The following is a 72,089-nucleotide window of genomic DNA, read 5'->3' as shown; positions in this document are numbered from 1 at the left end:
CAACCTTTTCTGTGGTCTGCGCAGAAGGATTTAGCGAGTACAGAAGCCTCATGCAGAAGCTTTTCTTCATGTCAGTAAGCTTTCGTGTTTTGACTCCAGGAAGATATGTTGCTAGCTGTGCTTGTGAGAAAGCGCCCTTGAAAATGGCCTTTTGCACAAATGGATTCATAAAAAGCCAAACACAAACAGTGTTTTGCCTTGTTCTTGTGAACCCCTCCAAAGTAACAGCCTCAAAAGATCATCATCCAGTTGAACCTAGGAAATGTACACCAGGGTAAACACCAGTTTGTCTCTTTTATGTCAAAACTTCCTTGTGAGCAACATATAGTAGATCAAATCGACAGTGAAAATAGAGAAATCGTTATTTTTTTCTTCCTTTTGCATTAATTTATCCGTCTTTGTGTTCTTCATCCCCTCAGCTGGACTAGGTGTCTCTGAAATTTTGTGTTTCCCTCTAAATCCAAATCCAGCCTGGCACAGTGAAAAGATTTGTGTTCTCCTCAGTTCTGACTTTCCATATGGCCCTGGGCAAGTCAGTATATGCCTCTCTGATTTAGTTCCCCCAACATCGTAATTTTTTAAGACTATTTTCCTTTCTTTAAGCATTGATATCACATACTGAAATTACATTATTGCCAGAAAGCCTGTCCCAGGAGTCTGGTAAACTAACAGAAATGGATGAGAGACTGAATACCTATAAAAATCCCTTAAAACAGCATTGGGGGCTATTCTAGTTTAGGGAAGATTGCACCGCTAGTGCTCATGACATCCCTGTTATGCATGTAAGGAGGGAAAATTGCTCTCTAGATCTGATAAAGTCACGAGCTATAAACTCACTACATAAACAGATAAAAAGTTAAAGCGTGCTTCTCCTTTCTCAGTATAAATTGCACTTGTAGCCTTCTTTTATCAGCTCAGCATTCTCCACAAACACACACACACACAATTAAGGTGATTGTTAAACACTTATAAGTTAAAACCATAAATAAACTATAGTCAATCAATAGTTGTAATGTACCCCATCTTTTTCTTTTATCAGCCAAGTTCAAAACACAGGCACAGCCACTGAACATCAGTTTAACTGAATCACAGTTGCTTAAGTGCTCTCAAGAGGTGATAAATTAAAAAGTGGTTTATGCATGAAAGAAATAGGTTTTTGCAAGTTGGAGAAGCAATATGGCATGAACCCAGTAATAAATTCTTAGTTGTCCACTAACACCAAATTGCTACCAATAAAAATTATCTGTGGGCATTTTAACAAGGAGGAAAGAGTAAACAGGAGACTCTACCTCAGACATAATTTTGTTTTGCTTCTGTTGGTCAAATTAATTCCAAGTTAACCGGAGAGCTGGTCAAATTATTTCTTGACTGTAATTATTTCAGTGAAACTAAGTTATTTTGTCTTGAAGAAATGTTCACCAGAAATTGCTGTTTAGATGATTTTATGGCCTTTTTCCAAATTTTGAGGCCATGACTTTTTCTTTTCTACCTTTTTTTTTTTCCAAAAAAAACCTTCAAAATCAATTTTGAAAAGCATTTGCTTTCCCAAGTTATATCATAAAGTCACTGAATGTGGTAAAAAGTTAAAGGTGTACAGGTTAGCTGTAAAAATATTTTCTATTTTTTAATATTATTAAAAAAAAAAAAAGTAAAAAAGAAAAAGAAAGTTCCTGGGTTAAATCCTGACCTGTCTAAAGCTGGTTGATTTCATTAAGATGATATATTGCATGTCTTGTGAGTAACTTAGAAATGCAATGGAATAAAATAGGAAAGGAACTTAAAAATAAAAGAAGATGGTGTCAGGTAAACTTAACAATATTCCCCAATTATGATCTCATGCTACCTTTTCCCCTTGTACTGGTTTTGGCTGGGATAGAGATAATTTTCTTCACAGTAGCTAGTATAGGGCTATGTTTTGGATTGGTGAACAAAACACTGCTGCTAACACAGGGATGTTTTAGCTATTGCAGAGCAGTGCTTACATATCTTCAAGCCTTTTCTGCTCCTCACCCACCAGCAAGCAGGCTGGGCATGAACAAGTCGTTTGGAAGGACACAGCCAGGACAGCTGAGCCCAACTGACCAAAGGGAGATTTCATATCATATGGTGTCATGCTCAGTATATAAAGCTGGGGGGAAAAGAAAGAGGGGGGACATTCAGAGTGATGGTGTTTATCTTCCCAACCATTAGACATGATGGAGCCCTGCTGTCCTGGAGATGGCTGAACACCTGCCGGCCAATGGGAAGTGGTGAATGAATTCCTTGTTTTGCTTTGCTTGTGTGAGCACCTTCTGCTTTACCTATTAAACTGTCTTTATTTCAACCCATGAGTTTTCTCACTGCTACCCTCCCAGTTCTCTCCCCCACCCCTCTGAGGGTAGTGAGTGAGCGACTGGGTGTCACTGAGCTGCTGGCTGTGGTTAAACCACAACACCCACTAAAATGTGAAGCATTAAGGCTTCCAGCATATTTGGCCAACAGTGAGAGCAAAGTATGAGGAGATCTTTAGCACTGATGGAACTGAATGGAAAACCATCCCATGAGCATAACTGTGCTACACTGGTATACTGCAGAAATATTGTACAGGGTAGAACAGGACCACACTAGAAAACCTCCATCTCTTAAGCTGGAGATTGATTAACCCCTCAGATTCCAACTCAAGCCAGTTCAGAGTACTTCGGCTGCAAACTTACATAGACTTGTTCTTACCAAGCCTTATAACCAGGGAAATAAAACACACTTCATTTTGTCTTTGCTGACATGTTGAGATGTATTTTTCTCAGTTTGTTTTTTTTTTCATAGAGATTTTTCACAACCCTCTCCCACCTTTTTCTCATTTCACATGTAAACGGAAGTCTTTGTCTTTGCTATGGAAACAAAAAATCATAGCTACATCTTTGTTAAAAATACCATGTAATATTTTATTTTTTTTTGCAGAGGCCTTCTTGAATAAGTAAGTGCAAACAAACAGATACAAATGCACCTCAAATAATTGCAAACTGGTAGATGCTTGGAGCAATTCCTCCTTCTCCCCTGCCTGCACATGGAGACTGATGCTGTTAATGCAGATCAGACTGTTGAATTCATCCAGCCAAAGATTTAACTTGCACTTGTGAGATGCCAGTACTTGTTTTGTACCACACAGAGCCATCCACTCAAGGGACCAATGCCTGGCTCCAGATTAAGTGACAGACACAGGGTGGTTTGTGAGCATGCTGCTCGGGACAAGCTCTACTACAAAACCCTGGCAACAGCCCTACAGAATAGCTGTGAGCCTGGGTCACCTCCAGGCTCCATTTGGCTGTTCTGTGGATTTAAGACATCATTATTTTTGGAGCTTTTCTTCATGTCTTTCTCCTCCCTCCCCTTTTCTTTCTTCCCCAGATATAATGCCCTGAAATGATTTAAGGACCGTGTTACAACCTATCAAGCCAATGGTTGTACATTATGATACCAAGGGCATAGATATGTTGCAAGCCCTGGTCCTTGATCTGAAGGCATGTGAGAAGGGTTTGCAGGGGTAACAGTGCTACTCCTTCCCCAGCTGACCACTGGGAAGAGCTTCAATCAGTTGTCCTGAGAAACACATCTGAATCTCATCACGGAAAGAACTGGTTGATTCACTCCAAAAAAGAGGTCAAGCTTAAACAGGAAAACTAAGGTTCAGGCTCCCAGCCTTGAAATCTCATTTTGCTGTGCAAGTTTGCTGATGTTAGGAGTTAATCCTTCTCATATATGAAACAGGCTTTTGATGTGTCAGAACATCAGGCACTTCTGTTTCATCAAACTGATTATGACATTTAGATATTTCTGAAAACTTGAGAACACTGTTTGGGAAGCACCTTAAAATTTCACTACGAGAAATGAAAATTGAAAGATTCAAACTTAAGAAAAAAATAAAGTAAAATAAAATTACCTTTTTTTTTCATTCTTCAGCTATTTCAAAAGGTCAATGTTAAGGAACAATATTTTCTGTGGAAAAAAAATGTTAATCTCTCCGTTCCTCATCTTAATAAACACCTTATCTTTTGTTTATTTGTCTGGGTGGTAGTATACAGTTATAAGAGTTTTCCAGCAGCAAAACATAATTTTCTCATTCAGACTTACAGAATAAATGCCTGTGCAGTGGAACATTTTATAATAAAGCAATAAATTAAATACAATACTGCTTCATGTTCTTTGGGCTCACTTCTCAGGATTCATAATCAGAGTGAATATATTAGGTCTTTGGGGAGTGCATGATAAAAACTGCCTGTTTTCACATTTGTGCACTAAACAAAGAGTTTATAGTTCCATACAATTTAATAACGAAATCCTAGCTGTTAGAACCTCATACATGAATACAACATTTCTGAATGCATATTAGGGATAAAGTTGTCTCCCCCGCCATGTTTGAGAAAAGCAACACAAAGCTAAAGCCCAGGAGTGATTCTTGGGGAGCTGTCACAAGATCCTCCGCTAGTTCTGTGCCCCAAGCATACTTCACTGTCCTTAGATAAGGACAGGCATTTCCAAAGGACCACCTGGAGCATGGGCTCAGCCAGCCTCTGCAAGGCAAGGGGGACAATGCTCCCCTTAAAGCATTCTCGTCAAGTGTTTCAGGAATGATAGGGTGAATTGAAAAAAGAAACAAATTAAGTGTTCTTTCTCAATTTTTACGATTTCTTGTATCTCTAGGTGGCTTTGTCCTCAGCTGATGAGGGTTTTGAGCAGACTTTTCAATTAAGAAAGTATTAACAGAAAACTAAGGATTCTGTTGTGAGAAGATTAATTCCCTTCAGATGATGCTGGACACATAAGACGGAAGTACAAAAGCCTTCACCAAATACAAAGAAAAGCAAAAATCAAACCAAAGCCCAATCTAGAAGTAAGCACCTATTGAACTAACGCAGATTAATCCTGCAGCTGCAGAGCGAAGCCACTTGCCTGGTTTTGGACTCATGAAGAGTGTGAGGAAGACACTAAAAAGAAGCATCTGGTGCACAAAGCTGGACCTGAGAGGTGAAATAACCCGAAACTGGGGAATGCTTTACAAACAGCTCTGAAGCTGCCTGTGCCTACTGAAGGAATGGTCCTTTCAAAGAATAACCTGCTTTCACCTGCTCAGCCTTAGCTTCATGTCAGGACACTGAAAGAGACAGAGAGGCATTTAATAAAAACCTGAGCATGGCAACCATTTCGACCTGGGTTTGTAATTCAAGTGATTATAGACTTGGAGAAAAGACCATGTTTCTTTCATACACCTCTCAGTTAGAAACAAAAGGGAGATGAACTAAAACAAGACCACCAAGAAGGTAATAGCAGCAATGCAGGACATGTAGGTGGTCTGAATATGACTTTATTTGCATTTTAGTTACTTTGTCAGGAAAGTTGGAGTTTTCTTTTTTCCTTTCACTGCCTTATGCTGTATATCATTTCAGGCTTAAGGCTAGAATGTTAAATCGGTACAGTGTGATTAAAATTATTCACATGCTTTAAACAACCAACGTTCAGCGTGAACAGAATGGAGATCACGCAAGCTAAAGTGTCAGAGGATGCGTTTGCTCTTCATTAAAAATCAGGTTTCTGAGAAATTACACATTTTGAATGTTAATCAAAGTGATTTATTTCCATTAGTGGTAAGTACCAATTAGTTGCTGGCTGAATTAATGAGAGATTAGATCATTTTAATAGAAAGATCTAAACCCAATGTTCCATCGCACTGCTACCAGCCCCTGCAATCGTCTTAACTGCTAGAACACCAATAAGATCTTAATGTAAACAGGAATGCCACCACTGAGTTCAAACAAGGCCAGCTTGCACCCAGCATAACCTGACCTGTCTCAGAACAAGGCAGTATGTTTTGGTGATTCTGCACAACAGATATTAGTTTCTTCCTTCCTGTGACTACATCAGTTCTTGTAGGTGCGCAGGATTTGGTGGTAGTGTATGTATTATAGGTTTGCTAGACCCCACAAAGGGGGTTTTAGTTAAGCATAAAGGATAAACCTAGGTGCACTTTTTTTGATCTTCTCCTTTTGGGGTCGGGGGGGGAGGGGTTCAGTATTTAACTCAAAGTTCAGAATAAAGTTAATTTTTAAAAATATTGCCATTGTTGATTTACAGTGGTGTTTGGTTGGATTTATAAATTCAGAAGAAAGATGCCAAAAATTATTATTAAACCAGTTAAGGGATTCAAAGGGAAGTACAGGACTTTGGCTTCTTTAGCCAAAAAGAAAGAGAAAGGGTGAGAAGAAAGATGCTTGATCTTTGTAAAAACATTGGAGTCTAAATATCAGATTTGGTTCTGTCTGTTTTCAGCAACTGAAAAATGTTACTCCAAAGAGCAAATGTCTGTCCTGAGTAAACTTGGGCTAAAAATCAGAGACTCCTACCTTTGTGAGCAAGCAGATTTTAGGAGACCTTCCTAAGTGGATTGGAGAAGGAAAACCCAGATGGCTTCTATGGAGGAACATTTTCTGCAATAATTTATCTGTCATAGTACTGGTAAAATGCACCAAACTCTGACTATTTCTATTCCTCCTGTTCTCCATTCCAGCATCTAAAGTCAGCAGAAAACTCTGTTAATGATCTTGGCTTCAGCATTCGATGCACCACAGCTTACAATTAAGTATCTGTTTTCTTTTTTGTAGCTTTTATAAACCCACTCAGGGCTTTCTGAACTCAGAACTGTGCTCTTTTTTCTCATACTGGTGAAAGACAAATGTTGTTATAGTACAAGATTTACTCACCTACCTCTGCATGACATAGTAGTGCTTTTATGTAATGTGGTTCTCTAAGGCTGTCAGCAGAGGTGGGCGCAGGCTTGAACAGCAGTGCAGCTCCTCCTTAGAGGGGTTTTCAAGATGTGTGGGGAGACGTATCTCCTGAGATGCCTGTCACTAATCCACTGAATCCAGAGGGAACCCAGAGAGTGACCAGAGGCTACAGGCCCAATCTTCCATCAGCTAAAGTGAAGAAGAAAGAACCTCAGCCCTATCACTAGTATCCACTCTTAAGAGTTAAAACCTCCACTGAAGTCCCCAGACTGCACAATGTGGGCTCTTCACAGTGCACATGAAGATGTTGGAGTGTCTTTCAGGCGTGTGGCTTGTGTGGTGCCATTACAAGACAGTGAAAGCATTTTTCATAACGATATATGACAGACCAGTTTGATTTAACTTTGCTCAAAAGAGCACAAAACAAGCAGAGCAGACTTTCCTTGCAGCAGCAGGACAAATGTCCAGCTGTTTTCCTTCCTCCCAGCCCAACATCCAGCCTACAGGGACAGCTTTTTCAATCTTTCTCAGTGTTTTCTTGGTAGCTGACCATCCTTGTTGCTCCCAGTCCATGCACATCTACATGGCCCACCCCTTATATTCCTTGCACACACACTCCTCCCTGGTCGCTCTTTCTTTTTCCATACATTTGCTCCCCTCCGCATTCATTGAGTCTTTCCATCCTAAGTTCCTGACATAACCAAACAAGCCACCACACAACACCATGTTGTATGTTTGCCCTTGTCTTCTGCGTGGAAGGTGGGGGTCCAAGGCAGGTGCCTTGCCAAGTGAGAGCCAGTCTCATGTGGCTTCTTGGCACTGACACAAAAGAGGGACCAGAAACAGCAGCTGTAACAGGGAGCTACCACTTTACCACTTAGGGGAAATTATACTATTTTTGTTCATGCTTTGAGCCAATTTATTTTAAGTTACACAGGACCTCATTTTTAAATATGCCATTTTGCAACAGGGAGGGTAACAATAATTTTTAAAAGTAGGCGGATTTTGAAGTCTGTTGAGAATAGAATTATGAATTTTCCTTTAAATCAAATACTTTGATGGATGAGAGGAAGTAGGTTTAAGTGTGTTTTCTTTGGGAAATGCTGTTAAAGTACTGATAACCATAAAATAGTAGCTAGCAGTAAAATTATGTTAGCTTATTTATTCTGAAAAATTTAAGTTCTAACAATCTTGTCAATTGATGATCCTGTTGCATATTAGTGGGTAGACTGTATTTGAAATAAATCTAAGAAGTTAGAGAAGAGATTCAGAGCAGCCCTGTGGAGAAGGACTTGGGGGTGTTGGTTGATGGGAAAATGAACATGAGCCGGCTTCAGTGTGTGCTTGCAGCCCAGAAAGCCAACCGTATCCTGGGCTGCATCAAAAGGAGCGTGACCAGCAGGTTAAAGGAGGTGATCCTGACCCTCTACTCTGCTCTTGTGAGACTTCACCTGGAGTATTGTGTGCAGTTCTGGTGTCCTCAACATAAAAAGGACATGGAACTGTTGGAACAAGTCCAGAGAAGGGCCACGAGGATGATCAGGGGACTGGAGCACCTCCCGTATGAAGACAGGCTGAGGAAGTTGGGGCTGTTCAGCCTGGAGAAGAGAAGGCTGCGTGGAGACCTCAGAGCAGCCTTCCAGTATCTGAAGGGGGGCTATAGGGATGCTGGGGAGGGACTCTTCATTAGGGACTGTAGAGATAGGACAAGGGGTAACGGGTTAAAACTTAAACAGGGGGAGTTTAGACTGGATATGAGGAGGAAGTTCTTTCCTGTAAGGGTGGTGAGGCACTGGAATGTGTTGCCCAGGGAAGTTGTGAATGCTCCATCCCTGGCAGTGTTCAAGGCCAGGTTGGACAGAGCCTTGGGTGATATGGTTTAGTGTGAGGTGTCCCTGCCCATGGCAGGGGGGTTGGAACTGGATGATCTTAAGGTCCTTTCCAACCCTAACTATTCTATGAGTCTATGATTCTAAATACAATATACATATATTAACAGATTTATGAAATTGCTTGTTTCTAAGCAACTAAAGGCAGAAAGTGCATGAAGACAATATCTGATTTTAAAGTCTGTAATCATGAAAATAAACATTATTTTAATGCGAGTTTTGTGTGCAGCTCAATGTTAATCACTGTATCTGTGGCCTACAAATATTATTGTATACCGTAAGTTGGTATTTTGTTCTAAATCACTGATTGAAATAGTAGCTAAAAAAGAGATTCTTAGGCTGAGCTTATTATTTGGTTGTTAAGCAGTAATACCTCCTAGCATTGATTGTAAGAAGAGGTGATATTCATAAAAGCAGTGTTTCCAGAGCTCAGCTTTCCTCTCAGGTAGTTCAGAAGAATCAGCTCACCAAATTCTCTCTAAGGTACCTCCAAATGTTTTGCCTTCAGCTATTCTGTAACAACCCCTAAGTAGTCCTACACTTATTTATTCAAAGGGAGCAGCCGGAAACTATTTATTTTTTGAGAAAGGATGGTCTAACTGCATGCCAGGTTCAGCACATGTTCAGGTGAAAACCCAGTTCCTGCAGGAGAGGCAGGAGGATTGGCACGGCCAGGCATGCTGGATGGGGGCTGCTCCTCAGCATGAGCCATCCAGATGGATTAGCTAGATTCCTAAGCATGACCTCACCTTTAAGAAAATGTGGAATTGGAAACTGATTGACAAAAAGGAAATATCCAAATGTCTTGCCTCTCAGAATCAATCATAGAATGGTTTGGGTTGGAAGGGACCTTAAAGATCATCAAGTTCCAACCCCCTGCCATAGGCAGGGACACCTCCCATTAGACCAGGTTACTCAAAGCCCCATTCAATTTGGTCTTGAACGCTTCCAGGGATGGGGCACAGCCACAGCTTTAATGGGCAGTGTCAGTGCCAGTGTCTCACCATGCTCATGGTGAAGTTTCTTCTTACTAATATCTTATATAAATCTCCCTCTGCAGGGTGAAGTTTGAAAGCTCTTAAGAGGAAACAGGAAAGCAAAAGACAGTGGGACAAAACATGTTCCTGTCTCTGCCCAGTGTTACAAACCATCTCTTGAAGACAAGGGGCAGCTCAGCTCAGCCCTCTGGGAAGCAGAAGCTCATGGTGGGTAACTGAAATGGCTCTTTCACCATTATCTGAGGGGCTGCTGTGAAGCTTGGCATGGCTTATCAGGGCTGGCTCGTACCTGGCTCGCAACAGCCTACTTGCTTCAATTTACACCACACATTCTCTCTCTAAAAACTTCGTTAGCAAGATTATTTTGATTTTAATGAAGGGGTTTTGTTTTCTTAATTTGCTTCAAGGAGCTGAATGAAATCATGGAAGTGGTGAACCACCTAGGGAACTCTTTAGGAAGAATACGTACATACAACCTCCGCTCCCCACCCTCCATGCACACACGTGCACACGTGTGTATACACACACATATTATTTATGACTTTGTTTCCACCTGTGCTGACATGGCTGGGAATTTACAACAGCACTGAAAAAGTTACAAGCAGTACCTCAGAAATTCCACATTTTACTGAGCTGCGTTATTATGGCACCTTTGTCAGGCAGCCAAACGCTATGTCAGCCCTGTAACTGATTTACAGCAACATCTGTAAGAACATTTGAGGAAGAGGAGGAAAACAATGTCCACTTTTGAATACAGTCTTTCAAAGAACGGTGGTGGGAGATTCACAAATAGAAAACACAGAAATAAACAGCAAGTTTCAAGAGGTACGTGCTAAATGTTACAGAGATGGGGGGAAGTGCATTACTTTTCGGACAGAATAACCATAGCCTTTGCAGGCATGTTTTACTTAGCTATATAAGACACCTGGCCCTAAAAAAAAAGCAGACCTTTTTCTTTCTTTCTTTTTTTTTCCTGAGGAAAATATGAAGCTTAAGCAGGAAGCCCACAAGCCCACAAAGACCTCATTAAAAAATAAAAGAAGAAAAATCCCACCAAATGTATATAGTAGTTACTTTGTAATCGCTATGAACTATATGAACAAATCCCTACTTTTCCGTTTAATATTTTGTGTGGAGAAAAGAGGTCCAACACTACTGAAGAGATGGAAAGGTCTGAGTTGAGGAAAGCTGTAGGAACACCTTTCCCAGATCTTTTTCCTTGGCCTCTACTGAGGCTAGATTGGTACCTACAATAACTTGCTTTCCTCTGTGCTTAATGAACATTTTCTCCACAAGACAGTGAGATGTTGAAGCAAACAGGGAAGGTAGCTGATGATATTTTGCAAACCTGAATATGATTTTCATCATCCTGTAACATAGCGTTGTTGAAGTTTGTGGGGGTTTTTAAAGTAAATGAAGTTGATCGAGTGTTACAGACTTTCAGAAGCTCCCTCAGCTGCCTTGTTTGAGAGATGACTGTGATTGTTATTTGCACTTCAGTTTAACATGACCGACGGTTTGGGCAGTGCTCACACAGCTCCCAGACCTGAGGTACTCTTTCAGATCCTCTGGAGTAAAGGCATCCCTGAGGCAGGAGCCACACACAGAGTGGGGCTGTGGCTGCAAATCCCCTCCCTGCAGCATTCACAGCAGCCACCCCGGAGAGCCCAATCAATGCTTGTTCAGAAGCAAACCACCTTGGGTTGCACAGAAAGTCCAGGGACCCAGTTCCAACAATTCCCAAAGTGTACAGAGATCAGAACATTTCTAATCACACAGAAAATCATTAGGCCCAACTCTTTATAACTATAGAAACTTGTTCAGTCAGCTAAGAAAAGAATCATGAAAAGAAACATGCTCTGGTAGCAATGAGAATCAATATGCAGGGACCTGCCAAACTCAGATCAAATGGATTTTGGAAGAGGGATGTGGAGTGGGGAGAGAACAAGTAACAGCTCTGCCCATGCCAGCCTCCAAGCCTGGTCTGTGTTGCCCCGATAACCCAACGGGGTCTGCACTCTGTATCCCTGCTCTGAAAGGAAAAGAGTATTCAAAACCAAAAATCAAAATAATTTTGCAACAAGAAGAAATTTCAAAGTCAAAATTCAAAGCATTTCCATTTTCTTTTCAGTTTTTTTGATGTTCTGATTTAAGCAATTCAGTAAAACAAGTTCAGTGGCTCAGTGTCACATAGCTGCTATGTGTTTTCATCTCTTTCTTTTAACTGCTTTTGAGTGAAAATGCTATTTCAGATGAAACTGCTAGAGTGTGCTGGTAGGTGAAATAACACAGTTGTTGCAAGCTACAGAGCAGTAAACAAACACATTTTTAAAATGAGGCATTGAAGAACCTCAGTTTACATTAAAGCGTAATTTTATTCATTAAGTTAATACAGCTTTCTGATTAGTCATATTTTCCATCATCGCCATCATTTTACTACCTTACCTACTGTGTGGTCAGTTACATGGACTTTAATTTATTCTAAGCGCTATTTTACACATAGGGCTTTGTCCTCTTGCCAGAATCTGAGAGCAGATTAACTTTTCCCCACTGGCAGCACATACCTACGAGGCTGCTGCAAGCGCCCTTAACACTTTCCATTCTTTAGCTTCCATGGCAGGCTGTGTAAGCTAATTACGATGGAGGCTGTTTCTACTTCCCTGAGGGAAGGTTAATAGAGAAAGAAGTTTATGCTAATAAAGAATATGATCAGCGTGTGGCAGAAGCCAGGCTCTGGGCAGCTGGCTGCTGTAGCACTGTCACTTTCTTAATGCTGCTGGTGTACAGACCTGCAGCAGGTAGCAGAGCAAGCACAGTTTAGTTTAAGCCAGGACAGTGGGTAGTTTCAGCTGTAAGAGCTGGCTTGCCTATCTACATCTTCTAGCACTCACTCAATTAGTAGCTTCTTCATTGCTGTGCTGGTCAGCCACAGCTGTTAAAAAAACTGCTGAACAAAAGCATCACTTGGAGATCTGTTACAGCTATGATGTGGTACCCGTGGATCAAATGTTCTTTTGTATAAGCTCTCCGGTTTTCAACTATTAGTCAGTCTGCAAAATCTTTCTGGTCACGAGGAACCTCCTGATACCCAGCTCCCACCGCACAACTCTTTGTCAGCAACAGTTCTGCCATACAACGACTAGGCCTCAGACAAGTATCTTACCAAGAATTTCACCAAGAATCTCCAGCTCCAATGTGCTCTGTGCCCTGCAGAAAACAGCACAGCTGCCCTTTCCAAGAGCTGGCAGAGTGGCAGTTCTAACTCCTTGATAAGCTTTTTGAACAGTGTTACGAGGTGTAAATGTTAAAACCGTCACAAATTATTCCCTTGGAACAAAGGGATTATTCAAAGCCACTTTACGATATTACAGGAACTCCAGCTTTCCTCCCCTGCATTCACCTTACTGTATCTCTATACACCTCTGACTACCTCCCTTACTTGTGAGCACCAGCACGTTAGCAGCAGGACAGAATTAGATTTGACTGTCATGTACTGTCACATCTAAGAAAATCAACATGAAACCCCATCATTTGTTGATGAATGGAGAGCAGAGCCCTGATTTTATGTTACAGCAACAGAAAATGGAAAATAACAGCATAAACAGAACCTAAGGACATCAATGTCAATTCTTCCAGTACAGGCATTTTCAGAAGACTTCTAAAATAAGTAGACTTGACACTAGGATTAGTACCAAAGATAGTTTCTTTAACTGGGCAGGAACTAATGTGGTTTTGCATCGTTCTGCCATAAACGAAGCTGAAGCCTCACTGTTCAAGATGTTATTTCAAACAGCTGTATAATCAATACCTGAATTTTGATTATCCAGTGGTAGACACAAATTGCAAACCACAGCTTCCCATTGCACATCCACAAAGCAAGTGCTGAAAATAAGTAGGATGCACATCGTCCCCCCACCCTCTCCTTCCTCTGGCACCCAACCACTACTAACTTATTGACTTCAACTACACTGTGCTCTGTAAACTGAATACATTTATCCTAGCTGGTAACCACAGTGACAGGGCAAGCAAAGAAACTGGGAACAGAATAGCGTGGGTTACCAAAGAGGGTCCCCAAAGGACATGGGAGGAGTATTGAGCTATGAGAGAAAAAGCAGCATGGGAAACGGGGAAAGCCTCCTGTGCCTTTCGGGAAGTGATAGTATTGTGTGCAGTTCTGGTCCTGACATAAAAAGGACCTGACCAAAAAAGTCCTCAACATAAAAAGGACATGGAACTGTTGGAACAAGTCCAGAGAAGGGCCATAAGGATGATCAGGGGACTGGAGCACCTCCCATATGAAGACAGGCTGAGAAAGTTGGGGCTGTTCAGCCTGGAGAAGAGAAGGCTGCGTGGAGACCTCAGAGCAGCCTTCCAGTATCTGAAGGGGGGCTGTAGGGATGCTGGGGAGGGACTCTTCATTAGGGACTGTAGTAATAGGACAAGGGGTAAGGGGTTAAAACTTAAACAGGGGAAGTTTAGACTGGATATAAGGAGGAAGTTCTTTCCTGTTAGGGTGGTGAGGCACTGGAATGGGTTGTCCAGGGAGGTTGTGAATGCTCCATCCCTGGTGGTGTTCAAGGCCAGGTTGGACAGAGCCTTGGGTGAGATGGTTTAGTGTGAGGTGTCCCTGCCCATGGCAGGGGGGCTGGAACTAGATGATCTTAAGGTCCTTTCCAACCCTAACTATTCTATGATTCTATTTCAGTAGAACTAGTGACCCCTAATACTTAGGCACAACCGTGAGAAGCAGTTTTTGCTCCACGTGAGTGAAGACACGATGCCTTTTATTCCCTGCGGTAACACTTTCCTAAAATATAACAATAAAGGAAGTAATACCTTATGTATGAGAACTGCACCTTGTTCTACACTGATTTCCTCTCTTCACTAAATAGGTTAAGGCTTGTCGTGGTTTAAACCCTCCTATTTTCTCAATAAATTTTAAACAGCTGCAAAATGAGTATCCAGCAGACACATTCACTAGAACAAAGCAATACATAAAGTGAGGGAAAAAGGAAACGTCACTGAGAAAATACAGTTCTCTGATGTGCCACACCTGTAACAATATGTCTTGCAAGTAGCATGTGAAATTTCTGCTTACATTTATACTTGAAAAGAAACACAATCCCCAGTTACAGTCCTGGCTTGTAAGGTTGGCAGAACACAAGGCTTGCAATATCAGTCTTTGTGAATGTTTAACGGAACTTCAATCTTAACTTATTGCTTTAAGCTTTATTGAAGCAGTTCAATGAGTAGAGCCCTAAGTGGTCAAGAGATCCAGAGACCAAAATCAGGACTGCCTGGTGACACTAACAAATCCTCAGATGGAATATTCTTCAGCAGAAAGTTTGGGCTTAATTCTTTGCCCACTTTCTCGTGGCACTGCCAAGATCTGTTTAGTGTTATGTAAAGAATCCTAAATTAAAGCATTTGGCACCGAAATACTGTAGCACTCCTTTAGGGTTTGTGTGTTTGAAATAATAATAGCCTTCAGTTCAAAAACCGTGCAGGTATCTGCCTAGTGTTATCTCAGACTTATAGGTTACTTAGTGAATGCTTGTTTCAGAGAGATTCTGGTAAACAAGTAACTCAATTTATCTGTCAAAAATTATTAATTATTCAGACTTTCGGAAACTGTGCATCAGCAATTGTTTGTATGAGTTCATTGGGCAAAACATTTTATTGTATGAAGCATTAAGAGGATAATGCCTTTAAAGAACATTTTACAAGTTTTAAGTGAGCCCATGACAAGATTCCAGTTGCTGCTGGTCATAAAACTGCAAAATGTCCGTTTTGTCATTCAGCAACACTTGTTTCTCACTCTAAGACTCCGAGATGCAGTGCAAACTTTACTCGGCGTTAGCTGCAATTTATTTCCCCATCACATCAACTTATGATTTAGACTTCAGCTGTGTAAATATCAACCTACCAGCTCCCTAACATCTGGATCTTCAGAAGGGAGGAGGGGGGGGCAATAGAACTTGCAAGCCTTTAAAACAGATGTTTGGGTACGTAAGTGGTCTTAAAAAGAACTATTAAGATACTGAAATTATCTTGCAATTTATAGATTGCCACTGTATTTAAGCACAATCAACTCTCGCTAAACATGAAAACTCACACTGGCAGAAAAGATAACTTAGGAGCATACATTTCCATTTCTGGGTATTTAAGGCATCAAGTAAGATTTTAAGTCACTCTTATTTTTAGGATGCTAAAAAGAAACTTGATAGGAAGTATTTATAAGCCAGTCATTAACCCTGAACATTTATTTGGGTACAGAGATCCATGTCTTTGGAAGATTAGGATCTTTATACTCTCCAAGAGCAAGTCAAAAAGTATTTCAGGAAAAGTCAAGAAAGGAGTAAAATGGCATTGTCACTGTTTTCAACCTTCCCCCCTACAAAGTTTGCCTTTCATGATAGACACATGGAGTAAACATTAATTCCGGAATGAAAGATGTACTTACAGTTTTTAACTTTCTTTGGTTATTTTACATAAGTCAAAACTCAACGTCTGGTTGCAAACACGAGCTATCACAGCCCCCAGTTCCTCCCCCTGAAAAAGCTTGGATCATTGGAAGGAAAGAAAAAGGAGAGCTACTGAGTGAATCAAATTTAAGTTTCTTGTCTTATTGACTTATAGCTTTCTGCTTAACTCAGGAAAAATTAATCTCCTTCAAAATGCACTTCATTATAATCAAATACCCATATCAATGTCTGTCACCACATCAGCACATCTGGCAACAATGAAGACAAATTAACAATACTAGTCAGAAAATCTGGCAATATAATCAACTAAAGCACACAAAATCCATTCTCTACACTTAGACCACCAGTAACTAAGGATGGATTAACTTCCTGTCTCTAATACTGGCGCCTAAATTAAAGGGAAATTGCATTGCAATCTGGGTACCAGGTTTCTGGCTGCAAACAACAAAAAGCCCTTAGCTCAGCTACACGAGGCAGTGAAACCTTTGCTCTAGCTTTAAGCCATGATGTCTGTGATGGCCTACTCTGGCAGCTGCTTTTAATTTAGTTTAAAAGAAGCCATTTGGCAAGCATGTAAGTTTGCACCTTCAAAGTAGGCAAATTTAAATAGCCAATGTCCTATAATATTAACCATTTGTGAGTCTCTCTGTTTTAATGTGGTGATGACAGGATTCACAGCTTTTTAAAATAGCAGGCATTTGTATACAGAAAAACAAAACAGAGTTTTCACTTAGTTTTAATTACCATTTTATAGTAAGCAATCTTCTCTTTGTATAGTTAAAGGCATTGGGCTCATTACTGCAAATTTAACCCAGCAAGAATTTAAAATTGCTCAACTTGACTGAGCAACTGAATAAAAGAGAGATCTCATCTACAACCAGAAAAGGGCAGCCGAACAAGGAACAGTAGTCAGAGTTAAACCAAAGAAAACATTAACTTGTACTTGGATTACCTTCTCGTGTTGGGCACAGAGTGGTTGCAGAAGCAAAAAAAAAAAGAGGGAAGAAAGGGTATGGGAAAGCAAAGACTGGGGCATGCACTGCATAGTTGACAAACACTTAACACTAAGCCACTTGGGAAAGAGTGATGCTACCAGGCAGATATCCAGTCTTCTTAATTCTTTTACTAAATAGTTTGGTGCAGGTTTGTGCATCTGATGTGCATATCCTCCAGCAGACGCATGCACTCTCTCTGTGCACAGGCATGGGCAAATTGTTATTACTACAGTAGCCTTGAATGCATTGAAACTGAGAATGTGTGCACACGTATCTGATAGTGGGAATTCACAACGCGAAGATTTGCATGCTTTTGGCACAAATAGCTTCAACCCACCCTACTGGTAGCTGTGGCAGGACCACACCCACTCCTAGAAGCTGAACATGTTTAACACACTACATCTGAAGATACCAGTTTGAGTCAAATAAAGGTGCAAACGTGCAATGGAGGGCACCTATATATGCAATGTTACCTACAAATGCAAGTCACGCTTTTCATTCTTCATACACTAATGTGGATCAGAGACCACATGGCAGCATATTTTATTAAAAGTAATGTGCAAATAAGATGCATGATACCTGCAAACAGCATGGTGTTTCCATTTGTAAAAAGGTACAAGTAACAGTACAAAATTAGAATGCTTACTACTCATCTCAATAAAATGAAGTCTGACATAGAAATACATATGCTGTATTATTTACACCATTAATTTACAAAAGATATTATTTGCATAAAAAAGCTATAAAATAATTAGAAATATAATATTTTATATTGTCTTCCCTGTATAAAAATGTAGAACATTTTGGCGATTTTGTTTTATTTGAATAAAAATGCATTTATTTTGCTCTGAATTCATAGCATCACGTGGTTTCTTTCTTCCCTTCTTCCTTTCCTTATACCCTTTTTAAATAAAATTCCACACTGAGGTAGTAGTATGTCGAAGGATGTCTTTGGTTACCAAAATCAAAGGCAGGTCCAAAAGGAGCTATGTATCCAAATCACAGGATTGAAAAGTAGAAGTCCTAAAGTTTTCAAAGGACTGTTTGTAAGTATAAATGCTATTTTCTCCTCTAGAAACTGTCCTTTCCTTTCCATCTTCACCTGCCTCTGCATCCAAGTCCACTGAGGCGTGAGGATTATTACAAGAAGGTTTTGGTTGGCAATTTGCTGGCTGCCTACAACTTGAGAGAGAGTCCAGCTGAGGCCTCCATAAAGGCTTTCCAAATGTTCCTGAAAGACAGTAAATAGGTAAGTACAGAAATGCTGATCTAACAGTTCCCTGTCTCACTAAGGGCTGCATGTCAGAACGCAATCCTTAATGCAAGCAGAAGATCACCAAGGTGAGATTTTACTTATTTTACCCCTTAAAAGAAAACATCCATGGGATCACAAGCATATGGCAAGGTTCTGCCACCTGAGACATTAAAAACATTTCCAAAGTAAACGTATAGCCACTCGTAACTTCATTACAGTTGTTTTCATGACTATTCCATTCCCATTTTTCTTTGGGAAGGGTGGTGATGTAGAATGTGGGCACACCAACCAAACTGCAAACATATATATCACAAGGCACTTTTTAATGCAGAAGTCACAACAGTCTCCCTGTTTTGTTCTTCAGTGAATAAACGGCACACGAAATCGGCCATGCGTTCAGCAAAAATAAAAAGATATTAAAAAAATATAACCTCAACATGTGTAGGATTATACAACATCCTCCCACTGTGCAACCCGAATGCTACAACCACCTTTTACGGGCTAGCATCTCCCATTAATAATAAAGGTCCCACCAGTCGAAATCTCCATTCACACCTGTTCATCATCTCTTTGCCCATAACTGGCTAGAACAGATGTAGCTCAAAGAAAAACTGGCATATCAGTTGAACCTTTATTAATAATTATATGGATTCACTAGCCAGAAAATAATTAGAGTGCCTGTCACTCTTTACCACTGGGAAGGTGTGAGTGTCAACACCCCTGCAGGAAAGGCCTTCTCTTTTTTCCATGAAGAAAGATATGGCTGTCACAAGTCACAGTGTCTGTAAATGAGTCTCAAAAGACTAGTTTTCAGAAGACAGTGTGCCACAGGCTGATTTTGAAGAACTTTGGTTTTATTAATACCTTAACACTACAGTTGTTAATAAATTTTACACCCAAAAAGCCATAATTCTTGTTTTGCTTAGTTGCTAGAAGCAAAGATTTCAAGTAAAACTAATTTGAGAAGTTACTAAAAATGGATTTGGACAGAATTTGGACAAAGTCCATATTTGCATCAAGGATTTACAGAGCAGCTTGGCTCCTGACACAATATGAAAACATGTTCCTCACAGCACCAAAGCTACAAATGAATCCTGTCTTTAAAAAAACAAACCCAAAACTGTGAACTTTCTGGGTCATGAATCAATAGTGATGTTAATGCCAGCTGTAATTGTGATTTTAGAGGCAAAAGTGGGCTGAATTTGAAGATAATGAGGCTGAAGAAGAAAATCCACAACTGAAGACAAGAAATCTATCATGACTTCTTCCAAAGCCACCACCTCCAAGATCTAACCATAGGCTATTTGAGTGATGAGTGCTAATGACTATGAAGCATCCAGGGCAATGATGATATAAGTTGGGTGGGGCAGTACCTCAGAGAACTGACAATATAAAGTAGCTGTGCACAGAGTTTTAGGGGAGACGGAAACATGAACCCTTGAGGCTGCATTAACTCCTGGGTATACCCACATATAGTAGAACTACTTTCCCCAGGAGACATGGTAAAGCCCTATCTGCACAGTCCCACCACAGCAATAGTGGCAGGCAGCCAGGAGGCTGTGTGTAGTTCCAGGGCCTCTGCCAGATGTCATGGCATCTGCAACGTTTTACAGTCCAATCATCTGGATTTTGAAGGGGGAAAACTTCAGAACTCATACCTCCCTCCCCACCCCCTGAGAACAAAGAGCCCAGTGATGCACGTTCCCCCTGGCTCCCTTGCAGGGCCAGCAGACCCAGGCCTTGATCAACCATGCTGACACACCAGACAAGAGACAATCCAGGGTACCAGGGCTGCACTTGGTGCACAGACATCATGGGGATGAAAGCAGTATGTGGGTTTATATATATTATAAACCAACCAACCATACCAAGATCCAAATTTAGGCAATTTCAAAGGTAAAGTAATGCTCTTGTTCCCCTTACCTCTCCCTGCAATCTGCATTAAAATCGTAAGCCCTGAATTAAGGTTCAGAAGCTATTTTGTCATACACACGATATGAAAGACAACAAAGGAGGGGTAGAGAGGGCACCTTTCCACAGTGCCTGACTTTGAAGAGTAAACAGTCCTGGCTCATCTTGTTATACAATATATCCTCACATACTGGAGTTCAAGTCTCCCAACCCTCTCCGAGCCCTCCTAAGCCCTTGCATACCTTCTGCCTAGTGTGAAAGGTCCCAGGATGGACCTTCAGGCATACTAAATGTATTCTGGTATGCCTGAAGTTTGTTAAGGTGTATTTCGGTAAGTATCCTAACATTTATGGAAATCTGCCAGCTATATTAAGATAGAAGATAAGAATCACACCACTGATGAGATTTTTATGTAAACATGAGCTGTTAAGATCTGCTGATAATCTAAATACGCTCATTATGCAGTTTTACCATAATCACTTTTCTGTTCCTCTTCACTTCAAACATTTGGGATGTTGTATTTAACAGTTCTTATATGTCAGGTTTCCTGAGTGGAACAGGGCTCACAGTTACATCCAGAGGCGAACCACCCCACTTGACTACCATGTTTGACCTGAATACTTTGACTTGAGTCAGGTCTGCTTTTGATCTAGGCCCAAGCTGCTCCATTTACAACACAGGATAGGGCAAATCTCCCATCTATCTTCTGGTAGGATCCAGAGAGGACCCTGATTTTTGGGGCATCCAATTATCCTCATGCACTGCAGCAGAGAGACAGTGAGCCTACATGTACAGCTCAGTTGCATGAGCCTTAAAAAAGAAATACTGTGGTATCACAAGTTACTCAGGGAGGAAGAGAGCAAAGAAGAAAACCAAAAGACAAAAACACATGCAAAATGTTAAGGAGAACTCTCAAACTACCTTTCCTCAGCTACTTCCTGTTTTCCTCTCCTCCTTTCTAAAGTATTTCTTTTCCACATGCTGTATTATCTTACTAAATTCACAGATACCCACAAAAAGCAGCTCAAGCAAAACTGTAAAAGATTAGTTTTTTCACAATGCTAGCTATATGAGCATCTAAACACTACTACAGACTTACCTACTGTAGGACTGGGAAAGAAAAAGCTGAATAATCAGTTGTGCTTAACATTGGAAGTAGGAAACAAGACAGCAAGAATGCCAGCAACTTGAATAAAAAACAATAGTTAAAACATACCCATGAAAGTGCTGTTACTGATAATAGATGAGGGTTCCAAACTTCTGTTGAAATCAAATGTGTCTGAGTTCAGACTTCTGCTTTTTAGTCCAGTTCCTTCATTTTGAGTATAAATGGAGTTAATCAATCTGCTACTTGTAGCCTGCATCCCAATAATGCCAACACACTGGTCAAAGGGATCTTCCAGGGGAGGTGAGTATTGATAGCATTCCTTTTTCTTTAAATATCCAGACTCATAAGGGTCCAGGCATGCTGCTCTTTGGTCAGGGCTGCAACCTGAAGAAAATGAAAAATTCTTTTTATATGGATTCATTATAGCACAAGTTTGAATCAGGACTAAAACACCCACCTGCTACCAACTTACTTGCACTGTATGCTTCAAAGGCCTCAGAGCCATACGTGTTTCCTTTTAAATACAAGGTCCCTGAAGTCCCCAGATAGTGGCATAGGAACGGATCTGCAACACCCTCCAAGTCTGTTTCACTGCCATTATCCAGGTGGCAAATGCCTTAAAAATAAAATTGACGTATCAGTGTATAGTCTTTCCTTAAGCTTCAGCTTACAGGTTCTTAAAGTTTTGTTCTTTTGAGAACCCTAGCTGTTTAACTAAATTTCATAGTGTATTAGAGCTTGTTTAAGTTTAACCTAATCTTTTGGTAAGAATTCTAGTTCTAGCAAGTGTTAAGATGTGCTTTATTACACAGTTTCTGGACAACAGAACAAATGCAATCACAGGGATCAGAAGCAGGGACTGACTTCCTCCAAAGCAGTGGAAGCCAGGCTCATGCTCTGCCACACTGCCACCCGTCAGAGCACAGAGTTCTAATAAGAATGTCTCAGGTAGAAGAATCTGAGGGAGTTACTCGCTGCTCGAACAGCTGTATTGACTTTAAGATCAATGGCTCCTGAAGGCTGTGGACATTGGACACAAAGAGGCTACTCCTCTCACTATACTGCAAAACTATCTCATCACTGCTCCATTCCCTCCTGCCCCAACTCCTGAGTGTATCTTGACCCCAACCCCTTTCTAGCAAGGTGCCTTTTCATCCCTAATCCAAGTATGTTCTGGATTCTCAGGTGCTTGGCATGCAAGTATTAGGTACTACAGCTTTTAACTTGCAATCACCCTAAATTCTTTATTGACTTTGACCCTAATAACTTCTCTAACAGGAAAGTTTAATTAAACTGATATTACCACCCATGCCTACACTTCATTAGAAGTATCCTTTTCAAGCTACAAAAGAAGAAGACTTGCTGTTGTAATTCCTTTTGCACACTCTTGTTTTGGAAACAAGATTTAGATTTACTGTCAAGACTAGAGAATAACGTAATGACTTAAGCAAAGACATAACATCATTTGGATGACCAGAATCTACTTACTGTTATGTCACTGAAGCAATCCCAAGCAATAAATTTCATATCCTCACTTAAGTTTCAGTGTTTCTTTAGTGTTATTTCTACTAGTTAGAAAGACAATAGCCAACCTGCAGCTACTCAAGCAACATGGAAAATCTTAGCATTTACACCTACCATTACTGTCCCTCTGCTGCAAGAAATACCCTCCCACAGAAGATGTGAGGAACTGATGATGACTGCCATTTTCAGATGAACCATACCCATCTTGCCTTTCAGCCAGTGTTCCCTGGGATGACAGGTAACTTGGAATGTCAGCAGGCAAATTTGTTTCATCTGTGGAGAAGCAAAACACACACAAAAGCCATCAGCACACTTACATAGAAGTACTTTTAGACTTGTCAGCAAAGTGTTGAAGGTAACAAGTAATTCACTCTTCAGACTCTGAGTCAAAGTACACAAATATTCCTACAATAAAGTCATTGCAAAGCAACCACAATATTTTTTTTTCCTTTCCAAGGGAACCCTTCAGTTTACACACCTGTATTTGTGATGCTGCAATCTTCATTTCTCCGTCTGGTGTGGTAGATGATGACCACCCACACCAAGGAAGTGCCCACCACACAGCAAACCACAGCTATGATCACAATGCCCACTGTGGCCCATCCATCATCATCAAGTGAGGGGGCAATGTTTTGAGGAGAATCACAGGTGGGAGTAGGAATTACATTAAGACGGATGTTGCCTCGTTCTGTTCCAAGCGTATTAGACATTTCGCAAGTATATTTCCCAGCATCTTCTACATCTGTATCCACAATAATTAGCAACTGATTGCCCGCAGCAAAGAAATGTCTTTCTGTTACCACAAGAGGGCTGTCATCCTTAGTCCAGTTCAGTCGGGGCGGAGGGCTACCACCAGCAATACACTGCAAAACTGCAGTTTCACCTTTTGTTACAGTTCGATCCAGCAAAGGCCGCAAAAATGATGGTGTTTCTGAAAAGAAAGCATAAGCCTCATATTCTAAATGACCTTGCAAGAATGCGAACACATCCTTTTCCTTCACATCTCAAGAGGAAAAGCTAAACTAAATGCATCAGTAATGCCTAATGAAGTTTACTCTCATTCTCAAAAAAAAAAAAACACTCAAGGAATCTGATCTTAGAGCCTACAGTTTAGTTGTCAATTGATCAGACCGAAATACTTGATTACCTTGGAAGGTAAAAAAGCCAAATCATACATCCTCAAGATTGCAGAGAATGACATGAAAAATTTGTAACAAAACATAAGGAAATTAACAAGTTAATCTCTCATCTCTAGCAGCCCCACATATCAAACATTGTGTACACTCTGAGAAATACAATTAGCTTCCATTATTTTGCATCACAATAGTGTGTGCTGAAGTACATATTTCTCATCTGCATGTCAATACAAATTACAGTATTTTTATTTCTAAACTGTACTTCCATAAAACTGCTATTTTTAATCAACTGCTGTTTTTAAAAGGAGATTATGCCAGTAAGGATTGCTAATGTCTTACCTAGCACTGTTAATGTTGCATTAGCTGAAATGCTTCCAGCAGTGTTTTGAGCTGTACAGCTATAAACACCTGTGTCCTCAATCTTGACATCAACAATAAAGAATACATCATCTTCAGGCATAACATGCATGCGCCTCTTGCGCGCCGCAGGAAAATCTGTTCCACCATCTTTCTGCCAAGCAATCTGTGGGACAGGGTGCCCAACTGCAGCACATTCCAAACGTGCCATTGCCCCAGCACGAATGGTTAAGTCCATGGGGATCTTTGTAAATGAAGGCAGCACTACAGAGAAGTTATTGATACCAAATTGAATACATCAAACATACTTTTCCTTTTTTGCAAGCATTTTCTTAACACCCTTCTTGAGCCTAAAAATCCCAGAGAAGCATGCAACCTCAATTTATCAGTAGCCAAAGAGAAAGGGAGGGAGTTGTATGAGACTGCCTAGATCAAAATTGCATTTCTGCTAAGAGCTTCCTACTACATGACCTTTCCATCGTACCTTGCAACAGAGTACAGACTTAACTCCTGTGAAGAAAAGATTAATAGATTTTCCATCTTGTTACATAGAATTTGTCAGATTTACTGTGAGTTGGGTCTCTTTATTTGCTTTTTCCTACGCTACAGTTAAGCACAAAGGGGCCAGAATTAAAACTGAATTATCATCTTAGAAGTAGATATATTTAAAAAAATAACCTCATCTTATTAAGGGATCTTCTAAAAGATGCAGATTATGAGGACAGGAAAAACTATGTTTACATATCTTGATTAAAATCCTTCTACTTTAAGTCTGCAAGCAAAAAGTAACATACTTACTATTTACTGTAAGTTTGGCTTTGACAGAGTAGGATGAACCAAAATGATTTGAAATAACGCACTGGTATTTCCCTTCATTACTAAATTCAACATTGCGCAGTCGAAGGATGGTAGTGTATTCCATCACTTCACCACCCTGTGCCCGGAGGTGTGCATAATTCTCCATTTCAGCATCTTGTAGTAATTCGTTGTCCTTCTTCCATGCAAAAGTCATTGGGGAATCACTGCTGCTGGCTGCTGAACATACAAAACTCAAATTGGAGCCTTTGATTGCCGACTGGGTTTCTGGCTGGACAGTGATCTGTGGTTTAGGAAAGTCATCTGCACAGAAGGGAGAAAATGAAAAGGAACACAAAGAGGAAAAAAATATATATGTGAGGCCTGAGGACTCTTAAGTAAGCATTTGTAAGCCTTGTTTTATAAGCTTGAGAGAAGAATCAGGTAAATATTTATAAAACGGATATATAATGCTTTCTTTTCAAATTTTGTTAGCCTTAGGGCATTTATACATGCCATATTTATGAATTTATTTGTGCCAAGTAATTTCTTATTGAACAGAAAGCACATTTAAAAGCAGACTGCGTGTACAGTTTGTTCAACAGCAGCACCGAAGAGGAAAGCACTACCCCCTGACATCCCTAAGAACTATTATGAATGTCAGTCATGAAGTCTACCCTTCATCTTTACAACACCTCAGGCTGCTGTTAGTTTTTCTTTATTGAAAGCATAGCTCTTCTGCCATCACAAACTGCAAGTTAAAGTCAAGGGTTTTCCCCAAACCCACAAAAAAACAATCATGTACAAAAGTCACTGTTCTAGTGATTTGTGGCTGTTTGGTCCACCTTACAAACACAGCAGTGCTGAATATCCCAGGGCAGCATAAAAGAATTTCAACAAATTTGTTTTTGGAGGTCCCTTTACTGTTGAAGGGTTACCTTCAAAGTGCCATTTTGTGAGTTTACAGAGTTAGTTGCCTTATGAATTATTTATTTTGTCAATTGTGTGTACATTATATGTACAAAAGGAGGGGGCAATTAATGGTCACACAAAAAGCCATAGCATATTCTCCATTTTCAAGATGTCTCCAACCTCCTGACAGACATAAACCCAGACTTCAGAGACTGCAGGAAAAGCCCCAAGCTCCAAATACTGCTTAACACAGACCATGCCTGCACTGCAGAGAGTCAGGTGTTACTTAGCCCCTTTACCTCCTTACATCTCACTTGTTTGGGAACATACCAGGGTCAAAGCATTATTTCCTCTGCTTTGTGTATTACAAAAGAAAATGAGATGTATAGACAGCCTGAACTCAAGCTGCCTGCAGAACACTTGCAAGTCTGGAGCTGTGCTCCAGCAAGCAGGCAACATGTCCCCTGATCTGGGACACCAAGCATGGGCCTTATAGATCTTCCAAGTCATTTAGTTTCCATGCTTCTCAACTTAAGCATTTACGATGTCTTACTCTGCTATCCCTGCACAAAGTCAGTGAAATTATCAACTCAGTTTGCAAATGGCATAGTTTGTCATGGGGGACTTAAATTACCCTTGTGAAAGGACAGACGATACTTCATTCTGTTTTAGCTGTACTATCAATGGAATAACAAAATATTTTAAAATCTTAATTATTTGGCAGAAAGAGGGAACGAAAAGGTCACTTAAATAAGCCCATACTACAGAATACAGAAAAACACTCTAGGATAAGACTGGCAATGTTTTTTGCATTAAGAGATTCTACTTTCTTCTGCATGATAATTACTTTATGTATTAAATGTACATCCCTTTTTGCTAATATATCTTAAAGGGTTTGAAATTAATTCATTAAAACTGGTATTCAGCAGCTAAAAGAAAGATCACAATCCCCCATGGTTTAACAAATAAGAGATATATATTTAGATCCCCTAATTTTATTTCTTGCCAGAAATAGTTTCTCATAAATAAGGATTTATACTTCATATATACTCCATTAGCTATCCAGTAATCTGTAATTTCCTGCACCATGTCAACATTTCCTTTTCAGCAGTAGTTAGATTATACACAATCTATTCACTATTTAACATTAATATTAATATATTAAAAATTTCATTGCTAATAGGAAGAGAGAAAACAATATTTTTGTACGCTATTTTCTATTCTGTGCCTGCTTTACCACTGCAAAAGGGTACAAGTAGCAACAGTAACAATTAAGCAGTCATATCTACTATGAGAGGAAAGTTAGTAAGACAAATATGGTTACCGTTTTGTCTCTAAATAATATAAAGTTTGAATTTTCTTTAGTAACAAGATAAAAATGTATACAACAAAAATACATGAAATCCAGTTAGTTTTTTATTTCTTGATATTTTCAAAGTTCCCACTTAATGTATCAAGAATACTCACACATTTTTACCCCGAATGCTTAGCTTCACTTTGAAATAGAGAACGTAAAATAGGCGATAGTGAATGTTACTAAATAGACAGAGAAATTTTGCTATCACCTCAAATTTTCAAGTCTTAAAGTAAAAATATTTCACTAGCATTTACTATCTGGCATACTGAAATACAAAATGTCAGTACTATGGTAATCAGATGTTTTAAAATACAGCTTACATACAGGCAATAACTCACATGGTCCAACTATTTTCTTAAAGTAGACAACAAGCACACATAAAAAAGGTCAGAGCAGAGGCTATTACAGCTATTTTACCTTCAGATTTTCTCAGCTCTGGAATAACTTTGAGGCAGATGAAGTATGAAAATGATTTACAAATAATCAAAAACAAAAATTGCACCTCAAGTTTGCCAAAATATGTCTCACTTGAAAATGACAGTTATCTAAACAATATCCATCTTTTAAATTTAGGGGCATATACACTTAGTACCACAAACTATTGCACTTTCCTTTACGTGCTACGCTATACACTGTGTAAGCAAGTCGTACATGAAATATAAGTCAGAAAACTGTCAGTTCCCATCTCGTACAAAGCCACAAGCTTTCAGCATCTACATCACAGTTTGGGAACAGAGAAGATGATGTTAACAAATATTAAATCCTTTCCATTTTATTAGAGAAACCAAAATGTATCAAAGAAACCAGAATAAAAATCAATGCATTCAGCAATATTTGTTCTATGGAATGAATGAATATAAAACTATACTCACCACAGACAAACCCATCCAGGCTGACCGTAAAAATACTTCTCCCTTTTAGCAACTGAGGATGGGCACAACTGGCATTTACAAAGCTCTGAAAGTTGTTCTCTGACATCCACTGTGGTAGCCATTTTAACTGGCAGTCACACAAGAGACTCGATGTGTTCAAGTGCCTAAGACAAAGCAATTATATTCATTCACAAAAGACCAGATGACCTTCTGAAGTCTGTTCCAACCTGAGCTGTTCTATGATTCCATGAAATACACAAGGCTCATCAGTTTCTCTATGGCACCCAACATACAGTAATACCGTAAGATGAATCAGGGAGCTAACTTCTAAGGTGATATTTCATAGGAGTCTGGAGAACACAAATTAAAAGTTCCAGACAAGCTTCAGTCAAGTTTCTACTCATAATGAGAGCAACATCTTTTAGTTATTCTTTAGTTTTTTGTCAGATTATTTACAGAGCAATTCAGAACAAAAGATCTGACTAGAGAAGGCTGATATGAAAGAGAGGAGATGTAAGATATATGCAAGAGGAAGAAATAGCAGTGCTCAAAACACACGGAACAGTGACAGTGTTTTTCTGTGCTGATCAACTGCAAAAGAGGGTCAAAGAACAAAAAAACCCCAAAACTCACTAGGACTACATTCTTCCCAGTACCACTTCATGACTTCTCTGAGTATCTGCCCCTTTGCTGCTACAGGACAGAAGGACCCAATTACAAGCACTGACAACCAGGTCTTTGCAGAAGAATTACAGCACTGCATTTCACTGGTCCACTAATCTTTAGCTCAGCAACAGCACTGCTGATCTTATAGCACATTACATCAAAGTCGCCCTTATCTATTACCTATTTGAGATCAGCCAATTTAAAATAAGGACTCCAAATGTAGCAGAAAATGAACACCTCCTAGCCTACACCCTCTCACTTAAATACAGTCATCACATAAAACATAAAAAAAAACAAAAATGTTGACATACCCTTCCTACATGACTTCAAAGAGATTACACTGGGAGTTTATCACTGTATCAGGGAACATCTCACAAGGCTTTTATTTATATATTTATATGGATATGTAAATTTTATAGAGATGATGTCTTTAGATATAAACTTACAATTCTTTGAGTTTCTTCATTTGTGAAAATGCATTTCCTTGAACTGACATAATTGCATTGTTACTTAGATCTCTAGGGGAAAAAAAAAAAAGGAAAAGAACATTAGAGGAAGAAAGAGTAATTTATTACACTGGATGTATTTAAGACTCAAGGCATAGTTTGCTACCTTAGTGATATACAAAGGATGCCCTGTCTCAAAAACTAGAGATAGGATTAAGGAGGTTTACAGAATACTTAATACATATCACTTTCTGCACTGATTCCAAAATTCATATTCAGCGTTAACTCCAAAATAAAGAAACTTCTCACGATCACAGTAGGAAGCAGGGTTAAGTGTATTTCATGCAAAGTCATAAGTAAAGCTTCTTACGCCTACTTTTATTTCAATTAGTATCAAAAATAAATTTTTCCAATGTTGGGTTAAATGTGAATTTCTACTACTTACAGGTGTTCAAGCGCATCCAAACCAGAAAATGCTTTCTTTGTAATGGATCTAATCCTGTTTCCTTGGAGTACCCTGAAAAAATGTAAGTACATGATGCAAAAAAGATGCAATAAAATGGAAGCATTTTCTGAGCTGAACAAGTACATTTTTAGTATTTATTTCTAAACTGTGAATAATAGTCACCATTCAACCTTCCTTCCCCGATGCAGCAAAACGTCTCACCTCTGAAAGACACTAATTTATTCCTCTTGACTAAATGTCTAGATTTAGAAGCTATTTAGTGTGTACAGTTCAATAATATGGGTTATTCTAATCATATACACATAAGCACCTTTTTATTTCATTGATGTGCATCTGAATATTTCAATGCAATGAAATTGATGGAATTCCACTGGATGCTGCATTACTTTATTAAAGACTATCCCTGTCACTATGCTTTTGTTATATAATGCACTTATTTCTTCCCATTATGGGAAACCCTAATTCTTTGAGTAATGTTTCCATAAATAGTAGTAATATTTAAAATATTTCAGATCAGTTTGACTTGAAAATTCTAGAATTTATTTTATAGAAAAGGAAGACTTTATAGAGAACAAAATGGTACAGAGGAAACAAAACAAACCCAAACATCTCAGCTATGGAAAGTTTAATATCATTAAGTGTTGGGCTTGTCCCTTGAAACACATATAACAAGCTAATTTTTTAAAGGAATGATGAGATACAAATATTGCAGCAATACTCACAGCTTCCTAAGTTTATCTAGGCCAGAGAAAGCACCATTCATATCTTCAATAGTCCATGATATTTCATTGTTCTTCAGATCCCTGTTTAAGGCAGCAGAGGAAAAAACAAAGAAAAGAAAAAAAATATCAAACCACAAGAGCTATTTGAAAGAACAAAGCTCGTATTTCTTCAAGAGCATGTATTACTTTAAAAAGAAAGCAAATTTAAAATAGCTTTCTGGTAGGTTATATTTTGTTTGCTCAGGATGCTGTTTTGTTTGTTTTTTTTTAAGAGACGCTTTACCCGATCAGCCAGCACCTTAAGAACCATTAGAATACAAACCCACATTCCTCTACAAGGGTATTCAAAACCAGGAATATCTTAAGAGAATGAGCATCTTTGGATGGGAAGGGATGAACTGCTGCCCCTTTAAAACACAATACACTCATGCCTTTTTAAGTTCATAATAACAGAGAATACACTAAGCTAATCACTTTTGCAACCTTCACCATCCAGAACACTAGCTTAATTATCTGTGAAGTATAAGGAGATTAAAAATTTGTGAAGAGAATGGTGTGTCAGCAAAGAATCAACAGGGTAGGGCTAGAGGCAAAAAAAACATCTAGGAGGAAAAGTCTGACACTTAATTCCTAGACACCTCCCAAGTCAGACTTCCTCTCTTTATGATCTGTATCTCTCTGTGTACTTAAAAACCACAGCATACACCCCTCTGAACTGCATCTTTGCTACATGCCCAACGTGTGAATATGTGAGCAAATCCCTGAAAGCAATGCGTTAGTGCCATTTTCAAAGCCTAGAGGGAAAGGCAACCATTTAATTTATCTGGCTAACAGATGGGTCTATGGTATCCAACTGGAAGATTTTAATGGAGCAGAATATATTTAGATTAGTTTACTTCTTTCTTCCCCTTCAAGAAATGCTATTTAAAAAAACGCTCAAATGCTTAAAGCATTGCCCAGTCATGACAACCTTTAGCATCCACAATAATACAGGGCTTTGAGCTTTGTCTTCTTACTTCTATGAGAAAAGACGTTGATTCAAGTAAGACACAATGATGATCCAGATCCCTAAAGCTGTGGGTAGCAGCGCTGCTTGCTGCCTTCGAATGGAGACATGTCTTTCCCATAATAATGCTACTGAAACTTTTTATCATAATTGCCACCACCATTGTGTACAGTCTTAATGAAAGGAAGTCCTCCCTCTCCCCACTATTCTGAAGAAAAAAATCCTACCGTAAGAAGAACACATGATGAACTTCATCAAAAGCTCCCTGTGTATTTCGTAAGGACAGAAGGGCGAGAGAAGAAAATTAATCTATAAACACCAAGGGTTTTCCTTAAGGTTTCTGACCTTAAAAATTGAGTTTGTCAACTTACAAAGTCTGTAGACTGGAAAGTCCCCTGAAGGCACAATCAGCAATGTAATTTACTTTGTTGTTTCCAATGTACAGTCCAACCAGCACACTTAAACCAATGAAGCTTGAATCATCTAACCTTGATAACTGATTGAACGTCAAATCTCTGCAAATTCAAGGGGAAAAGAAAAAAAAAACACACAAAAAACATTTTAATGTTTATGCTGCAGTGCTTATTACTCAGTTCAACCCAGGTGAATTTTCAGCAGGGGATAAAGTTTGTTTCCCTTATAAGTATCACAAAACCTACTACACCATTTTTGACCACACAGCTTGTGTATCATTTCCAACAATTCACAAATTACTGCTGAATGAATTTCCTCGATTTGAAAATGACTGTGTTACAGCTTTAGTACAACTGCTACAGTGAAATGAAGTAGTCACGGTTCGCTTCAACTCCTTTTAACAAAATATAACTGTCTCACATACAAAAAAGTTGTTGTCACCTTGGAAACTGTTACGAAAAATTCACAGATCACTGGTAGAAAGCTCATGCTTTGGCATGTACCTGGCTTTCAAAACTGGAATAGAATAAAAGCTACTCACAGCTCACTGAGTTTCTGGCAAAATTCCCAGGCATCAGGACTGATCCTGTTGATGGCATTTTGGCCGAGATGGAGTTGCTGCAGCATCAGCAAGCCATAAAGCCAGCCTTTGGTTATCTCTGTTAGGTTATTATGGTCCAGCTGCCTACAAACACACATAAATACATGCAAAGAGGTAAAAGAAAATGTTCAGAAACTCCGTGGCATGTGTGCTTTGTGACAGGCCCACATATGACTTCATGATACTGGCTAGGTAGCTGCAGCTTCTATTTATATTTAGAGTTGTATGCAGTTCAGTGCTGTCCTACACATTCACTAATGACTGCTTTCTGCTTTTCAAAGCACACTAGAACAATTTAATTCAAATACATCATTAATTTTATCAAGCAATTAATTTTGTACAATTATACTTAATATGTTGTCAGCAGAACCTATCAGCAAAGAGTTGATACTTACAAGACTTCCATGTTGGTCAATCCCCAGAAAGCGCCATCCATGAGCCTAGTAACCCCATTTCTCTGCAGTTTTAATGATTTCAAAGCTGGAAGTCCTTGGAAAGTAAGCCCATCTATTTTTTTAATTCTGTTGCGATTCAGCTCCCTGCATCAATAAAATGTACAGTTACAGCAGAGTAAGTTTTACCTGCACGCCAGCAACCTTTCTTCCCTCTCTGGAAACAAACCTTATTTAAATGCTTTTCTTGCGCATAAAACAGAGACAAGATATAATAAAAATCAAACATTTTATGGGAATGCATCACGTTTAATCATGCTAACACTCTTCTGCCTTTGTGATACTGAGGACAAGGACCTTGGTAGTGCCTTGATTTTCAGATTTAAAGAATCCCTGCAAACCTAGAATGTCATGGTCAATCCTGTTGACAAATTCAAAACTGAAAGCAACTTTCTGTTGTACATCCAGCAGTAGAGCTGCTAAGGTTATCTTAAAGTTGCAATAAGTAGTCAGAAAGGAGTTAAAATATTTTAAGTTGTGATAACTGGGCAAAATTTAGTATCTTGGGTGATCCTTCTCTTTCTTAATCTGGAGCCAAGCATTCATTACACATTCCTCCCTCATTCTCCACAATTAGTTACAAACAGTTTCTTCCCTTTTTCGCAAACACTGTTGGCACTCACCCTTCAGTCATCACACACAGCCCCTGTAGGCCAGAAGTTGGGACCTATGTGTATCCTGGAAGGGAGTTATAAGGCATAACTAGCTGAATGACAAGCCAGAGTCACAGTAATACTCAATATTTTCTATTTTCCTGCTCTCTACAACATCTTCTTGGCTTTGGTCCTTTTTAAATCCAAACCCTGCCCCAACCCCAAGCAGCTTTCTGACTTTGAGCCACATGAAAAGGGAAGTCTAGCCTCACACAGGCACAAAGAACAATGTCAACTTTTCTGTAACACTGAATTTTAGACTAGCCATCATTTGCTAAATTAACAGTTTATTTATTAGAAACAACTGATATACAGTATAAAGAGAAAGGACTAGACAATACTAAGAAAAGGCCCTCATACAGCAGTGAGTGATCATCTGTCCCTTCAAGAAGGTCTTAGATCAATCCGCATCCTACCAAACTAAGAAGAATCCTCTCCTTCCAAAACTTACTTCCTATGGGAAGTAAAGGCCAAAATAATTCTCTCTACATAGTTATACCACAATTATTTTTCAGAATCTAAGTCTTGTAAGAATTCATCTTTCCGATGGCCTGATACAAACACTACCTAGTAACAGACACCCAATAGAGAACCCTACTTCCACTTCTGTGTTTGAATATGTAAAAGCAGTGGAAAACATTCAGTAAAAATAGCCTTTAGTTTTTCCCCACTCCTCCTCTGAATAATTCTTTCAGGAGATAACACAAATTTTCGGCCTTCATTGAAGATTAGCTACTCAATGTAACTAGCTCAGCCTACTGATGGAATCCTGAATGAGTGCAACTTTTTTAGCCAAGAGTACCACCAACTTCCAAAATTTCAGTTGAATCTGAAGATCAGAAAGTCTACCAAGATCGTTAACAAACCCTGATATTTGCAGGACTGTTCTTACACTCTTCTACTGAGGCTTGAGTCAAATTCTTCCTGCATTTGTATACAGAAAAGACATTCACTGTTTCCATGTGTCCAGCATCATAACAGTTCACTGTTCTTACGACCTTTCACTTCCAAGACTTTATCATCTTCAACTCTTGACTATCTAATATGGAAAATAACTATTCAGGAGTTAATGAAGTGCAGTCCTAGCCCATCCTCTTGTTAACTTCCTGTGCTCTTTAAGTTTGGGGGTTTTTTAGAGAAAAAAAAATACTTCCCCAGCCTATTCCATGTTAAATAACTTTATTTATTGTTTGGTAAAACATTTATAGACAGCATTGTATCAGTGAAGCTGATGGAGGTCTATTTACCCAAGCATATTGCTTCTCATCATACCTTCTGAAAGCAAATTAATTCATTTCACCGTGAAAGAATAAAAAATCCCCTCATTTCACCATGAAAGCACAAAATAAATGAGACTGCTGGAGCAAACTAAGTTTACTTCATTATTTTTCCAATGCTTTCTTACAGAATACTGCTATGACCCCTCTTCCAGCCTTTTTTTTTTTTCCCCCTTTTAATAGGCAAACACAATTTTAACACAAAGACTATTCACATCTCACCAATATATAAGACTAGTTTTGTTCAGCACAAAGCTGCAGTTAGTAAGGGTTGCAGTAGTATGTTTTCTATGTCTGTCTCACTCTGCCTCTGGTTAAATTAAAGGCTAAAGTTCAAGCACTGCCAGTGCTTTGGAAAACCTGAAAACAATTAGTCAATTGTAGGTTGCACTTACAGGTGCTGCAGATGGGAGAGCTTAAACATCTTTTGAGGGATTGCTGAAATTTTGTTCCTGTTCAGTTTCAATACTTGAAGTGTAGTAGACAAATTGTCAAAGGTACCAGGCTCCATGGAGGTTATTCGGTTACTGTTAATATACCTGTTGAAACAATGTCTAGAAGGTTAAATTTACAATTATTTAATAAATTCTCAATACCAAGTAGTGAAACACAAAGCTCTTGCACTGCCTACTCCTTCATAAATGGAATTTCGTTTATCATATTAATTAGAGCTCTTGACAGCTCAGTCTATGGTCGAATAGTATTTCACCACCAACATTTTGTTCTATTCTGCAGGAGTGTGTTATTGGCAGAAGATAAAATGTTGCAAGCCCATTACTTTATTCTCACTCAGTATAGCTCTGGCACTGCTATTGCCATTACTAAATAAGGATTAAAGGTAGATTCAAAAAAGTCCACCCAACTCTAAGCAACTCAAGACTAGCTCAACCATGAGGGACTTAAGCTCATTTTGTTATACAATTATTTCTCTCAAGAGACACATCTATTTGTTTCATCAACTTGTTGCAACAACTCATGTATTCAAGTTAGCAGCTTATGTTAAACAATAGGTGAAAGCAGGAATAAGTATTTGATGCGCATCTAATTAGAAGATTTAGTACCTTAGCAAACTGCTGCCAATCTAAATTTTCCAGCAAGTTTTTCTGAAAGTAACCTGAAAGAAAAAAAACCATAATGCTAAGTTTTACTTACAGATACTTGAGCTGTAACGATGGAAATGATGATATTTTTAGCTCTGATATGTTATTGTTGCTCAAGTCCAAAGTTTCTAGATTCTGAAATGGCTTCAAGTGTTCAGACAAGATGTTGGTAATCTTGTTGCTGGTCCTAAAATTTAAGGACAGTAGTCAAAAGAACGTCATTTCCAGAGTAAACAGTTGTTAACTACACACGACTGACGAAAGTTAGTTCTGAATTCTCCCACTTAAAAACAGCTTCTAGTTAAAGAAAAGTAATAAAGTATGTGCTCTAGATAGAACATTCATTTCTAGCCATCACAAATTGGAATGCTCTAAATGCATGTGTTCACCAATATTGCTTAAAACATAATCCCAGCAAACAAGATGAAAAGAACTGCGTTATAATCCAATTACTTCAATTCATGGATTTAAAAGGAAGATGTAAAACTCCCTCTGATCATCTATTACCAAACAGTACAAATACCCAGTATTTGCATTGAACAGTACGCCACAGTATTGTACTTAAATGTTACTAGACATATTTTCTATTTTAATCAAATTAACATCATACTAGCTACAGTTTTCTTTGAAAAATCCTGCAGCATGAAAATCAGACTGAATTTCCAGAAAAACAGCTAGATTTCAGAAGATGGATGACAGTGCATTCCCTCAGAAAACCATTCTATAGTTCTGCAATTAGACCTAGTATTTCATCCTGTAGATTCTTCTAATGAGTTCAGAAAAAAATGAATTTCTGCTCATTATAGAGGTTCTGGTTTTCAAGCCTGGTCAGATTTTACGTTTTATGTCTCACACCCAATTCCACAACAAAAACTCTGCAACTGTTTAAAGACTTTGGTATCCTAGTCTACTCTAACAAGCATCCCTTTTTTACTTCCAATGAAAGGCACTTTTTCCAGCAATCATATTTCATGTTTGTACCCAGCAATCTACCAGTTTTTTCCATCCCAGTCGCATAATGTACAGAATCATACACGCACATCACCAGCGTTTAATAGGGTTGGTTGTTGGGGTCTAATGGTACATAGGGGAAAACAGATCATGACCAGTCAAATGAATGAAACCTGAAATGATCCCTGTTACCTTGAGAAGCTCAAGTCAATTCTGCCTGTGGTACATTTTGTGCCTACTATGATGAATTATCAAAATTTAGGAGCTCTCCCCAACTACTAGATTGCAGAGAAAGGCAATTTCAGTGAAACTATCAACAAGAATGCAGATTCTAGGTGTTTGCCTTCATTGGAAATACCTGCCCTGGATCAAATAGTAAGCCACACATTTAGAATAGCATGGACAACCCTCACATATTTTAGGGGTGTGGGGGATTACTGCTCATGAAAAAAAAAGTCCTGACTCAAAAACTGAACCAGAAGTTAGATTAATGGGCCTTCTGACCACATGTGGGAACGGGTAAATGATCTTGCAGCCCCTCCAACGCAGCACTTGTATCATGTTTCATTCCTCAGGCTGTCTGGTAGAGGTACACTGCATATTTTTAACTCTTAGCTGAAAGTATTTATAATAAATGGAAACAAATTACTTTAATAAAAAACAACAACAAACACCACCACCATGTGTCAATTCCACTGGCCAAGTAAGACTGCAAGTTAGAAACCAGGTCACAGAGCCTTGCATTTATGCATTACTTTGTTTACAAGGTAATTACTAACAAGGTATTAAAACTGCCAATTACTTGAGTGACGAATAAAATTTTCCTTGCAGTAAAAGTGTGCTCCAGCAGAAGCCAGCAATTTCCTGAACTGCACGCCTCCTAAATTGCAGTGTGAAAGTGTTCAGTTATAGAGATGGCTTGCACAGTGCTGTCTTTGTGTCAGCACTGCTCCATAAAACAGAAATTCCTCACAACTGGCAGGATAATAGCCCCTGTATTACAAAGTTTAGTTGGACCTAATGGAACTGAATAAAGCTCTTATACAGCCTTCAGATTAGCACTTAAACTAACTGGCAAATTACCTGACACAGACCAGGTTAAAACAAAACCAAACAAACAGAAAAACACACCTTGTTTATTTCAGGGAAGGTTTTACTTTTTTGGAGATGGTAAGGTCATATTGTGGGGAGAAAAAACTTCTTTTGTTTACTGAAATGGTGAACACATTAAAGTCCTAGTTCATCTCGCAATGAAAAAAATCAAACCAGCCTTCACTGCACCTGCCTGCTTACTCATATTTGTAGAAGCCACTCAAATGCAAAATATCCAAATGGCTCACTCCTTATTGCTCCAATCTCCTACTCCAGTTTTCTCTACAAAAAAATCTAAGTGCCATAATTCACACCTCAAAAAGATTACCCAGCGCTGAATATACCTGAAAAATTCTAACTTTAAGGCCCAACTTTAGTTAAAATGAGAAACTGCAATTCTAATTTGACTTTTTTTTCCACAATCATCACTTAAGTATATCAAATAAAAACAATGTATCAGCCTCCTCACAACTGCCAAATTGCTGTCAAAATTAGTCAAGAAAAATGTGTTCAAAAAGGTAAGCCTATCTAACTGTCAAGGCAGACCCAAACAGTATCCTCTGAGTCAGTACAATGACATACAAGTTTGTTCAGTATGTTCAATACCAAATCAAATAACCAAACAACCAAAAAAACAAATGCCCACAACACCATGAACTCTCCATCAAAGTGCTATTATTACTGTGCTCAGACAAAAGCTGCTGCACACACCACACTGGTTTCATTTCAGAGACCCTCAAAGGGAGATCAGAGCCACAACAGAACCAGCACATCAGGTTCTCACAGAAGCAGACCTGAAGCAATTTGATAAATTTTTCATGTGCAAGGAACAGCAACACGCTGCAGCTTCCCAACAACTTCTCCTGTTACAGCTGAAGAAGCTGGAGCATTGAGGAACACAAAACCACCAAAAATACCTGCATGAATCTGAACATGCCTTTTGCAACCTGAGTGCCCACACCCTGACTTGCAGCAACAAAAAAAAAACGTATCACCCACCCAAGAGTGCATGCATGACTGATTTAATTATTTTTACATACACCTGTATGAATACCAGTTCAAGACAGAGTATCAGTTTTTCATTATGTGTATGAGAAACCTTAGCTTGCTTTCTCAGCATTCATGATTTTAACCACACCACTAGGCCAAAACATCTGTAACAGTCCTATCAATCACAATCTGAAGATTTGGTCTATATATAGCTACAACATATCTGACATATTAACTTGTGCCTTCCTTGCCTCTGGGGAAGTACCAAGCAAGACAGCAACTTCTGTACCCATTTTGTTAGGGATCTAGTTAACACCATTTAGATGTAGTAGTTCTTACGCGCTGGTGAAACAAAAAGTAAGTATCCAAGATAAGTATCTTTTGATAAAGATTGCCAGTATGTTTTCTACCTAAGTATGCAAGCTTCATTCGTCTGATCCTGTAAGATGGAAACCCCTACACAGAAATATTTAGACCTGAAGCTCTACCTTTTATTTCTACTCAAAATTTCAGAAAAAAAAAAAAAAAAATATATATATATATATATATATATATATACACATTCTTGCAATTTCTTCTCCAGCATAACTCTTTTTTCCAGGTAGACCTTGATCTGCTGTGTTTTGAGCAGCTTTAGTTTTATCTTGCACTACGATCATGACAAGATCATGTATAGAAGCCTAGAGGTGGAGGAACCCGATAAAAAACAAGCTGTCTAGACAAACAATTTTGGAGAGCTGTCTGTGCAGCCTGTTCTCCAAAGCAGCTGGATGTAAAATAACTGTTTTAATATCCATCTGGTTCTAGACTAATACAGTATCTCAACCAAGGCCTGAGAAGCAGCATATACTTAATCTGGCTCACAAACAGGCAAATGAAGTCATACTGGAGGCTCCTGCTAAAGACTAGAAAAGTATATGTAAAGAGAGAAAAAAAAACACTCTGCTAGGGCTAGATAAAACCTTTCTGAGCAGTGCTGAAGCCAAGACACTGGGGTTCATAGATGTTTAGTTTGACCGTCTTGTGTTTACGTGGCTTCCAGATTAGAGCTGGCTTGGAGGCAGCCATACCAGAGCACAGGCAAACCAGATGTGATTGTCCCCAGCAGAGTACATAACTGGTGGTCTCCACTACAGCTCACAACCTCCTGTTTCAATTTCTTCTTCTGTGGTTGCCTCACCTGTTCTTCCCTCCACTCACCCACTGACATCATACAACTCCTTGCGTATCATCTATTGTTTCTTGCACTCCTGCACAAACTCCTTTGGACTTCTGGAGTTCTTGTAAGAAACGATGTCAAGATACCAAGTAAAAAAAAAAAATTAAGCAAAAAGAAAAGTAAAATAAAAGTGAAAGATCAAGACTTAATTAACTTCCTTAGAACTGTAATTAACTTCCTTACAAAGTGCTGGAAGACACATGCTCTGTGGTTTTTAGGGTAAGGCTGGAAAACTTTAAGACCCCATTATCAGAAGAAAGAATCTCAGTAACTCCTACAAGAAGGAGGAGAAAAAATAATTTTTTTCATCAATTTCTACACTTTTGACCACTAAAATTAACCAGACTGTAATGAACAACTATATCATTTAAAATATTGTAATTATGGTTTCAAGCTGAACACTACCCTTACAAAATACCCCTATATGAATTGGACTACATGCTCTTCTCACCAGACACCAGCTGCATTGAATAACATCCAGTTTTCTAAATTTTTGCAACTGTTAATATACAGAAATATTTCAAGCAAAACTGCTTTTCTCCAAGGCAAAGATGCCAGAAATAAAGCCAGAATTCAGGCTTACTTCCAGTCCTACTGGTAGGTCTACAAGTTTCATGCCCCCTTCATGCACAGGCTTCTCCTTCCTTAGAGCAAGCAGGTTTTTTTTCTTTTGAAGGTTCCCTCATTCCATGATCTATGCCTGTCATTGCACATTCAAGCCAGATGTCAGCAAGTCTCTGCTGTTATTTTTTTGTACTTTTTGTGGTACACAGGCATAAAGCAGAAAATGAAAACTCGAAACTCTGCAGGCAGCTGATAACCCTGTCCAAAACTTGACACCAAAGCTTATTCATTCCCAAACCAAACATAAACTGGGAAAAGGGGATGAGAAAGATGCAGAACAAACCCAAACTTTACAACACATGATACTTCCATAGCAATTCTCTCCTGATTTTAGTTATAGTATCAATATATGTAATTAAACTTCCCATACAAACTCTCTTCTTGATAACCGAGAGTCTGTTCCCCATTTCACTTTCTGGCTTTTCCAAAAATAATCACAAGTTACTTCTCATGTAATAACCAAGTGAACGTGTAAACTCATCACTTTACTTTAAAGACTGTACACAAAACCAGTGCAGGTACAGCTATTTCAGCATGGGCTGACAACAGAATTAATAACCCACTGCAGACTTGGTGCACCCTATGACAGTCAAAGCTAAAATCTTGGACAATTCTAGACCTAGATTAAACCCACCATACGGTTTAATAGGATCATAAATCACCTTTCTAATATGATGTATGGACTTGTTGAGTAGTAACACCTATCCTTTACTGTTACAGAGCCAACACTCCCTTTTGAAGGGTGCAGACTGAAGTCTAGGCACTTCAGACCACACCCTTCTAGATCTACTCCTAGTTTTGACTGTCTCCTATCCACTTCACTCAAAGCACCAAGTCATTACATTTCATTGATCTATTGCAATAACCACCTACCACTTCTCCAAGATATAACCACAGTACTTATACTTGACATCTTAACTTCATTCTGACTTCCCTCATTCTCTGTACTATATGCCCTACAACTTTGCACCTTCTCCTTGGTAAAACTTCCTACTAGTCTTCCATTTGATCACATTGGAACAGTGTTCTCCGCTTTTCTGATCCATCATTCTTCTTTTTAATTCACCTTTAACACTGCTGATCAGAAAATTATGCTTGTTTTTTTCCACTGTGAATAGCTCAAAGCTTGCATTCTTTTCCATTCTCATTGTAAAAGCATTAATCTAGGCTGTCACTACTTTACATTTTTGCTACAACAAACTCTGGGTTTTCACATACTTCTTCCCTTTCCCATCATTCAGCCTAAATTACTGCCATAAAAATCTAGTTTCCATGTCTGCAAGTCTGACTAAGACAGGTTCCTTTTCAAATTCTTTCATTTACTTCCTCTTAGTCTCCACACCAAATGTCAAAGCCTGCAAGAACTAATTCCAGTAAGTTTCTTCACTCTAGCTTTTAGCTCACAACTTCAGCCCAAGTCACACATGGTTTACCACCACTCCCATTTTTGGGACCTTCTCCAAGTAGCCTTATGCCTGAAGCCCAGTCTGACATTCCTCCATTCTTTCTTTCAAGCCTTCTTCAAAACAAACTCTTCCAGGCAGTATCTAAATCTTAATCCTTCCCATAATAAAGTGGTAGCTGAAGAGATGACAACAATGTAAAATATTTGACCAACATTTTCTTAATATTGGAAGCCAGACTTCAGTTTAGTGTGCTCGCCTTATAAACACACAATACCACTTTCTCTGGCAAGCCTCGAAGGGAAAGGCATCCACTACTACTGAATGTAAGCTTCCATTTTCAGCAGCTGCATGTAAACTTCTTGTGACTGTAGCTTTCTAAATGCTGAGAAAGCATTCTCCAGGATTTTACACACAGCTTCCACTCCCCAGCCCACTGTGAGATAACAAAGACACAGATTTCTCATACCTATCCCTATTCCAAATAAACTTACAAATAAAGATTATTAAAAAAAAACAAACCCTTCTATCTTTAAAGGATGCTTTTTGCAGAAGTTTTCCTCATGAAGGTACTGCCACTGAGCGCAAACTAGCACTCTTATTTAAATATACTTTTCCGCATTTTAAACAGAACTGGAAACGCAATCCTAAAATAAAATCCCTTCTAAACAGTGTAAGGAATTAATCACCACTTTCCTTCGGTACCTAGGTTTGCGCATAAAATTAAGATAAGCATTTAAGCTGTATGTTGGTTAAGCAAAGCCACCAGGATATAACAGTGCACACTTAAATTTTGGAAGGATACCTTTTAGGCAATAAAGATATTTTTTTTTCTTTTTTAACCAAGAAAGAAAACCAGTGACCAGCCTATGTTCTATTATTCCACCCCCAAATGAAGAAGGTAAGACTATTTTGTTCTTCCCGGTAAGAAGAACGAAGTGAGCACGAAGCTACCTAAAATGAAGGTTAATTTATAAATCTCTAGTCACAAGCTCATCGTTTGTTTAGCAGAGGTTTACGATATGCCACTACAACTTAAGAGTTAGTTTACTCAGTTTTAAGACTGATAAAAGAAAAATACTTTTTCAGATTACATATTAAGTCAGGTACCATGAAAAATCCTGAAAGCCCCGTAAGTAGAGATACTGACACTGCAGCATGATAAACTCCACATACTAAGGGTTTGTATCAGGTATCTGTCTCCACTACCTGACAGCACAACGCTTTACCAGTCTCAACCAACCACCATGCTGTTACTAGATCTTTCATCAATGGGATTTCACATTTAGATTACAGCAAAGCATGCTGCCCACTGAAGAAATCTGACTGATCACTGAAATCAGGATTAATGAGTAACTAAGCAAAGTAGCAAGCTAGAGCTAATAAAAGAATACACAAAGCTAAATCTGGGCTCACCTGATAATTTTAGAATTTCAGAGCTTATTCATGAAGCCTAGTCTATACTAACACTTGGAGATAATCTTCAATAAATTCCCTGCTGCAGATTGGATAAGCAACAAGTGTCTACTTTATACCACAGACTACCACCTGGACCTGAAAACACTTCTTAGGCATTCCCCAGGTTTTCATTTGTTTCCAGTGATCAAAATAATATTTTTTAAACAAATCCCTGTTGATGGCCTAGGCAATTTTACAGGGTGTCCGTCCCATTCCCCCCCCCCCCCCTTTGAAGAGAATGACTTTGTACTTTTTTGGCACAATTCATTTCTAGCTTTTTCAGAAGTATTCACTGAACATCAAAGGCCTGAGATACCACATAATCAGAGTCATTTTGTAGTGGCTGATAAGAAAGCTACACTTAAAGTTGGAACAATTTTGCTTACTATTAAAACCTGTGACACCTGCAGTTACCTAAGACAGGCTACAGTCCCTTTGTCCTGTTTTTATCTCCTGACTAATCTTTGTTAATACTTTTTGGTTTTTTACCTTTTTAAACATCCAGGACACAAGACGTCTTCAAACACAATGCATTTAAACTCACCATATGCCAACAAAGACATTACAAATAGAAGACTGTAGAAAGCCTGCAGAAAAGTGACTTGAGGATGCAGCCCAGCATGAACAAACAAGTGGGTGAATTTCAAGAATCCTCCTCAATACTGGCAACATTCTTCTTCATCTCAGACCTCAAAAGTGAATGGCCATGCGATTCCTTGTTTTAACTTCCTTAAAGGCTTCCTGTACAGATGGGATTGGATGGGATTTTCCTCAGCACAGCAGAGGAAGACCTGTGCCATGCTGCACGTTCTGTACGTCACTTATGAACGGGAAGTCTCACATTCTGAAAAAAGTGGGAACCTATTACAAGCCATATATTACTGTAAAACTTGAAAAACATTACTGAATTGTGAATGATCCATGCTCCTTTTTACTTCTGTACCATGAACTTTCAATTCTCCACTCCAGCTTTATCAAGACCAAGTATTTGTGTTCTAGACTAATATGATCAGTCTTCACAACGTAAACTATAATATTTTCATTTAAATCATCTGCACCACATGTACTAGTGCTTTTAAATAAAATAATTTCTATTCAATAAAATGTAAAATCACAAGTTTATTTAAAATAGACCATTATTTAAAGCTAGCCTAACACCAGAATTTCACTATACGCACTAGTGACTTTGGCATGTACAGCTTTTTTAGTCCCTGCAGACAGCAAGATGATGGCTACATAACATATCCTGGATGCGGGTAATATAAAACATGTTTTACATACACATTTTGATAAGAACAATAAAATTTAGTTGGGGAGGCAGGATACTTTAATACTCAAAGCTGTTCTGTCTCTTTCAATAGCATTCAAAGACACATCAGCGATGACAAATGGCGTCTACAATTACGTATTTTAAAAAATTCTGCAAGTAAAGTAGCATGGGGTTCTTATTTAAACTGTAAGTCCTAAAAAACCCCAAAACCTTAAAGTTGCAGCATTTGTAAATCAGTGTCCATCTTCCTTACAAAGCACTCATCGCGTGAAAAGTAATTAACATTTTCTGAAGCATTTTCAAGTAAACCCCCTATGCAAACAGTAGTTAGTAGTCAAATGCATGCACGACTTCAAGGCTATTGTACTTCTATTACTTGGTTTCAATCTACTTCTGGATCCAACCCAGGTACAAAACTTTATAGCAATGACAGACCTAGTAGGCAATACCGGTTTTCATGTATCAACACCACAGATTCTAGTGGATTTTCAGGATAAGCAGGACAGGACTGGTACATCTTGGATAACGAATGCCGCTAGAATGGCAACTAAATTCAGAACTTTGCTTGTTCTCCTGGAAAGAGGGCATGAGTATCCACTTCACTACCTGACACAAAAGCAATCCACCTATCTAGGAACAATGAAAAGAAACTTGTTTATTCTCCCAGAACTGCAGGATTTTCTACCACAAACATTTAAAACAATTATACATTAATTTAACTGTTTTTACAAGCACTCCAGGAATGCAACTTAGGAATCACCGAACACAGTTTAGTCCTAGGGGTAGATAAATACACATACATTACTGTGCGTGGCATCTGTGTTATATGTTTGTAGTAATCGGTTATTAAATCCAGTACACTCCCCAAAAGATTAAGTTGCCCAGCATTTAGCGGGACCTGGCCTCCTGGCTACCAGTTGTGCTGTTTGGAGCCTCCTGACCAGATTTAGCCCAAAGTACAATCCATTTAGTTCACAGCAGCTTCCAGATTCCCAGGAAGCTCTGAAGCTCTCTTACGCCATGTGATAAGAGTAGATACATCTATATTTTAATTCATATGATGAGTTATCTCCAGCCATGTAATGAGAGTATGCCTGCATGTACTTGTATACTCCTTCACACAGACAAGGTCTTCCCAGGATGGTGGCAGGGGGTGTGCCTGCCCAATACTCTTCTCCCTCATGGTGTTCAACCCTTAGCTGGCATCCATAGAAACAAAACATTGGCATTATCATTTCATGTTACAGACTGTGACTATGAGACTGGGAACATTTGCTGCTCTGGGTATGTTTACTCTGCATAATTCAACAGTATGCAAATATCTAAGCTAGATAAATATCAATTAAGATAGCTAGCAATGAGGTAGCTCCAGAAATGGAAACTACACTAACATGATAATCCACCCATGCTTGTTTATACTGCTCAAAGAATTCAGACACACAGTGCTGTATGGAAATACCTGCACTATTATTTACTGTAGGCATACCAGCAGCGTAAATTCCTTTGCAGGGCAAGAAAATTCTTGCAGAACAGGTAAAATTCTAAGGCTCCACAGCTGAATGACAAGTCCTGAGAAGTGAGGAAAGAAAAAAAAGAAAAGAAAAATCTTGAAAAAGATTTTTCTTCCATCTTCAACAATGAAAGATTTTGGCAAGAAAGGAAGGCGCCACTTCCACAACATTCCTTGAAGACGCCTTGGAAAAAAAAACTGGCTTTTCAACTGACAGCAATGAACCAGCGTATATGTATCTCATCAAAAATACAATCAAATCAAGTTTCAGAAGACTAGCACTCTCTTTTCTGCTATTATTTGAAAGTCAGAACAAAGACTCAATAAGGAAAGAGCAGTTTGTTTTGGAAAGGCTCCACAAGCTCCTTTCATATAAAAGTTTAAAATCCTGAAGTCATCAGATGTTTTGAGTACAGTTATTCTTTGAAGAGTGGTTCTAAAAATTATATTCTAATTGTTCCATATGTGTTCTCTTCGCATGACTTACATGTATTAACTCAGTTTGATTGAACCCCTCCAAAAAACATCCAACACAGAAAGAATAAGTGAACATATTTTTTTCACTTCTCAAAAAAAAAAGTGTTATTAGATTATATGTCCATCTATAATAACACTATTATGTATATTTTTATGCCAGACAGCTGCTCTGTAACTATTCAGTCTTTTCTGTAAGAAGAGATTTAACATCTTTACATAAATAACTTGCAACCTGTAAGAACAGGAAGCTCAGGGGAGGCTTTATACTCTCTACAATTATCTGAATGGAGGTTGTAGTGAGCTGGGTGTCGGTCTCTTCTCCCAAGTAATAAGTGCTAGGACAAGGTGAAGAAATGGCCTGAAGTTGTGCTGGGGAGGTTTAAATTAGATATTGGGAAAAGTTTCTTCACTGAAAGGGTTGTCAAGCTCTGGAACAGGCTGCCCAGGGAAGCGGTTGAGGTACCGTCCCTGGAGGTATTCAGAATAGTGTGGATGTGGCACTGATATGGTTTAGTGGTGGACTTGGGAGCACGAGGTTAACGGTTGGACTAGATCATTTTAAAAGGTCTTCTCCAATCTAAACAATTCTCTGAGTCTATTCTGTGTTTGAAATAGAAACCTTTGCAAAAGAAACAAGATGCTTTATTTTTTATAACAATGCAATACCAGTCTAATTTTATGTTCTCTGTACATTTGTTTTGATACAAACAATTGCCTTAACTGTTATATGCTCACTGACAGCACAGACCTAACAAAGGGTTTTCCGTGTCTGACCACCTGAGTAAATGAACCAAGCTAGTGAACCAAGGATACAGAGCAACCAGTTCAGCAGTGACTGATTTTCATTTATACTCTCAAAGAAATACAAAAATTTTTGCACAGCTGCAGAAGGATGATTTTGGGTTCATCTAAACTAGTTCAGTTTCCACGAGAAGGACTAAAGGAGATGGCAAGACAAATTCTCAACTTTGCACTCCTCAGAAGGCAGGAGGATGTAAAACACTTTATTATGACATTATTTCCAACCTTGTGGCAAAATGAACCTTAGCAAAGACGTAAAAAAATATATTTAGATCAATTAGATGATTAAACTACAGAGTGCTATGACAACGTGAAAATACTGTCAACACATGCAAAATAGAAGATATGCTTAAATTCAACAGTTATTTGTCAGACACCATCTGCTTTTTCTTTCATTCTTTTCTGATTCTGATCTGTAAGAAACCACATCAGTATCAAATATCACTTCGTTCTTACTCAAACAGAGCAATCCAGACACAGCGGCTGCACCAGCTGACTTAGCTGACCTAAGCCCAGAGTAAAAACAAACCCCTATAAATCCCCAGATGTAAGCAATTGAATAGTGATCAATTTAATTAACTGAACAGCTTTCCAAAGTTTATTGTATTGTTTTAACCCTTTGGGCTTCTTCAAGAAAGGTAACTTGCAATTTGTTTTCAAGGGCAGAGTTTGGCCAGAGGGCTACATATTACTGGCTTTAGACACTTTAGATTCCCATTGATAAAATATCCCACATGTGAAAGAGGTGTCTTTTCCCTTTTTCAATTAATAGTATTAAAGTAACTATTTTTGTAACAGTTCCTTCAACTCTTAGGGAAACTACATGATGGGGGGGAGAAATCAAACTGATTTTGAGTGGAAACCTCAGGAATAACATTTCCTTTAAAATCAACTGGTTTGGTTACTGGTCCTAGATGCCTTTTACAACTTTATACTCATATTACAGATCCCACATCAAGTAACCTGCTCATTTCTTTCAAACAAAACAATGAATGTACATATAAATGTGACACCTTTATATCCATTAACTGCAGATGCAAAAAAAAAGAAATTATGCCACACATTAAAATGGGCTCAAAAAGACATTTTAAACATATTGGCAAAACATCTTCTAACCTAGATACTTGTCCTGAAGCTGCATCTCGAGGGGATTTCCCCATGTTGCCCACTGAAATTAATGGAACTCTGCCATGATTTAACACGAGTGGGATTTCAGCCAAGATGCATAATGATAGAGTATAACTCTTGTTTTAAAGTCCACATTGTACAAGTTTGTATAACGTTTACTGATGTTTGTACAGCACCTAGCACAACAGGGCTGAGGCTTCTGGGCACTACCACAACATAAATTAATTCTAATGCAGTCTTTATATCTGAAGGAAGCATAAAAACTACGAGGATTAAGCTCAATTATACACATTTTAAACAACCTGCTAAATAATATGGCATAATCAACTTCTAACCACAAGCTACTCTATTTCCAATTATTTCACTTTAATCTTTGTAACGCACATATTTCCACAAACCCCGTGGAGTTAGTTCTACTAACTAGGGACAATAGTAAGATCTACTTACAGAGACAAAACCGTTATATTTGCAGAGACTCTTCCCAGATCTGGAATGATCTCCAGTTCATTGTTGTTCAACTTCCTATTAATGTTAGAAAATGGAGAGTCAGCTTTCATGTTAATCACAAATATGTACATTGGACTTGCTAAATGGCTGAACAGTGTCATCCCAAAATTAAAAAGTAATTTCAGTTCCACTTAATGCAAAGTATCAGAAAAGCAAGCATCTTTGTTGTTTAACCAATTATTAGAAACAGGGATACAATTAGCATACACAAACATTGGTTGGGGTTTTTGGTTGGTTTTTTGTTGTTGCTGCTGCTGCTGTTCTTTTTTTTCAGGGGGTTGATTGTTTGTTTTTGTTTGTTCTTTATTAAGACAAATTAACTTACACTTCCTGAAGACTATGAAGGTGATCCAAGAGACTGGTCTTGATTGAAGATAATTTGTTGTGACTTAAGTCCCTAGGAGGTTACAAAAACAAACAGCCTGTCAGTTTTGCCATAAATTGTGTAAAGCAATACAATTTCAACCCAAATTATGTTATCATTTGTTTCCATGTACATAAAAAGGGGTTTTTTTTAACATATTAGTAAATTAGAATACATACTTATTTGAGTATACAAGTATAACTAAGAGTAAATACCTTGACTGGTCATTGCCAGCAGTGTCAAAGAATTTCCTGTACCTCTAAACAATTTAGAGCTATTCACTGGGATGTAGTAGACATCCCAATGTCCAAGTGTGTAAGACCCATGAAAAACACCATAAGATTTTGACTCGTATACCAACAACAACCCCTCTGCTCCATCTCTTCACAATAAAACATCTAGCTAACACAACCTCTTGATTACAAGGAAGACTCATAAACCAATACTCACTGCAGACTCACTCCTTGTATCATTTACCCTTCCCACTCCTCTAAAGCAATGCATAATCTTAAGTACACAATGAGGACTGTCCATAAATCTCAACACTATTTGCATGCTTTCACTCAATTCAGGACTCCATTCCTATATAACCAAATTTAATGGTGACCTTAAGCAATATCACAAAAACATAGAAAAGCCTAACTCTATTTTGAGTTTTAAGATGTCTGTATACTAGTCACATTATATTACAATCACACCTGGAGAAGCAGCTTGAGTACTCAGCTTGTGCCAGTCTGCACTGAAGATCCCAAATATATATACCAACACAGCTTATAAGAAATCTTGTTAGGATCTTTGCAGTGTTTCTACAAAGTAAGCCAGGGTACTAGGAATGCAACACATTTTCTTGACCACTGTCAAGAAATTCTTTTCCCTACAGACACCATACATCTTTACCATGTGTCTTAAATATTTTACAACACGGTAAAACAGAGTCCTAAGAAGCTTTTGTGTAGCCTCAGAAGTAGCAGAACCATCACAGAAATAAAAGAATGACCACACAATAGAAGGTAGAAAAGCAATTACAGAAACACAAGCTTGCACAGCCATAGAGATCTGCACAAGCGGCACAGACTCATAATTGCTTTTCTAACCATGGCTAGCCCTCTTGGAGACCTCCCCCTTCTTAGTCACTCATCCACCAAAACATGCACCTTCCTGCTCATGCACTGCCACCTGTCACTAACTCACCTGCATGAATTCAGCCATCCGCAAAGTGCCCACTGGACATATTAACACTGAGTTTATCCAAGCCAGCAAACAAAAACTGCACTTTTTTTAATGAGTTCTTAAACTCACACCTGTGAGAGTTCACAATGCAGAATTGCACCAGCATGCTTCAGCAGTGAGCTGCTGTAGCATCACAAAAAGGCACAAAAACTTCTTACACTTCATGATACTTTTCCCTGTGCTAATTAAGCATTGAACAGTCATTCAACATGCAAGGGTCCCCATCAAGCCATGTGGGCATGAAGCTGAACGCATGAGGAAGCTTCCACTTTTTGTGGATAATATAACGCAGTACAGTCACCTATACTGAGCATGCCAAACACAGGCCTGACCACCATGGATGTATCCATTCGCCATCCACAGTTCCGACTGTGAAGAAACTTGTCTATCAGCATACCGTTGCTGCACACAGCCCAAAACTGACTTTGAGAGACAGATCTAGGGTCTGTGCTAGGTCTTGTGCTCTGTGACTAAATCCTGAGCAAACGCAGATTCAGAGAGCTCCAGTTTCTCTACACCCACCTTTGCATCACACGGAACATAGGTGTAATGCTGAAACCCAGCCAGGTACCTACGTTTCTTCAACAGCACATGGGAACGATAAGAACTTGGTTTACACTCCCCCAACTGTCTGGTGCTTTATGCAGCACTTGCTCAATATTGCCAAGACAATTCCTGGCATTGTCACTTTTGTCCTCCCCTGGAGTCAGTGGTTAAAAATAATAATAAAACTCAAACACTAAAAATAATCCCAAGCACATATGGGCATTACAAGGGGTACCATCAGTACTCAGTTATGAGGTGTGCTGAGCCAGCAAACTGGATCAGGCCCAGCCAGCTGCAGGGCTGTGGCACTGGTGTCTGGCGCACGGCCGCGGGCAGGAAGGAGATACGCACCTACATCTTCCAAGCCAGGGCTGCACAGGAGCATGCAAGAGCAGACCTGCAGCTGTGAAAGGCATCTTCCAGCACAAAAACAGGGTGTGAGGGCTGGGTGGAAGCCACCTAGAGAGAGGAACACTCTCCACCACCTTTAGGTGGCTTCGGAGGAGCTGCTTTCCAAGATTCCATTCTGGAGTCAAGCACCTAGTACATACCCGTTCCTTCTCCCAGTGTCTAAACCCCAGCAGATTTAGGTGTCTAAACCCCGACGGACTTTCCTCTTCAAGATGGAAAACCAATACAGTGTTAACATTTTCAAAAACCCACAAATGCTAGTTTCATCATTATGATTTTGAGGTCTCCTGTAAATGAGGTTAACCACACTTGAGTTAGAGGACTGCATCTTTCACTTCTTAAAAATCTAGTGCAAACATTTGTCTGGCTGTAGACTACTGAAAAAGCCCTTTGTTTTCGGCACCTGAAGATATTAGCTGCATAGATCTGAATTCTGCATTCTTAAACATAAATACTAAAAAAAATATGCTGTTACAAATATCTAGATGCGACTCTAATTTGGTGCTTTATAGCAGACAGAGTAGAGACAATTTTTATCCTTAAACTTAATTCTATATTTGGCTTTAGCCTGTAGGGATTATAAGAACTATGCAAATAAACAGCCAAAAGTCAGTGAAGTTATGCCTGTTAGTGCCTCATATGTTACTGTTCCTCATGCTTCAGACAAGACCTAGGAATCAGTAATTACTTCAACAAAGAGCGTTCAACATCAGTACTAAAAACCTGCATTTCTTCATTTCATCCAAAAACCCTACAAAAGGTTTATTTAAACCATGCTTGCCTAACGGACCTACCAGACAGTAACAGACGTGAGCAGATTTGTTCTGCTGGAGTTATAACATGTTAAAAAAAAAAAAAAAAAGAAAAAAGAAAAAAAAAATCTGGCAGAGTCCTTAAACTATAAAAATCCTGCAATTACAACCACTGCTGTGCATGATCACCACACTGGAGCCAGACACTTTCACTCATAGCTCAAGCTCACATCCATCTGGAGTCTATCAAGGCAACCGTGAGCGTAACAACTTACACTAGGTTTCAAACTATTTATTTTTTTGTGTTTGTTTTTTAACACTAAATACACCCTCAGATTTTCCAGGTAGCACCTACTTTAAAAAAATACATACATACACACAAATTACTCATTCCTGGTTTACTTACAGCAGGTTGTCAAACACAAGTTGCAAAAAAACCCAAAGCAAAACAACAAAAAAACCCTCTGCACAATACTGAATCGCCTGTTTCACACAGCTGTATACATACTTGTCTACCAGTTGTTGGATAAAAAAAAATGCATTATAAATATTTTATTAAACATTATTTTGGTACTACTGGCATGAGAAATTTCAGGGGGGGAACCCTTGTAAGTTACATATTTCAGTTTTTAAATCAGAGTAGTGAGAAGTGAACCAAGGGTTAAAATATTTGTCTTCTACTAATACTCTTAAGTGAAGCTTAAGCCTATAAAAGTTTCTGAAACTTATAAGCACTGGATCTGAGGCATTTTTTAAATACAAAAACTATCATCTCTGTTGCAAAGCTGCAAGTATATTTCAGTTCAGTGCATTTCTCAACAGATCTTAAAACAAGTATGAAGAAAAGGTTTGAAAATTAATCAGTATTTCTCCTTTAAAGAAATGGAACTGACAATGTTAAAACACTAAGATTATTACTATGCATTTTCCATTTCTGAATTTTCCTTGTCTGTTAAAAACCACATTACAAGTGGGGAGAAAATCTCCTCTGTGATTACTTTTGCTACTAGAATTTCAAAAGCCATGAAAGATGTAACAGTGAGTGAACTCAGAAACTTCAGAAACCAGATTTATATTAAGAAATTCTTTATAACAATAAAAAGTATATATACCTGTTCTTCACCCCAAACTTCTAATAAAAGTGATTGAGCATTTGAGTAGAATTGCCTCCACTTGAAAAAGCATGCCATAGTTTTTGAGGCCTTTTAAGAGCCTGTTTTATGAAAGAAATTATTTTCTATATTCCATTACATTTGTATGGCCATCTTTTGTAACCCACAAATCTCTGAATTAGAAAACTGAAAAGTATCACTGAACATCAATATCTGCATGATAAAAAATTTGAAAGGAAGGCCTAGTGTGTAAAGGGAAGAGTGTTTCTTCACACATTTTATAAATACAACTTTTAGACTCTAACTTAATTTACAACACTTAGTCACAATTATCATCTTCTTCCTTAGAGAACTCAGAAACCTGAGCCCCAAGTCAAATTTTAAAATGCAAATCCAGCAACAGCTTCTTAATCAGTCCCACAGGGGCCTATAGAGCTGCTAATTCAGCAGAAATCAGGAGAGCTGAAAAACAAAAAGCCAGGCTGTAGCTGTTTTAAGACACTGATCCAAAGTGACTCATAAATCAGCTTGCTATGTTCAAGTTTTAGTCTGGAAAATATTGAAAAACAGCTGTGAAAACCATACAGCCCTTTTTTCTGGCAATCCTGCTAGAAAACTAGAGGATTTATAAAATGTAAATACTAAAGATGTAATACAAACACAAGTGAAAACCATCTTTCAGACTTTCCCTCCTGCCCCACTGACAACTTCAGTATTCTTCAGTGAACTTCGAGAGGGGTATGGCAGTGCCACTGGGAGTTTGCACACACAGAGAGCACTGGCCAATGCTTCACACTCTTCCTCTCTTCATTCCTCCACCTCCGGCTCTGCTGCACCAGCTCTAACAAATCCATGTTCCTGCAATCTCAGGACACATATCCTGGAAGCAAAGGGAAATCTAACTCCAAACCTATTTGTACACAAAGCTATCACAAATATTTATCAGTTTTCAGCAGACTGTTGTCTTCCATACAAAAAAGATGGTCTTTTTGGCCAAAATGACAGTGAAGCTGGCAATTTTAGCCTGTTTACACCCATTCAGTGGAATCACTTCCGCACAAAGCAAAAGCCTCACACCTGCCACCAAAAGGAAGGGTATATAACTCAGCCCTCTGGCTCTTTTTTTTTTATTTCTCTCCTTAAAGTCATGCAGCCTTTCCACATTAGACACTCTCATTTTATTTCACTGGGGAAATCTGAACACAAAAGGCATGAAAGACTGAAACGGAGCTTCAAAAAAAGCAACTTCATCTGACCTGCTCTCCATCTGGGCAAGCAAACAGATGGGCAGAGGAAGGAGTAAAGCCTAACGCAGGCCTAGACCTTCTCAGGCACAAGAGCTCTCACTCTCTTCCTTGGGAGATTTCGCTTGCATATGTTGAGAACATGGTGTTTGTTTTCTAAAGAGGACTGGAAAGCCTGAAATTAAACTACTAGCCTTTGGCTATACCCGCTATGGCCTTCCATAGAAAACACAATAAACATATACCAATAAAATTCATATGCAGTCTTTTATAATTCGTAAGTGTACAGTTTGTTGCAACAGTAATCCAGGCTAGTCAAACTTTTTTCTTTCGCATATGTAAATGCATTATAATCTTCAGGATTGCGCAATCCCAGCTCTAAATTCTGGGGTAGCTGGAGGTTAACAGACAACCTTCCTTGTTCTCTTACTAAGAGGGGAAGGAAGAAAGAGGAGGGCACTTCTAAAGCATTTGACACAAACAAAAGAAATATTTACACAAAAGCGGCCAGACCACATGGTTTGGTGACACCTACAAAGATGTACTCCTGTGAGTTTAAGAGCTAGTGACACAGCTGCCCAATGAGTAATCACAGCAGGGCTTCTTACAACAGAGCAAAGCTTATTTATACAAGTGGAACTTATTTTCTCACACTTTTAAAGGAATGTGAACTTATATAAGGACAATTTACACTACCAAGGGAATTCTAATTAGAGAAGCCTTCCTTGTGCTAACAAAAAAGCCTGCAATGTGTTCTATTGTCTTTCAGTAACAGAAGTGGAAAAGACAAATCTGGATTACTGCTAATGCAAAACGCTTTTTAAAGCGACTCTTAAAATGGAAGTCCTGAGATTCAGCCCCCCTTTTTGTTTTTTTTTTTTGTTTAGCATGCTGTCACACCTGAATTTTAACTGAACAGCCCTAAAGTAAGCTAAGCTAAGAAACTAAGCTACAAAGCTTAGCTTTAGTATCAAAAAAGCCTTAGGGTTTGTCAGAATACTTATGCTAGCATACTAAAATAGCTCAAAGGAGCAGGAGGAATGAAATTTAATAGGAAGCAAAACCAGTTGTTGAACGTAAAGAAGAAGAAAATGAAGAAAATGTAAAAAAAAATTATTTCCCCTCACACTTTCCTATACCACTCCTGGAAACATTCAGCTCCCAGAGCCATTCCTATGTTCAGTTCCATATGGTGTCAATACAGCCATCCACATTTCATGAGTAAAGCAGCATGACCTCCAGACGAGGCAATTGAACAGAATTAGCCACAACTAATTGAAAGTCTTCCTGTTTACTTTAAAGTCCTTATCTCAATCTGCTTTGGAAATGTAATAGAAAATTAATACGGCTAATACAGAAGGTCTCTCAGTGACAAAAGATTAAAAACAAATGGGGAAAGTTCCTCAGATATTTTCAAGCTTTTAGAAAGCTCCCTTAACTTAGGTTTTGCCCATAAAAGTTTGTCATCGAAAAGTAAGTTTCTACAGACGGCATTTCAGCCCACGTTACTGGGGATTCGGCGAACCCATGCCACCGGACCCAGTGGGGGCAAGCCCCGCTCACAGAAAAGCCATTACAGACCAAACTATAGGCGAATCGAGGTGAAACCGCGCAAGTAAAACCGAGACCCAGTTCTCCCGGCACGCAAATCCATACTAACTTTGTGACTATTGCACGTTTTCCAACAAAGTCATCACAACTTTCTTCCTCCCCCTCCCAAAACACCGAGGGGCGCTCCCGGGCCCGTTCTCATTTCCACCACACCGGGGCCGCAATCCCGCTGACAGCTTAGCCGCCGGCTGCCGCCCCCCCGCGCACCTCGCTGCCGGCACCGCCACGAAACACGCGCTTCCCTCCCGAAAAGCCCGTCCGGACAGGACCGCAGCCCCCGGGAGCAGAAGATGGCGGACGGGCGCGGGCCGGCACCCCCAGCCCCCGGCGGTGCCCGCCGCCCCGGCACTCACAGTTGCACCGCCCCTCGCGGCAACCGCTCGGGCAGCCCTCTCAGCTCCAGGCGGCTGCAGGCGACGAGGTGACCGGTGCAGCGGCAGGGCGCGGGGCAGTGGGCGGCGGCGTGGTCCCCCAGTAGAAGCAGCAGCAGCAGCAGCAGCAGCAGGAGGAGAGCAGCGGACACCCCGCGGAGTCGGCGGGGCATGGCGGGCTCAGAGCCGCTGCCCGCGCTCCCGTCCCTGGGGTTCCCGCACTGACAGACCCGGGCGCGGCGAGACCTCCCGCCTCTCAGCGCGGGTGGCAGCTCCCGCTCATGCCCCAGAGCCACCGCCAAGGGGGGAAGGCGGTGGTAGAGGGGGTTGTAGGAGAAAAGGGAGACAGCGGCAGGGGGCCACAGCACCGCCGCCCGCCAGCCACTCCGCAAACTTTCCGCCGCCTCAGCCCGCCTCCGAGCGGTCGGGGGAGCCCCGAGCACGGCCGGGCCCGCCCCGCCCCGTCGCAGCCCCCTCCCCCTGCCATGTGACGGCCGCACCCCCCGATCGCCCCGCTGGGCCGGGGCCGGGGCTGCGGGTGTGGAGTGCCGGGTAGGGGTGCGGGTGGGCTGGGGTCGTCCCCGGCTGCTGCCAGGCCGCTGCAGCATCCCGGGCCCGCTGCCCGGCTCGGGCGGCAGCCGGCGGGTGGCCTCTCAGCACAGCGGGCGTGTGTGTGGGCCCTTGCTCCCTTCGCCGGCCTCACTAGGGGCGGGCAGAAGCACCGGGCTGCCGTGAGCATCGGGCACTGTGTGCCCTCGGTGTCACCCGCTGGGCGCGGGCCGAGCCACGAAGACAAGGGCATGGAGGCCCTACCCGTGCGGGATTCCCCTTCACCATCGCACTGGTTTAGCATGGACTGGGGCAATCCAGAAGCTGTTCTGGAGGCCCCAACGGCTTCCCAGCCAAGCCTGGGGTCACTGGCATGTAAAAGGTGAGGTGAGGTTAACTCCTGCCTTCTGGGTCCTACTCAGCTAGTCCAGACACCGTAATTAAGCCCATTATATTCCCCACAGGATCCCAGCTCCAGAGGTTCAGGGAAGTGGGCAGGGCGTACAGATTCCACATCTCTGAGGTAATCTGTGTAATTTAAGTAAATACCTATTGTTCAAGTTCCATATGTAAGCCCGGGCCTTGCGATGGATTCAATTACTGTAGGCTTCACACACCCCTAATATCCAGCAGCAGACATCAGACTGCGCACAGGCGCTGTGCTATCTCTCCCACCTCTATATGTTTCACCTGAAAGACTGTAGACATCTTAGGCGCTGGGAACCTGGAGCCTCAAAAGCCTGACAGCTCCGATACAAAGATTTGTAGGGCTGAAGCTTTGTCCCTGTTTTTATTGATCCCATGTGTATCTCAGGATGCAGCTGAAATTAAAGAAACAAAACTACATTTTAGTCAGGAATCATGAACTTGAAAGCCAAGCTGGCAAGCCCCAAGTGACTACAAACATTCATGTGCCACTGTCAACATAACTGTTTCAGATGCATAGGGTGTGTAGAGCTGTGTGGTGTTCACTGGTGCTCCTTAAGGAAATTGCTGTGGGAAAACAAGCAACTACTACAGGGACACGCATTTTTTTCTATACTTCAAGCAAGCAAAGAAACAAAATAACATGATAAAAAATAATTAGTGTATCCTTACAAGTTACTATCATTTATTTCTCATAAATTGAATACTGCTTTGGCATCACTGGCATGTCATAGTTGTTCAGTTTCTTTGCAGCTTCTGCCTTGCTTTCAAAAATGTTGACATTAGATGAACAGAGCCTGTGAAACACTCAGCTGTTCTAAACAGCCAATGGGGGAACGCTAGATTCTGATTTTCAATGTATCAGTTTCTGTTCCCATTCCCAAAGTATCTGTATCTGTTCCCATTGAAGTCAGTGAGAAAGCTTCCTTCTGTTTCTGAAGTGTCAGCATTTGTTCTAGCTGACCAGTGGTTTCACGCCATTATACTAAGATAGAGATCTTGAATGTGTTCTGTTCATTTAGTTAAAATATGTTATACTTGATACTTTTGCAAAGTAATCAAAAATTCAAGAGAAAGACCTTCATATTCATGTTGCTCAAGGGAATTATTGAGCACCTTACTAAAATTAAAATGGATTTAAAATAACTAAGCCTTGTACTACAGTTCCCAAGATGCACAGCAAAGAGCTTCTTATTTGGGAAAAATGAGCTTGACTTATCTTGAGTGTTGGCAAGGGCAGCAATTCACTAGTAAGTAGCAACAGAGTTGTTAAACCATCAGTTTTAATATCTGAAGGAGAGTAAAAATGGAAACAAAGCATTTTGAACTTATTTTATCATAGCAGTCAGTAATATACACAGTGCATATTTGAACTACGGAACAAGAGAGAATCTTAGAAAAGAAAGCAGAAAAAAGATGAAAATGTTGAAAAGGGCAAGAACTTCTGTTTCTGTAATTTTGAAAACCACTCATGCAGTCATGGAATACTGTGCCCTTTGTAAAAACTAATGCATGTTTTGTGCTAAGATATGAAGCTGTTTTAAGTTAAGCAAGGTAAATCAATTCAGAAAATTAATCCATCTTTGAAGCTTCTTTTCTCAAAATATTTAATAAAACATTTTAAAACTGATTGTGTTACGAATTCAAAAAATGCTTATGTGATGTACTTCAGAGCCCATGACAGAAAGTCTTTCTTCCCTCAGGGGGATTTGCTTTCTTCAGAAGTCTCAGGGACCAGTTCTGAACCTGATTCGAATACTGCAAGTGCTGGCAGCCCCAAAGCCCAGGGGTCTCTTCATCATTATGAGAGACCACCATGACTGTATGTAAGCAAATGCAAATGTCTCCTTCACAGGTGTGGCTGGATTATATCTGCCCTAAGTAAGCTTGCATCAAAACGAGAGGCTTCACTGTCCTCTACCCTGTTATCTCCACATGTAGCAAGGGATTTCTGATGACCCTTGTTTGGCATCAGCATTACTGTAAATGCATATTCAACAGGATTAAGGAACTGATTTTACTGAAACCCCACCAAAAATAATAAAACACACACCCACACACACATGTCTCCACCCTCCTCCCTTTAGTTCTGAGTAGGAATAAATTCCTTGTCCAGCTCTCCATGTAGCTGCACAAGGAAGAGGACTTGGTGGTTACACAAAGACAGGCCCTTTCTATGACAGCCTGAATATAGCTCAGCCTGAGGGGATAACAGTGAGGAGGGGGAAGCACTGCTGCAGAAAAAAAATTCTTTGTAAAACTAAAGCTCTCTCTTTGGGTAAAGAAATTAGTTTCCTCCACAAGCCTGCTGAGCATTTTCGTCTGAGTGAGTTGGGAGTGGAGGAAAGGAGGTTGTATAGTGATCTGTAGGCCCTTCATTGGGATGTTTTGGGTTGACTCTAATGGTGTCTTTTTCAGTTCCTGATTATTTTAAATTAGATAAACAGGGGTTTATAGATTCAAGTCCAAACATATGTTGTTTAAAATATGCATTCACTTCAGGCAAAAGACACACCCAGAAGCTGTCTAGGTATAATTTTTTTTACATATCATTAACACATTGAAATCGGGCACTGCTTTCAAGTAACCTACCTCCAGAAAAGGTCACCTTTGAATCAGGCTGGTTTTAACAGATTATTACAAGTAATTTACCTATTGCTAAATTAAGCAAAACCAATTTAAGATACTGTGCATTTTCTGTTCTGAGTTAAAATTACATTAGTAACTTCAGCTGTTTAATCTAAATTCAGTTCTTTTAATCAGTTTCAAAGGAGTTTCAAGATACTAGAGACAACTACATATAGTTGTATGCAGTTGTGTATAGTTAAACCTGCAGGATTTATGTCAGAATGTCAAAAGGAGTGAACATTTATATCTGCTAAATGTTTACGTTCATTAAGGCCATCCCGGGAATTAAGAGTCTCCCCATGTTCTTCTCCTGGATCACCAGGTAATCCAAATCTGTGTCTAGTATTTGTTTCAGATTTTCTACTTTTCATGGGTAAATAAAGTGATTTAGGTAGTGTTCAGCAGCAAAAAGCAGAAGCAAAGGAGAACAACATTTCTTATACTCTAACACATCTCAGTTCTGATGGAGTGAGATAGATATCAATCACGCATCTATCCACTTTCCTATCAGGAAATGCCCCTGTAGGAGTATTAGCAGAATTAATGTCCTGTCTATTCCTGAATTTTCCCAGTTCTATTTTATTTCTAGTCAAAGAAGATGTTTAGGACTATCTGGGAGAAGGAAATGAAGAGTTCATCATCTCAAGATCATCACTCCCTATTGCAGGTTCCTCAGTTTAATCTGTTAAAAATAGTAATAAAAAAATAATCTTAAACCTAACAAAACTTTTCCTAAAGCCATGACTAGAGAGAGAGAGAGAGAGAGAGAGATGAACCAGTGAGACCCATCCTGCTTAAAAAACAGAAGTGGGGTAGGACATGCTTTTTGTGAAGGCTGCTTGCATACATGAAATAGCTTGCAATAGGCAATAGAAGGTTTTGCCTCAGATGCTTGTCTGGAAGTTACTAGACAGTTACACAAAAACTCCCTACTGGATGCAGAAGACCCTTTTGGCTTATTCATTTTCTGTGTGTAAACAAGAACCTCATCCAATATAATGGAATATATTTCATGGAAATTATTCTGAACTACTCTAAAGAGGTTTCCTACCCTCCTTTTCTTCTGCCCATTGGTTATAGCAATTGATACTACTTTTAATTTATAATAGCACCAAGACTTCATGGCCATTTATTTCAATTTCTATGATTAACCACTGCAATTTCACTTGCATTTGAGGAAAACAATAAAATGTTCTTAAATAATTTCCTAGTAACTGTGAATCTCCTGCTAGTGTTTTGTAAGTCCATGATGAATATCCCAAGGTGCATACCGAAATTTATTTTTGGTAGCAATTATACGTGACTTTGTGTGATCCAACACTGAAGCTATGAAAACCAAATTAGGCATAATTTGAATGCACTGATTACAACCAGTAAAACTATACGAACTCTTTCTGAAAACTTTGCCTAGGGCAGAAAATGTTCAGCTTTTATAGAATTCATCCAAACAGTGAGTGTTTGCCTACATTACAAATAAACTTAAACATCCTAAGGCAATCCACATTAGTGACATTGTTAACGTCTTCAAGTCATGTCCTGTATGGGGCTAAGTGGGAAGTGAAGTGCATGATTGGAAAGACAATTAAACAATCAACATCTACAATGATGTAACTTCAAAGAGGGAAAAAGAAGAGTTAGTTTTAGGTCATTAAGGAACACTCGAGTTGAAATGTTGTCAATTTGAATAAAAATAAGTAGATGTAATTTCAGGATGGTGCTACTGTAATAAAACACCTGCCATGTCTGCTCTACTTGTTTTAGTTTGTTGGGTTTTTTAAAATAATATTTTAAAACGTTTTGTGGTAAGAAAGATCAAGAAGTGGCCAAAAAGGGAATATGAAAGAAATGCCCTGTCTAGGTGGCTGTCTCAAACAATAATGTCCTCAGCTTTTCCCTCTTCCCCTTCCTTGGCATGGGGAGGTTACTGCACCTGAAGCATGAACACGTGTTCCCTTCTGCAAGGAGGATGGAAATTTCTGCCAGAGGAGAGGTGTGGGTGCTTGAAGGCTGTACCTACTTAAATCATCACATGCAATTTTGGTAAGATTTTTTGTTAGTGTTTTGCAGCCCCCAATGTTAAGTATTCACCACATTTACGTGTGTAACTCTCACTGAAGTCAACAGCTTAAGGAATCTCACACGGAGAAATGAATGGGAGTTAGGGCCTAAATCTCTGAAGAATTTAGGTCTGATTGTCTGTTCCAGGGAGGGGTAGTGGGTAACAAGCTGCAGCTGGGACTCATCTTGTGTAATTTTAGCAATTTGGGAGTTTGGTATCTATTCTAAAGCAGTTGGCTCAGCTTCTTTTGTAGTCAGTGGAGAAAGACACATCCAGAGAGTGATTACTACCTTTCTAAAATAAGCAATCAAGCCATTTGGAATGAATCAGCCTCTGGAGGCTTTTCTTCTTTGCTGACTAGAAGGACCCTTATGACTGGTTTAGATAGACCCAGGATTTTTAGATTATTCTCGCTCTGTGCCTTCAAACATACACTTTAAATAACTAAACAGACTAATATGCAAGCGTATTTCTCAAACTTCTTCTGTAATAAGTACCTTAAATGTTACAACAGTAATAAGCAAAACTAATCACAAATACGAATTGTTGTATTTTTTAATTTTATTATACCCCTGTAGTAGTTTGCTTTCTTGTCTGCTGATGGAAGAAGTTGTATTAAGGATTTATTAACAGATTAAATCTTATAAGATTTAGTGAAACAAAGGGGAAGTACTGTGCTTACGTGAAGCATCATATACAAACAAATACAAAATGAGAAGCCTGTGGAAAATGATCTAGTAGTACACCGGAAGCTAAATAAGTATGTGTCAACAATGTGTCAACAATGTAACTGATGGGTTACATCAGTTGAAGTTTTCTATGTGAGAGAAATTAAAAAATGTTAAATTGAGGGCTGAGATGAAGGACTGTACCCTATTGGGGGGGGGGGGGGGCAGACGTAAAAGATGAGGAGTGGAGTGGAGAGGGCTACAGAAAGCTGGCAGCATGCTCAGGAGGACACAATTTACAGCTCTCACAAAATGAATACCTAGTGTCGCAGCACAGCTCTTGAGATTTTGCACAGAGCTATCGCGTTGCTATCATTGGGGAACCAGTGAGTGATAGCAGACTGCAGTGTCGTCTGAACTTGCTCCCCCTGTTTTGCGGTCTGCTGCTTGTTGCTTTCCCAATTATTATATAAAACAATATAAGCAAGCACTGTCCCAGTAAGAAGTTGGCCAAACACACATTGCACCACTTCCACAGCTGCTCAAGTGGTTTCTTGCAACAGCCGTATTTGCCAATAAAGTCTGACTTTTCTGAGCTGGAGCATCAAAGAGCAGTCTGGATCAGAGGGCAGCAAAACCAGCCTGCTGATCTGGATGGTGCCAGCTAGAGCCCAGCAGGAGATGCAGCAGTCACCAGCACTGTGTACCAGCTGGCCAGATTGGTGAGCAATGATCTGCAGCACGCTCTTTGTATTGATCTTGTTAATATGGAATTGGGAAAAGCTGCAAAAGATACTGCTATGAATCCTCAACGCTTTTGCAATCTTATACAAGCAAAACTTTCTATGGCCTCTTTTACATCCCTCATATTCAGGCAACATGGTCTGGGGACCCTCTGAAATGCAGATGTCACCTTCCAAATAGCCCTGTTAGCTGCCAGCTAACACTAGGAGACTGATGTTTGTCCTTTTCCTAAAAGCCATGGCACCTTTTTGGGCCCTCAGTGACTTTGTCAACTGGGATTTCTGCTTAGGGTAAAGCTAATAGAACCATCAGCACACATTTCCATGAATGCTGTCTGTAGTTTTTCCTTTGTTGTTTTCCCTCACAGTGTTGCAGCCTACTCATCTTTCTTATTCATTGCTCCCTTTCACTGGCCTCTCTACACCCTAAGATCTATCAAAGGAAATACTTAGCAGTGCAGAGAATTGCACGTGTTGAATCTTGAAATACTTTCCTGGTTGTGTGCTGTCATCTCTGAACAAGAAACATCTGCGTCAGGGGTTCGTCTTGCAATTGTGTTCTTTAGTGCTGTGGTAACTTATGGAGAGGAAATAAATAGGATAAAAGGGTGTGATGCTTTAGCATTGCTACAAGGCAAATAGCTCCGTGTACAGTTCTGTTTGGACTCTACTGGCCTTAGCAGTAGAAAAAGCAACCTTCTAAGAGATGCCAACAACAGTGTCAGCATCTTACCTCATCCTAGGTGAATAAGAAGACATAGTGCTGCAATGAAGGTTATTAGGTGCCTTGGCAGTGTCAAAATCAAAGCAGTACTACCACATACGTGATCAGGCTGGGCACAGGTCCGGCAGCAGTGATTAAGAAACCATAGCTTTCACTGAATTGCAGGCACTTGATAAATGAATTATCCTTTGAATGATTTATAATCAGAAAAATCTCCATAAGGTTGGCTAAGCTGCTTATGAATTTCACAATATTGTGAAAAGGAAAAAAAGAAGCTAGAAACTAAAGTAAACAGGAAGAAGTTTGCTGGTCATTTTAAACTCTGGGAAAATGACATCTTCTTTTAATCATAGTGAAAAAAGACCCCACGCGACTAATACACCACGTTATTCACATTAATATTTTAAATTCTGATTTTTTGTTAGAAAAAACCCTGTCTGTTAAACACAAAGTTTCTTTTGCAGAATTTTGATAAAATCATACACACACTTACCAAGTACCACATGTGAGTAATATATCAGTTATCCCACTGATGTCACTAAGATGGAATTAAAAGTGCTGAAATTTTCAGTGATGGATATTTCACCACAGCTGTGAGCAATGTGTTCCTCAGAGATTCTAATTCTGCTAGGGCAATGCTAAACCCTTGGACTTGCATCTTATTAGTAAGAGAATACAACTTTAAAATACTATCACAAGAGATCTAGCCAAGAAACTTAGCCTTGTGTATATTTCAGTTCATACATAAATTAATCTCTTACATTATAAATAAATGTGCTTTTTACACATATATATGGCTGCATGTCAGAAAAAAAACCCACCAACACAAAGTCTGTTAAAATAAAATCAACAAGGAGAGGGCATTCAGAGTTAAAGCTAAAATCGTAATCTCTTACATGGCTTTTGAATGTATACCATTGTATGAAAAATGGCAACAGTTATATATTAAGTTGTAGGACTTTTGTTAATTAAGTATAGCTGCCTGACTTCTTTTGCGTTTTCTCTTAAACTTACTCTAATGCTTTTCAATCTTTAATTCTCTAATATGTTGCCTTAAACAGATGTTTCTAGAGTAAGTATATATTGAATTATACGTTAGAGCAGCTCACACAAATTAGTAATTCTACCAAAGAGGTTACTACTGACTACTTTGCAAATGCAAACAGCCTTCTGGTGTTGTCATCATTACTTACAGGGTATTACAGGCATACACTGATCTCCAGAGCTGTAATGGACTGTTGTAAAAACCCTTCATTCAGAAGAGCACTTGAGCGTGTATTCAAGAGGAACATTTGGACACAGAACAGACAGTTTGGTGGGGTTGACGGTGAGAAACCCTCCTGGCCAGGACCCCTTCTTGAACTGGGATCTGAGTGTGCAGACTTCGGGCAAAGCAGACCTGATGGGGAAGTCATTATAACTGCAAGTGTTCTGTAAGCACGAGTAGCCCCAAGCTAACATGTAAGCATGAGTGGCCCAAAACTGTCTCTAGCACTACTTCTGAAAATTGAACGGCCCTGAGTAGCCTCTAGCCTGTGGCCTGAGCACCTTTCTATACCCATGGACTTCTTTTCAAGTGGGGAGGATGGAGTGCAGTGAAAACAGAGTATCCCGGTGAATACCATATTCACAAGCAGCAGTGGCTTCAGATTTTCCCATCCAGTGCTCTGCCTGCTCAGACCTGCCCCTACCACCTTTTCCACAGTGTGAGCACAGCTGCTTGTGGTGCCTTACAGGAAGCCAGATCATGATTTTTTTTGTTGGAGTTATTTTTAACTTGGCTATGTTCATTTGTCTGGTTTGCCATTTGGCCCCACAGGCAATTCCATAATATGAACCAGGGAACAAGTGGCAAGGTGTTAGGGGTCCTCAATGCACCTTAAGCTGTTTTTACCACTCAAAACAACATATCACATAAATCATGGCCTGAAGAATCTCATTTAATGTGGTGGTAAATCCAGTTTTTGGGCACTGAGTCTGAGATTAGAAATATCACAGTCCCTTGAACTTAAAAAACCTCACTCTGCCTCTTCAAATGAATTCAATATTTTTTCCATAGTTATCTTCATCCTCGAAACTCTCATGGCACAAATTGTCTCCCACAACTGTTTTAACTTTATGCTGGATTAGAATGGATCTATCTGTAGCTCAAACAAAGCTAGTTTAAGATCCTAAAGATAGCATTAAACAGCATATTGTCCAGTTTATCAGAATGCAGTTGTGTATTCATGCCTGATCTGGCTCCAATTTGCACTTCCATTTACTCCAGTAATGCACAGCTCTGGTATTAAAGATCATGGAACTTGCACGACAAGAAAAACAAGCTCATTTTCATAGGCCTGACAAACATCCATATTCCCAGTAAAAAATGTATAGGGGCTCAAAAATCGAAAAATAGTTGAATGCAAACCAGACAGCATGCATCAGTGCTTGTATTTTTAAGCGCTTCTTCCATTTTTAGTGCTGTAGAAGCTTGTCTAAAGCCACAAAGTTTGCATGTATGCTACACTTCTTTAATGAACTCTTTTTTTTTTTTATTCTGGTTTCTTGATTTGAATTGTGTGCAGTTACTTCTCAGGCCCCATTTTTATATTGTACATGTAAATTCATATATACACACACATATATACATCTAGACATAAATATACTTTATACACACATGATATTTAACTTCATGTCCTGCAATGCGTTTTGGTCAGGAGGAGTACAGGAGGTTGCAAGCACAGCTAGTGCAGCTTTCAGCTGAGACAGACTACAGCAGCCTCAGGCTCAGCAGTCTGGCAGGAAAAGCTGCAAATCCTGCTGCTCCCCACAGGTTTCTGTGACTTGCAGTGCTGATAGAAACATCCTCTCTGCCGAGGCGTTAGAAGTTCCCAGATGAGGAACCTTTCCTTTTGCGCTTTCAAACTCACCAAATTGTTATACAACTGCAATTTTGAGTCTCTTTGATGCTAAACTTGGAGTATGTGTTACTGCCACACATACAGTAAATAAACATCAAGTAAGGGGGCTAGCACTGAAGCTAGTGAGTGTTTTATTGCATGGCTTTAAAGAGGCTGGCATTTCTCTCCATGAAAGAAAAGGATGGGCATTTCTTCCCATCAGAAAAGTGCTGTTCTCCAAGGGGGCTGGAACTAGATGATCTTTAAGGTGCCTTCCAACCCAAACCATTCGATAAGTCTATGGTTAATAGTACAGTGCCGTCTTGTAGTGTCTAACAGTGACCTTAAACACAGTCCTACAGCTGCCCTGGATTTGGTGAATTATTCTGGAAGTGTATTTGGTCCATTCCAGGAAATGAATTAAAGCACTCAGAACACCACATCATGGAATTTAATTTATTTGGGATTTTTAAATTAATCTGTTGTAGATCAGATTTTCAGATGGAAATTTTAGGAAAGACCAATGAAGGGTCTAGAGAGACATTGGAGAAAAATGTCCAGCAGGATGTCAAGGCTCATATTCCTTATTTTCATTTATGGTCTCAAAGAATGTGAAAAAAGTGGTTTATGTATATTGATAATTGGTAAAGACTACAAGCGCAATGGAAGACAACAAATAATAAATGCAGCATGGAGATACTAGAAATAAAGACGAGAGATAATTTAGGCTTCTGTTCCAGAAACGGTTATACACACGCTTATTTTTGGAGTGTGAGTGGCCTTTTAATTCCAGCAGACTACTGCCATGTCTGAAGTCACACAAAGACATGAGAGCAGTGTTTTCTGAAGGGCATTAATCGTAGAAAAAAGTGAAAATATATATAGTGAACCGCACTCTGAATTAGATTGCAATGAAGGAGAATACTTAGAGGGCAATAAAATTATCAGAAAAGTAGGTGTACAAGTGAAAGATCAGGGGAGTACACTTCAGAGCAGCACAGACAAAAGACTCAATCCTGTTTCACCCAACGGGACATCTGACATTTTCCTTTCATTAAATTCGCATAAAGACGTGGGTGTAACAAGCCACTTCAAAGTTAAGAAGCCTTTGCAAATGATTATGTTTACCTGCAAGAAAGAGGCAGAGTATTTCTATGTTACGCTGAATAATAATTATAACTGGGCTTTTTAAAAGCTATTTATCTGGTATTTATTTGCTTTTTGAGGTTGCCTGCGACTGAGAGACCGTAAGAAGCTTTCAGGAGCCATTTTCCATGCATAATGCTAATTAGAGCTCGAAAAAGCAGGCCTATTAGCACTTACTTTCCCAAAGTGCAAGGCAATTTGAAATGCTGAATGCCCTTAGTAACTTGTAGTTCAGGAGCATTATGGCATAAGCAGGGGGGTACGAGGATCCGAGCGCCAGTACAAACCGGCTGTCGCGATCTCGGTGGATGTCGTGGGGGGCGACAGGCTCCCAGCTGCGCTCCCGGGGATGTCCATTGGATGTCTGTTGCCTGCTCCTGGGAGAATGAGAAAACCCTTAAATAAAGTGTTCAGCCAGACACTATATGTAGACAGTAAACGTGTTACAAAGCACTTTTTCCTCTCTGAAAATATATATACTTGTACAGTTAAACACACTTCAGGTATTAATCACTTTTGATTTTTCAGATTCCATCATTATATACCAGCAAGTAAAGCCATTCCCTTCACTTGGAAAGGCTCAAGGATCTTCACTATTTAAAAACTGATTAATCAGCATATTAAAGGACACTAATCCTTCTAGAAAGCCCCCTGGTAACGCCTTTTTGGAACCATCTTTGGCAGCTTCAGGTCTGTTTATTCCGCTGAGCTCGGTACACCAGAAAGCTTTTGGTATGGAGAAAGGTTTGCACCTTTTCGAGTTAGCTGAAAGAGGTAATAAAGATGTGTTTCAACATCTTGAGGTCTCAAGATGTTTATTGCCTAAGAAAGAAAAAAGAATCTTTTAACACTTCAGACGTTATTTCAATTTTAAATTAATTTAGGATGACTACAAATACTGAAAGGAAATAGAATGAGGAAATTAGACACATGAGAATTGTGAAGTCAGTGGGGTGATTGTCATTGTTAGGACTTACTAAAAACTGTAAACTCGGAAAAAATATTTTCTTCTTAAAGAATAGAGCAAAATGGAATAAAACCAACTGCATTTTCATACTGAAGGGAGCATGATGAAACCGTTTGCACTTGAAGACTGCAAGGGCTTGACCATGGTAGATTTAAAGGGAACCTCTAATAAGAGTTATTGAGGGAAGAGATTATTATGAAACGCAGTCCTCTCTCTGGTTGTGCTGATTGAAAATTACCAAGGAATGTGTTAATCAAATGTTCTACTTTTCACCATCAGTAAAAGGGGGAGAGCCTTGTTTAGGGGAACAAGGTTTTGCATTTAACTAATGAGAAAAGAGCGCACAAACTTTTGGTAATAGAATCTTTTATGCAAAAAAAAAACCCTACCAATTGAAATGCAACGCGTACCAGTAAGGAACAGTTCAAAGTAGTTTATTTCCTTGTTTCATGACCAAATCTCCTATTGATCAGACAGGGGGTGATGCCTGGGAAACAAATGGAAAACGATCATAAACCCCTGAGCCTGGAGGATGAACTGTGAATAGGAAGATGCCCATTTGCTTCACACAGGTTTTGTGAATGCTCAGGCTTTTGAAAGGATGGAACTCATGACAGGACTAAGGCCCACATGCTTTAGACCCAGTGATTTCATAGGAAACTTGCTTTCTTACTAAAATAAGTAAGAAAAGTAGCTTCCTTTGATGTTTCTGAGTTGAAATTCAGCAACTGAAGCACTAGGACATATTTATTTTTCAAACTAAACAAGATCCATTCCCTCTTGCCTGCAGAATAAATGTGGTAATTTTCAAGCCAGGACAAGTCAAAGCTGTAAAATAGCTTTAAAAGGGCTTTGTAATGGATGCAAACCTAATTACAAATAGTCTATTGCCCTCCAAAATAAACACATAATAAAATAATAAGTAATAAATATGTAGTAATTACCTCATACCTGTGTATAATAAATCAGGTATTTCAGAGCAGTGACTGATGGCGCTCCCTTGGAATCACGTAGCCTGTGGAGGTGTAAGTTCATTTCTAGAATAATTTTGTCAAATTTCAATAACAATAGAAGGTTGTGCTTTGTTCCTGTTTAGACACAGGTAGGTATTTTGTGATTCTTTGGTTCATGTGAATAAGGAAAGTCTTAGAGCCTGTTCTTCCCTGTGCCCTGTGTAGCCCCTGCAGCAGGGCCACGCAAGCTGGCTGCCACATGCAGAGACCCCCAGCAGCTGTGGGCTGCAGCTAGGTAGAATGGAAGTGAAGTTACATGTGCCTCAGGCTTTGAAGCAGGCATTAACTCTTCCTTGTATTTCCAAGTGGAAATATGAAGGTTCTGCAGGGGAAGCTAGCTCCTGTGGCTAGCAGATGGGCTCCCTCTCCTTCTGGTTTCTGTCTAAAACTGTGTTATTCAGAGGCTGAAGCTTTCACAGAATGAAGAGACAAAGTTGTGAAAAAAACTATAGATAGGCAGATTCAGTAGGTCTCTTACATTAGCAGAAAAGACTGTCATAGCCTCAGGCAAAACAGATGTTACAAGTTGATAAAAATTGGATGTACAAAAAAGTAAAATCTATATTTGCAAAAGAATTCTGAGAGGGAACTCCTGATCTCCTCCTCCCTCCCTCTCCCCAAAAAGTAAACCAAAGCATTTCTTAAAACGTGCACAAACTTAAAAGCCACATATAGAATGAAGTCACTCTCAGAAAAAAAAACGCAAAGAAAATTTATCTCTGCTTTAACATAAGCAAGGGTACTGTACCACATACATTTTCTTGATTAGGAACCTGGTAAATTCAGCTTACACTCAGTCACAGGAGAATGGCCTCAGAACCGAGTTCTAGCATATAGGTCAAAACTCAGTTTCCAGCTCTGCCATTGGCTTCGAATACACCTTTGAATAAGTGACTTAAGCCAACAGAAGGAGTCAGGTACCATAAATTAAAATGAAGTTCCTAGTCCCAAGACAACTGTTATAAAAATCCTGCGTAGGTTTTGATTGCTGGAGTTCCGTAGTGCACAATGCATGGAGCAGCATGCTGAGAACAGTAACTTATTCTGCAACCAGTTAG

The 72,089-nt window shown here is 39.5% G+C and overlaps 1 protein-coding gene and 1 long non-coding RNA gene across 3 annotated transcripts; one reads left to right on the top strand and one right to left on the bottom strand.

Moving 5' to 3' along the window:
• Nucleotides 1-17,443: 17,443 nt before the first annotated feature.
• LRIG3 (leucine rich repeats and immunoglobulin like domains 3) lies at nt 17,444-57,632 on the bottom strand. Of its 2 annotated transcripts, none has more exons than XM_057425549.1 (19): nt 57,209-57,632; nt 49,911-49,982; nt 49,526-49,600; nt 36,208-36,342; nt 35,451-35,594; nt 33,069-33,212; nt 32,614-32,757; nt 32,030-32,173; nt 30,653-30,733; nt 29,910-29,981; nt 29,465-29,536; nt 28,353-28,516; nt 25,215-25,535; nt 24,399-24,680; nt 23,402-23,854; nt 23,038-23,196; nt 21,872-22,015; nt 21,508-21,783; nt 17,444-18,356 (listed from the first exon to the last, which is right to left on the bottom strand). In XM_057425549.1, the coding sequence occupies exons 1-19, from the start codon at nt 57,397-57,399 to the stop codon at nt 18,112-18,114; spliced, it is 3,318 nt and encodes a 1,105-aa protein (XP_057281532.1). In that variant the 5' UTR covers nt 57,400-57,632; the 3' UTR covers nt 17,444-18,111. The 2 variants fall into 2 exon arrangements, with proteins under 2 accessions (XP_057281532.1, XP_057281533.1); XM_057425550.1 differs by lacking the exon at nt 17,444-18,356 and adding an exon at nt 18,384-19,478.
• A 382-nt stretch (nt 57,633-58,014) lies between these two features.
• On the top strand, nt 58,015-60,150 carry LOC130608012 (uncharacterized). The gene is made up of 3 exons (XR_008974433.1): nt 58,015-58,157; nt 58,240-58,298; nt 59,905-60,150. It is a non-coding gene; the product is annotated as an uncharacterized LOC130608012 (long non-coding RNA).
• Nucleotides 60,151-72,089: the final 11,939 nt, after the last annotated feature.

This window comes from Pezoporus wallicus, unplaced genomic scaffold, assembly GCF_028554395.1.
Source record: "Pezoporus wallicus isolate ANWC-B61680 ecotype Strahan unplaced genomic scaffold, APGP_CSIRO_Pwel_v1 contig_4722, whole genome shotgun sequence".
NCBI classification, from domain to species: Eukaryota; Metazoa; Chordata; class Aves; order Psittaciformes; family Psittacidae; genus Pezoporus; species Pezoporus wallicus.
The sequence above is the reverse complement of the archived record's forward strand: the minus strand, read 5'-3'. Positions and strand labels throughout refer to the sequence as shown.

Excerpts from the sequence above, each read along its gene's own strand:
- LRIG3 (XM_057425549.1), bottom strand. The coding sequence starts at position 57,399 with ATGCCCCGCCGACTCCGCGGGGTGTCCGCTGCTCTCCTCCTGCTGCTG. Across the intron at positions 23,855-24,398 it reads TGCAACATTAACAGTGCTAG|AAACACCATCATTTTTGCGG; the intron begins GTAAGACATTAG and ends CTTTCTTTTCAG. Across the intron at positions 18,357-21,507 it reads CAGTAACAGCACTTTCATGG|GAACATTTGGAAAGCCTTTA; the intron begins GTATGTTTTAAC and ends ACTGTCTTTCAG.